Source organism: Anomaloglossus baeobatrachus, chromosome 4 (genome assembly GCF_048569485.1).
Source record: "Anomaloglossus baeobatrachus isolate aAnoBae1 chromosome 4, aAnoBae1.hap1, whole genome shotgun sequence".
Lineage (NCBI taxonomy): Eukaryota > Metazoa > Chordata > Amphibia > Anura > Aromobatidae > Anomaloglossus > Anomaloglossus baeobatrachus.
Window position 1 is genome coordinate 686,162,135 of NC_134356.1, and position 72,089 is coordinate 686,234,223.

General features: G+C 45.2%; 3 protein-coding genes across 3 annotated transcripts; all 3 read left to right on the forward strand.

The window, feature by feature from the left end:
- The first annotated feature begins 11,821 nt into the window (after positions 1 to 11,821).
- LOC142302850 (olfactory receptor 1500-like) lies at positions 11,822 to 12,757 on the forward strand. The gene has a single exon (XM_075343958.1). The coding sequence runs from the start codon at positions 11,822 to 11,824 to the stop codon at positions 12,755 to 12,757; it is 936 nt and encodes a 311-aa protein (XP_075200073.1).
- A 22,488-nt stretch (positions 12,758 to 35,245) lies between these two features.
- On the forward strand, positions 35,246 to 36,196 carry LOC142302851 (olfactory receptor 5P81-like). The gene has a single exon (XM_075343959.1). The coding sequence runs from the start codon at positions 35,246 to 35,248 to the stop codon at positions 36,194 to 36,196; it is 951 nt and encodes a 316-aa protein (XP_075200074.1).
- A 23,322-nt stretch (positions 36,197 to 59,518) lies between these two features.
- On the forward strand, positions 59,519 to 60,469 carry LOC142302852 (olfactory receptor 5P81-like). Its single transcript, XM_075343960.1, has one exon. The coding sequence runs from the start codon at positions 59,519 to 59,521 to the stop codon at positions 60,467 to 60,469; it is 951 nt and encodes a 316-aa protein (XP_075200075.1).
- The last annotated feature ends 11,620 nt before the right edge of the window (positions 60,470 to 72,089 follow it).

Here is a 72,089-nt window from a genome sequence, read left to right on the forward strand (position 1 = left end):
AGTCTTACTGAAAGAGACTTAAATGTTTCTGTTTTGCCCAGTACATTTTTGATAGGTAAGCATAAGACACAATATAATTCCAAATATCTGTGTGTCAGTGAGTGTTCTTCTGTGGCTTACACTACTGATACATTTACATGGTACAAACCTGGTAATATCTGTAACAATGGGCGTTACATAAGTAGGATATTTTTAGAGATAATTACAATAATACAATGTTTTATTTTTCAAATGCTTTTTATAGAAATCCCATCACGTCGTTCCTATTCCCCCTGGTGCCATCCTGAAGATGTTGTGCCGAGAAGTAAAGTATAAATGTGATAGAAATGTCACTGGTGGCCTTATATCTGCCAGATCTGTCCTGGGAGGGGATCACGGTGACAGATAACCTGCTGTCATATCCTCAACTCTGCTCAATCTGGAACTCATTGTAAGTATAATACATGGGATCTGTCTATTATTCATGGCAGATGGAGACCTGTCAGTCTTTATAGGGATTGTTCCAGAACTCCTTCATGAAATTCAGCCACAAAGTCATGACTAATGTGCACTGCCACTTATGTATTGTATGGATTGTGCTTGGACTTCAATATTCAGGACTATTGTGGATCTTCTGGGTAAGACAAACTTGCCCTGATGGGCACATACTAAGTATACTTGTCATTTAAGGGCTTTTCCACCTTTAGAAGAGTTGACCTTCGTGCTTCCTGTAATGTAAAATAACAGTTCTCATCCTCCCTAAATCCAATGCCCGCCACGACCTCTGTCATATCTTCTAATTTATCATTTATCATTTTCTGCTTTTTTTTAGTTCATTTCAATTATTTGTGACAAATTGTTCAATATGGAGTAAGAAGTTTGTGAATTTTACTTAAACTCTTTTACCCTTTTATGCAACCTTTTAGCAAAAACTCTGGTAGAATTGATGAAATGTAGCACAAATTGTACAAAAAAATCTGGTGCATAAAAAGTCACTCCATGAAGAGACTAAAGTAGATTTGCGCAAAAATGTCTTGGCTTTTTAAAAGTTGCAAATGTTAAATCAGGTGAAAATATCCAGAAAGCCTATACGATAACCTCAATGTAAATCTAACAGAAAAAGAAAAAAATAACAAGAGTCAAAAACAAAAAAAGTTAATTCAAAAGAAGAAAATTAAATGATGAATATGGTGCAATAAAGAAATCATACAGAAAACACACAAAACTAGACAAAAAAAGAAACAAAGACAATGAAGAATTGTCCTTTAGAGTTTTGGCTGCAGTGGGGACTTTATGAGCGTACGTCACTGCAGCAGCCGATCACTGAGCACAGTGGCTCAGGTCATCTACATCAGTGGTATAGACCCAGCCACATAGATTGGACCATGTGCATATGTGACGCCCCAGGGGTGATGATCCTCTTCAGAGACGCCACAGGACTTGTTCAGTATGGCAAACAGGTAATGTCAGTTTATGTGTCGTGACGCCACTCACGGTTTGCATTCAGGGATGTCAATGACCGCCGCTGCAGGTTTTACGAGCGTCTGGGGCGGATGGGGTCTGCAGCCAGGTGATGTAGCCTCCCGTGAGTGAGGCAGGCCCCAGGGGCTCAGGTGAGTAGGATAGCGGGTCCCAAAATAACACAGGCTGAGTCCAAAAGTCTTTCAACTGGTTTTTACTCACTCAGGTGTTGCGGTGAGCTGACCCGGGCGTCGCTGTGATTAACAAGATAGGACCAGGCTTCCTTCGGTCCAGTCTGAGGGTAACCTGTTAGCTCGCCTTCCTAGCACTCCATGTTCGGATAACCCCCTGACATGAAGTACCATGGGGGTCTATGCAGGGAGTTGCTACTGCCTTTTCTTCCCTGTGTTCGGCCCCTTTGCTGGCAGCGTGGACCAAGTGAGATGGCTCCAGGCTCTGTCCACTTATGGTTCCCTGTGTTGCTGCTGAGGCTCGGACTCTGTAAGGTTGGTGAGGTACTTGTAGTTCCCCTCACCGGCAGGTTTAACAGGTCGTTGAACCAGAGTCTGCTCTAGGGACCTGTACCCCGTACGTGACTAGTCACCGGCAACCTCGTCCTCTCTGACTGACTGACTGACCAGGTGACCGTTCTCCTCCGCTAACGGTTACTACCCTCGTACAGGGTCTGACTAGTGGCCGCGTGCATATCTACCTCGTGACCGCCGCTCACCACTACCAGACTGGCTCCTCCTCCTTTCCTGACAACCTCTGCACTTTCTAGCTCCCAGCCCATCCGCTTCCCCCCTTGAAAGATTTGAAGGCCAGACCCCTCCTGAGACTGCCCAAGGGTCCCATCTAATGCTGTGGGAGAACTGGTTGCTATGTGTCTGTGCGTACACACCTCATTCTGGCCCTTAGGGTTACCTGGAAGTACTGTGCCAGCATGGGTGCAATACTCAGTGGTGCCTGACCGGGTAAGGGGCGCCACATTCCCCCTTGGTCATCAACAGCACGTCCTCGGTCTGCAAAGACAAGAAAAGCATAACACAAGTTTTTCCCACACAGTGGAGATATTTACATGTAAACATACCAGGTACGATACCACCACTACCCACCACCCACGAGTCTTTAACCCAAGACCCAAATATGCAGTAATCACCAGTCCTTTTGGTGGTAATCACCAGTCCTTTTGGTGATCTGGTCTCGGCCTGGTCCGCCGTAAACCATTCTGGCGACAGTCCTCCTTGTCCAGGTGGCGTACGGTAGGCCCCATAAACAGGACTACCTGCTTCGTTCCTTTGTGCTGGAGAGCAGGCCCCAGAAACAGGCGTGCCCCCTTGGTGGTGCAGAGCCATGTCTCATAAACAGGCAGACTCTGGGGAGCTATGTACACTGCGAGAGTTTGTGGTTATAGCCAGTTCATAACCTATGGTCCATACAAAGTACACATAACCTGGTTCAAGAATATTTAAAAAGTTCACGCAAAAGTTCTTGCGTTACTTTAACTGTCATAAAACATTTTAAACTATCTAAATTGACAATATTGACTATACTAAACTGACTTCCTTAAATTGACTTTCTCCTTCCTAGGTCAGTGCTTGTTACCTCAGTGCACTGACCCTTGGAGGTCGTGTCATGGGCATCCCCTGGCAGTTGTGACAATTGGGACGTGGTTGAAGCAGTGGGGGTGGAGCCTGGGCTCACCGAGGTTCCCCTTGGACATGGCACCACATCCAAAGTGAACCAGCCTCTCTCCCCCATATGCCGTGTAAATTCCACCACGTCCCCCATGTACAGGACACGGCCAGGGTGACCCCGCTGCAGATGGAATTGCATGTCCCGCCGGGACACAAAAATCCTCTCTTTTAGCCCTGCTTCCACAATGAATCCCCACCCCTTGCGGCAATTGAACTCCTCTGCTACTCCCAGGTGGAGGGGACCTCGAAACCGGGATCTGGCCCGCCACAGGGACTGCTTTTCTTGCAGGTCCCAGGCCTCCAACTGCTCACTTCCCAGGATGGGCTCTACAAGGGGGTGTGGGCGACCGGCTTTCAACCGTCGTCACTCTCTGCGGGGTTGCGATGTTGAGATGGCCCTGGGGTGGGCCTTCCTTCGTAGCAACATCATCTGGTCATCAGCGGGCCACCAGGTGAGTGACGCGCTCTGCATTTCTTCCTCCCTGCTGAGGTTTGTTGTAACCTGGTTATGTCGGGTAGGTGATGGGATGGCGGTTGCCACTGGCTGCAGGACCTGTTCTCCCTCCCTGGCGGAGGGTTCTGCGACCTCTTCCGGTCGTCGGGGGGACAGCAGCCCGGCCTCATGGTCTCGCTCTCTTACAGAGGGTGCTGCGACTTCCTCCAGTCGGGAACGTGGCAGCTCTGGAGTCGAGCCTTTGGAAGCCGGGCAGGATGGCGGTGGGTCTACAGGATCCCTCTCCAGCGGAGAGGTTGGTGCAACCACTTCAGGTATGGTAAGCAGCAGCTCGCCTTTAACAACCAGGTGAGCTGAGGACAGGGCACATGGACCCCTCTCCAGCGGAGAGGGTGCTGCGACCGCTTCAGGTCGTGTAAGCGGCAGCTCGATGACCGGACCTTTAGCAACCAGGTGAGCTGAGGGCAGGGCACCCGGACCCCTCTCCAGTGGAGAGGGTGCTGCGACCGATTCAGGTCGGGACGGCATAGGCGTCGCATCGGCTTCTGATGAAAGCGCCGGCGGGATCAGCACACCAGGTAAGGAGGGGGATGCATCGGACTCACCCGGAGTCGCGCCGGAGACATCCAGCGGCGGGATCTCTGTCACTGACGGTGGTTTGGGATGAGCATGGGCGGTGCCTCCAGGCGGGCGCCGCTGCAGGTTTCAAATCGCCATCAACATTCTGTGTCTCCAGTCGGCTTTTTCCCGTTTCCGCTGCTCCTCCATGCGGTCAGCAATCCTTTCAACCTTCGCTTCCAGCTCCTCTGCCGTCATGGGCCTTGACCAGCCCTGCTCCTTCTGATCACCCTCTGCCGACGCCATCTTGCTCCTTCCCTCGCTCATCAGCTTCTCCTCAGGTTTTGGCCTTAGTTTCGTTTCTCCTCCCACAGGACAAGAACATCCCAGCAGTCTGAGGACACATCAGCCCCCATTTCCTCCTCTCGCGGGGTCAGAGCACTCTGGGGATTCTGGTACGGTCCCTCCTCTCCGTGGGCGGTTACTTCTGTGCGAGCTACAGTATTTTGAATCGCGCGCACTTTCAACAGTGGCAAAATGGTGGCAGTTCAAATTTTTCAATCGGACCGCCGAGGCACACTGTCACCCATCTGAACGGGTCTAGTCCACAATGCTGTTCGTGACGCCAAAAAGAAGATGTGATGCCCCAGGGGTGATGATCCTCTTCAGGGACGCCACAGGACTTGTTCAGTATGGCAAACAGGTAATGTCAGTTTTTATTTTATGTGTCGTGACGCCACTCACGGTTTGCATTCAGGGATGTGGATGACCACCGCTGCAGGTTTTACGAGTGTCTGGGGTGAATGGGGTCTGCAGCCAGGTGATGTAGCCTCCCGTGAGTGAGGCAGGCCCCAGGGGCTCAGGTGAGTAGGATAGCGGGTCCCAGAATAACACAGGCTGAGTCCAAAAGTCTTTCAACTGGTTTTTACTCACTCAGGTGTTGCGGTGAGCTGACCCAGCATTGCTGTGATTAACCAGGTAGGACCAGGGTTCCTTCAGGCCACTCTAAGGGTAACCTGTTAGCTCGCCTTCCTAGCACTCCATCTTCGGATAACCCCGTGACGTGAAGTACCATGGAGGTCTATCCAGGGAGTCGCTACTGTCTTTTCTCCCCTGTGTTCGGCCCATTTGCCGGCAGCGTGGACCAAGTGAGATGGCTCCAGGCTCTGTCCCCTTATGGGTCCCTGCATTGCTGCTGAGGCTTGGACTCTGTAAGGTTGGTGAGGTACTTGTAGTTCCCCTCATCGGCAGGTTTAGCAGGTTGTTGAACCGGAGTCTGCTCTAGAGACCTGTACCCCGTACATGCCTAGTCACCGGCAAACTCATCCTCTCTGACTGACTGACTGACCAGGTGACCGTTCTCCCCTGCTAACGGTTACTACCCTCGTGCTAGATCTGACTAATGGCCGCGCGCGTATCTACCTCGTGACTGACGCTCACCACTACCAGACTGGCTCTCCTCCTCCTTTCCTGACAACCTCTGCACTTTTTAGCTCCCAGCCCCTCCGCTTCACCCCTTGACAAGATTTGAAGGCCAGACCCCTCTGGAGACATCCCAAGGGTCAAATCTAATCTTGTGGGAGAACTGGTTGCTATGTGTCTGTGCGTACACACCTCATTCTGGCCCTTAGGATTACCTGGAAGTACCGTCCCAGCATGGGTGCAATACTCAGTGGTGCCTGGCTGGGTCAGGGGCGCCACACATAGGACTATTCAATTTTTTTATTTTACATTGCAAGATGTGTTTTGAGTAATGATGGGTGAGCAGTAGAATACTCAGTGTTCAGTATTCCCACTGATGACTGATCAGTGCGATGCTCGGTGCTCGTTACTCAAGTTGGGCAGGTCAGATGCTCAGATGGGCTCAACTCGAGCAATGAATGTAATGGAAGTCAATGATTGCGCAGTTCGGCTCTCCTCCCACATATGGGCAGGCATAAACAGAGCATTTCCGGGGAGGGAGGATAGGCTTTGGGGTTTTTTTGGATACAGTATATCTGAAACCGTTGTTTTTTAACCCAGTGAGAGCCAGTTAGAGACTGCAAGTGGCTCTAACTGGGGTGTCGGCTCCCGTCATTCATTGAAGGTGGCCAGTTCTTTGTGCTGGATGTCTCACAAATGAAACATCCGAGCAATTGAGATACTGGTCCGAGCATCGCGAGTATCCTGATGCTTGATTGATTGCTGAGCAGTTCTGAGCATACTCACGCATCATTAGTTATGAGTTTACTTTCTGAGATCGCATGGATTTTAATTACAAAAGGAGGCACAACGTATTCATAGAAAAAAATCTCAAGAAATTGAATTTCCTGTTAAATTTTGCATAAAAAGGTGAATGTTACATAATCCATACATCTCTAATCATTAATGTTTAAGTCTCCAAGAACCAATGTTATTATGTATAAAAGCATAATGTTAGGATGGCAGCCATATTCCTGAACAGTATAGGCCATAAAAATGAAAATGAAAAAATAAAGTAAAATATCCTTATACTCACCTCTCACCTCTGTAGACCCATCGCACCTCACCGTTACCCTTTTGTTCCCCGTCGCTTTTTTTGATTCCCACTGAGTGCGCTAATATTCCTGAGCCTCTCACTAGAGTTGATCGATGTTCGAGGTTCGCCAATTTCATGTTCAAGTGATTTTGGGGGGTGCTCGAGCTTTTTGCTAAAAGCTCAACAGTTCGAGTTAGGTTCGAGAACGGTTCGATCAACAAAAATGTGGCTTTTCACAGTATGGCTATGTGCACACGTTGCTGTCTGTATGTGTCCTGGTCTCTTTCCTACTCACTGATCACGGGTATCTCGCTGCACGGCTGTCCGAAATCATTACCGTGATTGGTAGGCAATCCTCGCATGTCTAAGGGCTAGAGTTGAGCGATGTTCGAGTCGTTCCACGAGCTTGAACGATTTGCTTAAAGTTCGGCAGTTCGAGTTACGTTCGAGAACGGTTCGATCACCAAAAGCGTGGCTCTTCACAGTAAGTATGTGTGCACGTTGCGTATCTACATGCGTCCTGCGTCCCCAGCACAATACCTCTCTCTTTCCTACTCACCGATCATGGGCTCCTCGCTGCACGGCTGTCAGAAATCTCCGGCGGCTTTTCCTCTTTTGAAAATGGCTGCCGCTTCATTATTCAATCAGTTATTCCGTGCTTTCCCCACCCACCGGTGCCCATGATTAGTTGCAGTCAGAAATGCCCCCACGATGAGTGACAGCTGTATCACTGCAACCAATCACATTCGCCGACGGGCGGGTCTATATCGTGCAGTCAAATAAATAAATAATAAAAAAATGCGGTTCCTCCCGAGGCTGGTATAGTCAGGATGGAGAGCAACACATTCTGGGGAGCCCACCACCCTAACAATATCAGCAGGCAGCCGCCCAGAATTGCCGCATCCATTAGATACGACAGTCCCGGGACTCCACCCAGCTCAACTCGATTTGCCCTGGTGCGGTGGCTATCAGGGTAATAATGAGTTTAATCATGCCAGGCGTCTCCCCGAGACACCTTCCATGATTAAACTGTAAGTAAAAGTAAATAAACACACAGCGAAAAATCCTTTATTTGGAATAAAAGACAAAAAAACATCCTCTTTCACCATTTTATTAATCCCAAAACAAAAATCCAGGTCCGAAGTAATCCACATGACACTGTCATCTCTGCTAGCTCTGCTACATGAAGATGACAGGGAGCGTTCTATGTCCTCTCCACGTAGCACTTGAAGAGAATTGCCAAATCTGCACATGATTTTCATCAGAGCCAGTAGCCCCCCATCATCCCTGTAAAAAATGTAATTTATTTTAAATTAGAATTATTTATTTATAATTCTAATTTAATATAATTATGCACTGAGGGGAGGAGCTGGACATAAGCTGTGAGCCGCACCTCTAAAATCGGATCAGTTCACGGAAGGAGGCTGCATTGCTCTATCTCTTTCTCTCAGTCAGTCAGTCAGTCAGTCAGTCTCAGTCAGTCAGTCAGTCAGTCTCAGTCAGTCAGTCAGTCTCAGTCAGTCAGTTTCAGTCAGTCAGTCAGTCTCGGTCAGTCAGTCAGTCTCGGTCAGTCAGTCTCTCTCTCTCTTCTCTCTCTCTCCTCTTCTCTCCTCTTCTCTCCTCTTCTCTCCTCTTCTCTCCTCTTCTCTCCTCTTTTCTCCTCTTCTCTCCCCTCTCTCTTCTCTCTCTTCTCTCTCTCTCTTCTCCCTCTCTCCTCTTCTCCCTCTTCACACCCCTCTCTTTTCTCTCTTCTCTATCTTATCTCTCTCTCTCTTCTCTCTCTCTCTCTTCTCTCTCTCCTCTTCTCTCCTCTTCTCTCCCATCTCTCTTCTCTCTCTCTTCTCTCTCTCTCCTCTCTCTCTTCTCTTCTCTCTCTCTTCTCTCTTCTCCTCGCTCTTCTCTCTCTCTTCTCTCTCTCTCTTCTTTCTCACTCTCTCTCTCTCAGACCTGGCGATGATCAGCTGATGCAGTCATCTGACGGAATCAGCTGACACTAAAAGTCGAGCGGTGAGGCCGGCTTTTTACCGCCCGGCTGGAAAAACTGATGCTGTTGGACAGGAGTCTGCACAGAAGTGTGTAGTTTGTTTGTTTTTTTTTTTTTTGCACTGATGCATCATCTGATTATATAAAAGCCGTTTATACAATCAGCTGCTGTGTCATGTGATTCAGGCCCTTGAACCTGACACATTATCTGATCACTTTGCCTTCCAGCAAACCGATCAGATGATATTGGATCCGGATTGGATGGCGCGGGACCCTTGACCCAGGATTACTGTGGAGGGAGGTTCTTTATTTCAATAAAGATGGAGTCACTAATTGTGTTGTGTTTTATTTCTAATAAAAATATTTTTCTGTGTGTTGTGTTTTTTTTATGTGTACTAGAAATTCATGGTGGCCATGTCTAATATTGGCGTCACACCATGAATTTCGGGCTTAGGGCCAGTTGATAATATACAGCTAGCCTTAACCCCATTATTACCCAGCGAGCCACCCGTCACCAGGGCAGCTGGAGTTGGATACAGCGCCAGAAGATGGAGCTTCAATGAAAGCGGCCTTTTCTGGGGCGGTTGCGGACTGGAATTCGCAGCAGGGGGGCCCAGAAAGCTTGGGCACCCTGAGCTGAGGATTCCAATCCCCAGCTGCCTAGTTGTACCTGACCGGACACAAAAATTGGGCGAAGCCCACGTCATTTTTTTAAAAAATTATTTCCTGAAATTCATGAATTAAAAAAAAAAAGGGCTTCCCTATATTTTTGGTTCCCAGCCGGGTACAAATAGGCAGCTGGGGGTTGGGGGCAGCTCATAGCTGCCTGCTGTACCTGGCTAGCATACAAAAACATGGCGAAGCCCACGTAATTTTTTGGGGGGGCAAAAATCTTCTGCATACAGTCCTGGATGGAGTATGCTGAGCCTTGTAGTTCTGCAGCTGCTGTCTGTCTGTACGGAGGAGAGCAGACAGCAGGTGCAGAACCACAAGGCTCAGCATGCTCCATTCACTAGTGTATGAAGGAGAGCAGACAGCAGCTGCAGAACTACAAGACTCAGCATACTCCATCCAGGACTGTATGCAGGAGTTTTTTGCCCACCAAAAAAATGACATGGGCTTCACCATATTTTTGTATGCTAGCCAGGTACAGCAGGCAGGTACAGCTGCCCCCAACCCCCCGCTGCCTAGTTGTACCCGGCTGGGAACAAAAAAATAGGGAAGCCCTTTTTTAAATTATTTCAGAAATTTCATGAAATAATAAAAAAAAAATCGACATGAGCTTCGCCACATTTTTGTGTCCAGCCTGGTATAACTAGTCAGCTGGGGATTGGAATCCGCAGCACAGGTTGGCCTGAGCTTTCTGGGCCCCTCTGCTGCGAATTGCAGTCCGCAGCCGCCCCAAAAAATGGTGCTTTCATAGAAGCGCCATCATCTGGCGCTGTATCCAACTCTTTCAGCTGCCCTGAAGCCGGGTGGCTTGCTGGGTAATAATGAGTTAATACTAGCTTTGTTTTACTAGCTAGTATTAAGTCAGAGATTCTTAATGTCAGGCAAGTTTGACCCGGCCATTAAGAATCTCCAATAAAGGGTTGAAAAAAAGACACCATGCAGAGAAAAAATACTTTAATAGAAATAAATACACAGACACATTAGAGACTCCATGTTTATTAATCCCTCTTATCCTTCCACGATCCATGGCATTCTGTCTTCTTTCTCCTTCAACCCATGCAGCTCTGCTACATCAGACAGCGCTGCATGGGAGGAAGACGCTGCTGCTCCCCATGCACTGCAGTCTATTCACTCAGTCAGTGAGTAGCAAAGTCTGCAGGCTGTAAGCAGTGATGTCACCGCTAACAGGCGGGTTGCTATAGCAACGGTGATCTCCGTTATTCACCGGCCGTGGCAGCCGGTGAATAACAGAATGGGGAAGCAGAACGGGGAGTCGACCATGCTCTAGAGCATTTCGCCGGTATACGGAGATGCTGGAAGGATCACCACGTACCGGAGAGTGCAATGACAGGACCTAACATGACGTCATAGCCATGTGACCAGTCTGTAGCCAATGAGATAATATGCGTGACTGGTCACATGCTTTTTTTGACGTCTTGGAAGGTCCTATCATCAGTGCTGGATACCGGGAAGATGCAGCGATTATCGGAAGGAAAAGCGGCGGGAGACAGAATGCAGGACGCATCGCGGGGACCTGTAAGTGTTATGGCAATGTTTATTAACTGTATGTGAACATTTATAATGTGTCTTTATATGTTTGTGTTTGCCTCACATTGTTTTCAATGGGGTTCGAGAGGTTCGTCGAACGGTTCGCCGAACCGAACTCGAACGCGGCCTCCGCTCGACGAACCGAATCGAACTCGAGCCTTTAGAGGCTGGCTAATCTCTACCTTTCACACTCAGTAGAGACTTCTGGCTCTGGTGAGGTTGGGTATGGCTAGGGGCATACTTACGCAAAGTCAGGATGCATGCCTACTTGGATTATCCTTTTTGTATTTGCTGTTAACCTTCCCCGGCCTCATCAGAACTTGAGTTCCTTACTCAGTGTGAGAGTCCTTAGGACTTTAGCAGTCATGGCAGGAGTCAGAAGCTGCAACAAGGACTGGACCTGTGACAGTGAGGAGTTGAGGAACTGGACAGTAGAGCTGTGGGATGAGTATAATGAGTTTTTTTGTTTTTTATTATTATTATGCTCTGCGGTGTAGAGACCCAAAAATGCAAAATGAGATATTACATTTGCAGAGAATAATTACTCAAACAATTCTTTTCAATTCCAACAGGCGAATTCCAATTACTCCTGATCTGATCACATGTGGTCATCAACTCTTAAGTCTCTGAGAACTTCCTATATTGTTGCTGAAAATATAAAATTAGATATTACATTACGTTCTCTTACTTTGTATGAAATGGGAGGAATATTTCATGCTGCTTAAATCATATGTATCAACGATTTGCTAATGAATGTGATCTCAGTGTCCACCAAGATTCACATGGTCCCACAGCTACTTGGTTACTATCTAAAATACAAAGTACGGACTACCATAGTCTTATAACTTAATATTGTGAGGCACAGCTCCATGTGTTTTTTTATCACCATTGATCACCATTGTCTCTATCTGTCTACAAGGCTTTTCTTCATCAATTAATCAGTTGTTCTTGCTTTTAGTATACTCATTAAAAATGTGTTATGGCAATGAGACCGAAGTCACAGAGTTCCTGCTTCTTGGATTTAAAGGTCTATATAAATACAACTTTCTGTTTTTCATCCTTCTACTCTTTTCTTACCTGGTGATAATCAATGGAAACCTTCTTATTATTGTGTTGGTGTCCACCAACTACAACCTGAATGTCCCAATGTTCATCTTTCTCAAGCATCTAGCTATAGCCGACATTCTCTCACCTACGAGCATTGTGCCCATGATGCTACATATAATACTATTTAATATGAAGGAAGTACCGATGAAGAGTTGCATCATCCATCTCAACGTGGCCTATATTTTTGGCTACATCCAGGGTTTTCTGCTAACTATAATGTCCTATGATCGATACTTGGCCATTTGTAGTCCGATGCACTACAGTTCCATAATGCAACCTCATGTTTGTCTCAAGATGGTTCTTTGCTCCTGGATCTTGAACTTTATTTTAGCTTTTGAGGTAATAATGGTTTGGCAGCTGGAGTTTTGTGGTCAGAATGCCATTGATCATTTTTTCTGTGACTTCGGGCAACTTCTTCAATTGACTACCTCAGACACTTACCTATTGACTTTGGTTGATTTTATAATTGGTATCTTTGGAGCTGTTACCCCTTTTGCTTTAATTCTTATCAGCTACTTGAGTATTTTCTTCACCATATTGACCCTTTCATCCACAAGTGGATGGACAAAAGCCTTCTCCACCTGCAGCTCTCATCTCACCACCGTGTGTATCTACTATGGAACCCTCTTTGTGATCTACATCGCGCCATCAGCTGACAGTTCATTGACCATAAACAAGTTTTTATCTCTGCTGTTTATTGTGGTCACTCCAATGATGAACCCCATCATATACAGCCTGAGGAACAAGGAGATCAAGAAAACCCTTGATGAAATGATTAGAAAATGTAAAGGATATACATAAGTTCAGCTGACATATATTCATGAGCCAGTCTACCCTGTGAACTTTACGTCTACAAAGGGAAAAAGGAGGAGCAGTAGATATTTCTTCTCGATCTTTCTGGCAGAACATTCACAGCATACCATGAATAAGATGATTGAATGAGACCATTTTTTTGCAGTACGTCATATGTTCTTTTTTTTTTTCAAATTCCTCTTTTTTAAGCGAATTTATTGCTACTTAAGTGAAAGGTATTTATCTAAACTCTAAATTGTTTCATACACGGAGATATATATTATGTGGAGGCTGTTGCTTTTTATATGCATGTTATTAAAAATTATATATTTTATTAAATACTTTTTTCTGTGTATATTTTTAGTTATAGAAAACCTTTTATTATATATTTTTTTAGTAATAATGTGGCCTCAGGGCCCTGGACCGCCAGGGGAGCACACTCGCAATCTGCAGCCAGGGGCCTACCACCAATGGCAGCAGGTCACATGACCGCTATGGGGCCCGCTGAGGATCATACTTTCAATTGTATCGTCTTCTCAGTTGCTGATACAATTGAAAGCAATGACGAGAGAGGGAGTCGTGCACTGACTCTCTCATCATTCTCCTGCTGTATCTGCGTTCTGACAGCTCAGCACAGAACGCTATGACATAGCTATTGTGCCCCTGCTGTGCTGAGCTGAGCGGAGTGGCAGAACAGTGGACATGCTGAGGAGACCAGAGCAGTGGGGGAATAAGAAGAAGTGAGTATGTACTCATGGTGAGGTGTGGGAGCAAGATGCCTAATCCTGTCACTCATCCCACTTTTTATTTTTAAAAATTTAAATGCCAGGCCACATCCTATGTGTTACATGGATAATAACTCCCTGATTTGCAAAGCCACTATGGAGAAATATGGGAAATTGATGCCACTGACCTTCTGTCCTGTGGTCTGCCTGCAATGTTTTTAAATATCAAGACTCCAATTTGTGTCTCCAGGATGTGTCTTGTCTGTACTGGCTGAACTATGGGAGCAAGAGGTCTAATCCTGTTACTCATCCCACTTTTCATGTCTAAAAATTTAAATGCAGGCCACATCCCGTGTGTTGCATGAACCATATTTCCCTGATGTGCAAAGCCATTATGGGGAAACAGGGGTGGTGCAAATGATGTCTCTGTCCTGCTGTCTGCCTGCAACATTTTTAAATTTCAAGACCAAAGATGAGTCTCCCAGTTGTGTTTTGTCTGTATTGCCAGGATTCTGGAAGCAAGAAGCTTAGCCTACGCCTCTCATGTATCACTTGATTTTTAAAATGAAAACTCCAGGCCACATGCTATCAGTACGTCAATGCAATCAGTTACTGCCTAAATTAATATGCATTAAAGAACACAGTCGGGAAGTTGCAGAGTGGTGAACCACTATCTAGGCCTAGTTTGATCAACGGCTGTCTCCACTAAACCTGGAGCAAGGGAAGTCTGTGTGCCATAATGACGTAAACCTAATGGTGGCATTACACCTGGGCAAAATCACATGTGCACTGCTTGGCTTATGTGCTCAACATGGTTGTACAAACATTTTATTGGCACTATTTAGGCCTGAACCACTGTTGCAGAAGGCATGGTCACTGTGGGCTCACATTTTAAAACGAAAATGCCAAGGCACATCTTGTGTGTTGCATTGACCATACTTCCCTGCTGTGCAAATACAATATGGGGAAATGGGGGGGCAATTGATGCCACTGTCCTGCTGTCAGCCTATTTTGGGAGCAAGAGGTCTACCCCTGTCACTCATGCATTTCTTGATTTTTCAAATGAAAATGCTAGGAGCCATCCTGTAGGTTGCAGGGTCCATACTTCCCTGCTGTCCAAACACACTATGGGAAAATTGGAGGGGGGGAATTGTGGCACCCCTAAGGCTTAAGATGCCACAGGGTACTGCACCTCACCCGAGGTGCAATATTCATCTCGGATATGGAGAAGATTGTCACCGGTTGTCACCGGTAAACCAACAACACACTCAACCAACAAATAACAGGACAGCTCTTCCACTAGGACTGGGCTAGGGTAGGTGCTGGGGTGGCCATCATGAGGTATGGGACCTCTTACCTACTGGTTCAGGAACTCGGGAGGCAGGGCACCAACAGGGGTAGTTAGGAGCCATCTCACACATTAGTCAGTGGGTTCTGGGCGCAGCAAGTGCAAGGTCGCATGCAGTAGGTGAATAAGAGAGACACAGACTTTTTGGGACCCGTGATCCGGAGCAGAAGGCTCAGCCCGAGTTGTTAGGAAAGAAGGGCAATCCCAGGGTTTGTGGGGAGTGCAGAAGGCACCCGTGAGTAGAGATGAGCAATGTTCGAATAGAACCGCTCGCAAATTTCAAAGTCGAGTGATTTTGGGCGGTGAGTCGTTTGATGAACTCGAACAATTTACTTCACGTTCGACAGTTCGAGTTACCGTTCGATAACGGTTCGATTACCAAAAGCGTTGCTTTTCACAGTAAGGCTATGTGCGCATGTTGCGTATCTGCATGTGCCCTGTGTCCCCAGCACAATCCCTCTCTCTTTCCTACTCAATGATCACGGGCGCGGCGGTGCACGGCTGTCACAAAGCTCCGGCGGCTTTTCCTCTTTTGAAAATGGCTGCCGCTCATTATTCAATCTGGTATTCCCTGCTTTCCCCGCCCACCGGCGCCCATGATTGGTTGCAGTCAGACACGCCCCCACGATGAGTGACAGCTGTCTCACTGCAACAAATCACAGCCGCCGGCGGGCGGGTCTATATCGTGCAGTAAAATAAATAAATAATAATAAAAAAAAAAACCACTGCAGTTCCCCCCGATTTTGATACCAGCCAAGATAAAGCCACACGGCTGGAGGCTGGTATTGTCGGGATGGAGAGCGCCACGTTATGGGGAGCCCACCACCCTAACAATATCAGCTAGCAGCCGCCCGGAATTGCCGCATCCATTAGATGCGACAGTCCCGGGACTCTTCCCGGCTCATCCCGAATTGCCCTGGTGCGATGGCAATCGGGGTAATAAGGTTAGGTTAATCATGATGGGCGTCTCCCCAAGATACCTTCCTTGATTAACCAGTAGTGAAAGTAAATAAACCCACACAACGAAAAATCCTTTATTTGGAATAAAAGACAAAAAAAACCCCTCTTTTATCAGTTTAATAATCCCCAAACACTCATCCAGGTCCAATATAATCCACACAATGCTTTCAGCACTGCTACATCAAGCTGACAGGGAGCGCCATAGAACATGAGCACTCTGTGTCAGCTCCACGCAGCAACTGAAGTGAGCCGCGCTGTCACCGGAGACTACACCCAGGTAGTGCCTGCGTGTGTGCGAGGATAATGATGGGGGCGGTAGTGCATGTGTATGCAGTGATGATGATGGGGGTGGTAGTGCCTGCGTGTCTCTCTCTCTCTCCCCTCTCTCTTCCCTATCTCTTCTCTCTCTCTCCTCTCTATCTCTTCTCTTTCTCTTCTCTCTCTCCTCTCTCTCTTCTCCCTTCTCTTTTCTTCCTCTCTTCTCTCTCTCCTATCTCTCTCTGCTCTCTCTACTCTCTCCCCTCTCTCTCTCTCCTCTCTCTCTCTCCCCTCTCTCTCCTCTCTCTCTCTCCTCTCTCTCCTCTTTCTCCCTCTCTCATTTCTCTCCCCTCTCTCCCCTCTCTCTCTCCTCTCTCTCTACTATCTCTTCTTTCTCTCTCCTCTCTCTCTCCCTACTATCTCTTCTTTCTATCTCCTCTCTCTCTCCCCTCTCTTCTTTCTCTCTCATCTCTCTCTCTCCCCTCTCTCTCTTCTCTCTCTTTCTCTCCTCTCTCTCCCCTCTCTCTTTCTCTCCTCTCTCTCTCCTCTCTCCTCTCTCTCTCTCTCCTTTCTGCTCTCTCTCTTCTCCCTCTTCTCTCTCTCCTATCTCTCTCCTCTTTCTCACTCGTCTCTCACTCTTCTCTCTCACTCTCTCCTCTCTCTCCTCTCTCTTCTCTCTCTTCTTTCTCTCCTTTCTCTTTTCTCCTCTCTCTTCTCTCTCTTCTCACTCCTCTCTCCTCTCTCTCCTGTCTCTCCCTCCCTTCTCGTCTCTCTCCCCTCTCTCTTCTCTCTGTTGTTTTTCTCTCTCTCTGCTCTCTCTCTTCTTTCTCCTCTCTCTCCTCTCTCTCATCTCTCTCTCTCATCTTTGTAGCTTCTTCTGGACTCTCTACTGCAATACAGAGGTTAAGCTTACCAAATCTTCCTATGCTTTTCATTACTGGCAGTGGCTCAATGGGTAGAGCTACTGCCTAAAGAGAATTAGTTCACGAGTTAGGGTCCTGGTCATCCTGGTAAAGAATTTAATTTATTTATAATTTTACATTATAATTATTATTTATTTAAAATTATAATTTAATTTAATTCTGCACTGAGGGGAGGAGCCGGACATCAGCTGTGAGCCGCTGGACACACCTCTAAAATCGGAGCAGTTCACGAAATGAGGTTGCATTGCTATCTCCTCTCTCTCCTCTCTCTCTTTTGTCTCTCTCTCCTCTCTCTCTTCTCTCTCTCCTCTCTTTCCTCTCTCTTCTCTCTTTCCTCTCTCTCCTCTCTCTCTCCTCTCCCTCTCCTCTCTCTCTCTCCTCTCTCTCTCTCCTCTCTCCTCTCTCTCTCCTCTCTCCTCTCTCTCTTCTCTCTCTCCTCTCTCTCTTTTCTCTGTCTCATTCTTCTCTCTCTTCTCTCTCTCTTCACTCACTCTTCTCTCTCTCCTATCTCTCTCCCTACCCTCTCCTCTCTCTCCTCTCTCTCCTCTCTCTCTTGTCTCTCTCCTCTCTCTCCTCTCTCTCCTCTCTCTCTCTTCTCTCTCTCTTTTCTCTCTCTTTTCTCTCTTTCTCTTCTTTGTCCCTCTCTCCTCCCTTCTCTCTCTCCTCTCGCTCTCTCTCAGACCTGGCAATGAGCACCTGATGTGGTAACCTGACGGAATCAACTGACACTATAAGTCGAGCAGTTAGGCCGGCTTTTTACCGTCCAGTCGGCTAAACTACCAGCTGATGCTGTCGGACAGGAGTCTGCACAGAAGTATGTAGTTTTTGGTTTTTTTTGCACTGATGCATCAGCTGATTGTATAAAAGCCGTTTATGCAATCAGCTGCTGTGTCATGTGATTCAGGCCCTTGAACCTGACACATAATAATATAGGATCCGGATTGGACAGCGCGGGACCCTTGACCCAGGATTACTGCGGAGGGAAATTCTTTTTTTCAATAAAGATGGAGTCACTAATTGTGTTGTGTTTTATTTCTAATAAAAATATTTTTCTGTGTGTTGTGTTTTTTTTATCTGTACTAGAAATTCATGGTGGCGCTTTGGGCCAGTTGATAATGGGGTCAGGGCTAGCTGTATATTATTACACAGCGAGCCACCGAACACCAAGGCAGCTGGAAGAGTTGGATACAGTGCCAGAAGATGGCGCTTCAATGAAAGCGCCATTTTCTGGGGCGGTTGCATACTGCAATTCGCAGCAGTTGTGCCCAGAAAGCTTCGGTACCCTGCGCTGCGGATTCCAATCCCCAGCTGCCTAGTTGTACCTGGTTGCACAGAAAAATTAGGCAAAGCCCATGTCATTTTTTTTTTATTTTTTAATTATTTCCTGAAATTCGTGAAATAATTTAAAAAAAAAGGGCTTCCCTATATTTTTGGTTCCCATCTGGGTACAAATAGGCAGCTGGGGGTTGGGGGCAGCCCGTAGCTGCCTGCTGTACTTGGCTAGCATACAAAAATATGGCAAACCCACGTAATATTTTTTGGGGGGGGCAAAAAACTCCTGCATACAGTCCCGGATGGAGTATGCTGAGCCTTGTAGTTCTGCTGTTTGTCTGTATGGAGGAGAGGAGACAGCAGCTGCAGAACTACAAGGCCAAGCATCCTCCATCCAGGACTGTATGCTGGAGGGAGAGGCAGGGGGAGCAAAACTACAAGGCTCAGCATACTTCATCCACTAGTGTATGCAGGAGAGCAGACAGCAACTGCAGAACTACAAGACTCAGCATGCTGAATCCAGGACTGTATGCTGGAGGGAGAGACAGGGGACAGGGGGAGCAGAACTACAAGGCTCACCATTCTCCATTCACCAGTGTATGCAGGAGAGCAGCTGCAGAACTATAAGGCTCAGCATACTCCATCCAGGACTGTATGCAGGAGTTTTTTGCCCACCAAAAAAATGACGTGGGCTTCACCATATTTTTGTATGCTAGCCGGGTACAGCAGGCAGGTACGGCTGCCCCCAACCCCCAGTTGCCTATTTGTACCCGGCTGGGAACTAAAAATATAGGGAAGCCTTTTTTTAATTATTTCATGAATTTCATGAAATAATTAAAAAAAATTGACGTAGGTTTCACCCCATTTTTGTGTCCAGTCGGGTACAACTAGGCAGCTGGGGATTGGAATCTGCAGGATAGGTTGGCCCGAGCTTTCTGGGCCCCTCTACTGTGAATTGCAGTTCACAGCCGCCCCAGAAAATGGAGCTTTCATAGAAGCGCCATCATCTGGCGCTGTATCCAACTCTTCTGCAGCCCTGATGCCGGGTGGCTCACTGGGTAATAAAGGGTTAATACTAGCTTTGTTTTACTAGCTAGTATTAAGCCAGAGATTCTTAATGTCAGGCAAGTTTGACCCGGCCATTAAGAATCTCCAATAAAGGGGTAAAACAAAGACACCACACAGAGAAAAAATACTTTAATAGAAATAAATACACAGACATACTTAGAGACTCCATGTTTATTACTCCCTCTCATCCCTCCATGATCCTGGACTTTTGTCTTCTTTCTCCTTCAACCCATGCAGCTCTGCTACATCAGACAGCACTACATGGGAGGAATACTCTGCTGCTCCCGTGCAGTGTAATCACTCAGTGAGTGAGCAGAGGCTGCGGGTTGTAAGCGGTGACGTCACCGCTGCCACCATTGAAATAGTAATCTGACAGGCGGGTTACTATAGCAACCGTGATCTCCGATCACCTGATTCCCGGTGCCGCTATTCACCGGCTGTGGCATCCAGTCCTTGCATGTGGGCTGACTGTGTAAAGAGCACTGACATGAAGGAACGGGGTGCCAAGCATGTGCCCAAGCATCTCGCCGGTACACGGAGACGCTCAAACGAGCACCGCGTACCGGAGAGATGCACTGACAGGACTTAGCATGACGTCTAGCCATGTGACCATAATACTAAATAGGATAACTGAAGTGAGCACTTATATATATTATGAGTGCAAGCCAAAAAAATATATAGTACATAAGGATAAGGCTGCACATCAAAATTAGATAATAGTATAATGCTATAAGCATACCGAAAAACATTGAAGCATACAATGAAAAATGCCACTTGCTAACTTGAATGTGTGAATAATGAAATGCATACCTGCCATGAATATTAGGAAAAAGGAGATATTTAGCAATCGCATTGATCAATGTAACTGAGCCCCAAAACCTCGTCAAGGTATATCTCTATATTGGGGTCCCTAGCTCTAGGACCCTAACTGTGTGTTATCTCATTGCAATTAAAAACTGCTGTGTGTGGAGAGGGGTATCCTATTTAGTATTATGAAGTTTGTTTGTTTTTTTTCCTGAATGTGAACACAGCTCCGCTCCTTTCAGCCTTGTTTTTTTCATCTCCTATATAAGAAAGTCCTTGGTTACCCCTCTCCACACGCAGCAGTTTTTAATTGTAATGAGATGACACAAAGTTAGGGTCATAGAGCTAGGGACCCCAATATAGAGATATACCTTAGATATACCTTATATTAGATTTTATGACAGGGTGTTGATCCAGGGAACTAGTCTGATTGCCGTATGTGGAGTCAAGAAGAATTTTTTTTCCCCATTGGAGCTTGTTTGCCACATTGGGTTTATTTTGCCTTCCTCTGGATCAACATGTTAGGCTACGGGCTGAACTAGATGGACTTAGAGTCTCCCTTCAACCTTAAAAACTATGATACTATGATACCTTGACGAGGCTTTGGTGCTCAGTTACATTGATCAATGCGATTGCTAAATATCTCCTTTTTCCTAATCTTCATGGCAAGTATGCATTTCATTATTCACACATTCAAGTTAGCAAGTGGCATTTTTCATTGTATGCTTCAATGTTTTTCGGTATGCTTATAGCATTATACTATTATCTAACTTTGATGTGCAGTCTTATCCTTATGTAGTAGCCATGTGACCAGTCTGTAGCCAATGAGATAATACACATGTGACTGGTCACATGCTATGACGACGTTACGGAAGGTCCTATCATCAGTGCTAGTTACCGGGAGGGCGCAGCGATGATAGGAAGAAGAAGCGGCGGGAGACAGAGTCTGCAGGACGCATCGCGGGGACCTGTAAGTATAATGGCAATGTTATTAACTGTATGTGTACATGTATAATGTGTTTGTATGTGTTTATGCTTGCCTGCCATTGTTTTCAATGGGGTTCGAAGGTGTTCGTCGAACATTCGCCGAACACACCCGCCGTTCGATGAACCGAACCAAACTCGAACACTAGGGGGATGGCTCATCTCTACCGTGAACCGTTCCACCGCCCAGGAGCTGGAGTGGAAGGAAACTGTCGAAAGGAGATGCACAGAAGAAAACACCGGCCGTGACTTCTGGAGTATCCGGAATTGGCTAAAGCCCATCTCAGCGTAGCCCGGTACTCCAATGGCAGTGTGCTTTCAGTGAGTAAAAGAACTAGAATTGCACCCTCTGTGTTGTCCCATTTCTACCAGCGCCGTCTCCTCTGTGCTCCGGCGCCATAGACTACTACCACCAACATCCTCCCTGCGGCTTAGCTCTACCTGTGGAGAGCTGTAACACCTGAGCTGTCAGCGTGTGGATCACTAAGTGTGGATCTATAAGTGTGCAGATAATGAATTAGGCTGAATTCTATATTATGCACTTATTCATTCATCATCTCTACTCTCCATTATCTAATCATCGTGTCTGGTTTTTTTACAGGTATGTGTGACAACTGCCCATCTTTTTTTCCCATGAGCTGCCTTTTTTGTGTCCCCTGTTTTCTCTGCATCTGGTATTTGTGACAACTACCCACCTTGGGTGGAGCTGTTCTGCTCGCCGTGGCTCTGCTCTGTGCAGAGCTGTTCTGCTCACCATGGCTCTGCTCTGTGCAGCGCGGTGCTGCTCAGTGCAGGGATGCTCTGCTTGGCACAGGGCTGCTCTGTACGTCTCGCTTTGCATTGTGCGGCAGGGCTCGGCTCTGTGCGGCTCACTCTGCTCTGCAGGGCAGCTCTGCTCTCTGCGGGGCTGTTCTGCGCGTCTCTGGTCGGCACAGCTCTGCTCCGTGTGGGGCTACTCTGCTCGCCACAGCTCTGCTCTCTGAGGGGCGACTTTGCTTTTTGTGGCACACTTCTGCTCTGTGCTGGGCTGCTCTGTGCGGTGCGGCTCTGCTCTGTGTGGGGCTGCTCTGCTCACTGCGGCTGCTCCGTGTGGGGCTGCTCTGCTCTGTGCGGGGTGGATCTGCTTTGCAGTGCCACTGTTTTGTTTACCGCAGCTTGGCACGGCTCTGTTCTATGTGGCGCCGCTCTTCTCGACGAGAGGTAAGGTACCGGCCATTCTAAAGTTGTCGACGGTGAGGGCTTTGTCAAATAATGGTGCCTAGAGTCTGCTCGTGCGCAGATGGAACTCTCAGCTCAAGCTCCCATCTGCGCACGCGTGACCTCTGGCTGCCTTTATTATACAATATTATATAATTTTATTAATTTTTTTCACTCACATAATCCCCTTTATTACAAGAAGAAGACTCCAATCAATTTCTATTGTTTTTTTTCTACTCTCTAAAGATGTGTGTCGGAAACCAGACAGAAGTCACAGAGTTCCTTCTCCTTGGATTTAAATGTCGATATAAATACAAATTTCTACTCTTCATCCTTCTACTCTTCTCTTACCTGGTGATAATAAAGGGAAACCTTCTTATTATAGTGTTGGTGTCCACCAAACACAACCTCAATATCCCAATGTTCATCTTTCTCAAGCATCTAGCTGTAGCCGACATCCTCACAACCACGACCATTATACCCCTGATGATGAATATAATAATACTGGATATGAAGGAGGTACCAGTGAGGAGCTGCATCATCCAACTCCACGTGTTGTTCACGTTTGGTTTCATCCAGGGTTTTCTCCTAACCATAATGTCCTATGATCGATACTTGGCCATTTGTAGCCCAATGCACTACAATTCTATAGTGCAACCTCATTTTTGCATCAAAATGGTTCTTGGCTCTAGGTTTCTGAACTTTTTTTTATCTTTTGAGATAATTTTTATTTGGCAGCTGGAGTTTTGGGGTCAGAATACCATTGATCATTTCTTTTGTGACGTCGGGTCACTTTGTTTCGAAAATTTACAACATATACTTAAAAGTAGCTTACATATTTTTTTTAGACATTTTTGCGTTGTTTGCTGTATGTTCTCAGGGGGAAAGTGATGCTTTATAGAGTTTTCATTTGAAGTTTCTTGCCAGAATATTGTAGCATATTGTGGATGAGATGAATCACAATTTTTTTTCAGTTTTTGTTATTTTCTTGTTTTTTTTTAACTTTCATTTGCTTGAGATAGTATTTAGCTTTACTAAAATATGATCCTCAGCACCAAAAAAGATGAATATGGAAGTTTTTTGCTGCAAAATGTAGTTTTATTATAATTCAACACCAAAGAAAATATAGATTAATAAAATGTAGGAATAATAGTTAGCCGTATGTCATATGATTTAATTTTATTCCAACATTCCCATATATTACCTACACAGATGTTCTTGAAAAAGACTACTAGTTGGTGGATAAGTTCGACAAATGTAATTATTTTCTTTGGTGCTGAATTTTCCATACTCATCTTTTCAGTGCCAAAGTTTACATTATAATACTACAGGTTTACTAATCTTTTATTTAAAGAAGTTTTCTACTACTAATGTGACCCCCTTTTCTTTTATCCTAACTCTTCCCATCTAACAGTTTCCTAAAATACTTCTGCTACCTTCTATGCTCCAGTATGCTTATCTTTAAGAGGTTCCTAAATACCTTTATTGTTGTTGTAGTATCTTTGATCCTTCTGGTGGCAGACCAGACTTGGACCAATCGAAATATGGACATTTTTTGCTGCAAAATGTAGTTTTATTATAATTCAACACCAAAGAAAATACTGTTTTTTTTTAAAATGTAGGAAAAATAGTAAGTCATATGTCACATGATTTCATTTTATTCCAACACTCCCATCTATTACCTACACAGATGTCCTTGAAAAAGACTACTAGGTGGTCGAACAGTTGGACAAATTTAAGTATTTTCTTTGGTGCTGAATTATAATAAAACCACACTTTGCAGCAAGAATTTCCACACTCATCCTTTCAGTGCCAAGGTTTACATTATAATACTACAGGTTTACCAATTATTTATTTAAAGAGGTTTTTTACTACTAATCTGACCCCCTTTCTTTTATCCTAACTCTTCCTAACTAACAGTTTCCTAATATATTTCTGCTACCTTCTCTGCTCCAGTATGTTCATCTCTAAGAGGTTCCTAAATATCTTTATTGTTGTAGCTTTGATCCTTCTGGCGGCAGACCAGAATTGGACCAACTGAGCAGGGCACATCACTGGAGGAGAGTGAAGCGTGATCTGGGCAGAGAGAAGCAGACTCGTCCTACCAATGATGTGAGCAGATTAGTTGGTCCAATTCCAGTCTGCAGTCAAAGGATTAAAGCTACAATAACAACAAAGCTAGTTATGAACCTTTTAGAGATAAGCTTACAGGAGCAGAATACATAACTGAAGTATATTAGGAAAGTGTTAATTAGGAAGAGTTAGAATAAAAGATAGGGAATCACATTAGTAGTGGAAAACCTCTAAGTACAATATTTAAAACTAGCAGTGTGCTTTTCCTTACTTGAGTGTATAGATTTAATTATTCTATAAAAAAAACTTTTTTGCAGCAAATACAAACACAGTTCCCAAGTTTTTTCTTTTCATTTTCTTTGTTAGATTGAAATAAAAGCGTTTTAATTGCATATGATTTGATTTTTTGCAGTACATGCCGTATTTTCTTCTTTTTTATGAATATATTGTACGCTCTCCATTTGCTTACTCAGGACTGAACAAGTGTTCTGCATCTCTATTACTGACTAGTAAAAGTTAAGCATAAACTGGATAAACATATAGCTGGGATGGTTTAGGAAAGCCTGCACTCGCAGGGGGTTGGACCTGATGGCCCTTGAGGTTCCTTCCAACTTTACTATTCTATGATTCTATGAACTGTGTGCTAAGGTTGACCTTTCCCATTTAATTTGTCAAGTCATATAAACTGATCTATAGATGTAACCAATTTTAAACTAAGATACAGGAAAGATATCTTGATGCAGTGAGTTAACTCTTAAAACAACTCAGTAGAAGCTTTTACATTTCTACAGTAAGAGGTTGAGATACAATTTTCAAAATAATGTCCTGTAACGTTCTTTTTTTTCAATTTGGGGATGTGTGATGGCTTATTTTTTTGCAGCATGAGATGACATTTATACATATGTCATGCTTGGGTAAATGCAATGTTTTGATCACCTCTTTTTGCATTTTATTGCAATGTCGCTCTTTGTCTATCAATTTAATTTTGATAGTTTGGACATTTCTGAAAGCAGCAATGCCAAATATGTGTATTTTTTGTCAATGGGGTAAAATGGGGGTAATTTGAACTTTTGTGGGTTATTTATGTTTATTAAAACTTTTTTTCCCCACTCCTTATTGTTTTTACTAGTCCCTTTAGAAGAATTGAACCTGCAATCTTCTGATCGTTTCTGCTGAACAGAGCAAGACCTCAGCTTCAGCATCAGTGTCAGCACCGCTCTGTATAGCAGAAATGCTGATCTCCTGTGAATGTTGCTCGCAGTCGGCATTCCCAGGAAGTTCGTCATAACAGAGAAAGTAGTCATCAGCTGAGCATTAGCTTTCATGATAGAGACAGGGGTCATCAGCTGGCCATTATTTCTCATGACAGAGACAGGGGTCTTCAGATGACTATTAGCTCTCATGACTGAGACAGGGGTTGTCAGCTGACCATTAGCTCTCATGACAGAGACCGGGGTCATCAGCCGACCATTAGCTCTCATTACAGAGACAGGGGTCATCAAGCTGACCATTAGCTCTCATGACAGAGACAGGGATCATCAGCTGACCATTAGCTCTCATGAAAGAGACAGGGGTCATCAGCTGACCATTAGCTCTCTTGACAGAGACAGGGGTCGTCAGCTGACTATTAGCTCTCATGACAGAGACAGGGGTCATCAGCTGACCATTAGCTCTCATTACAGAGACAGGGGTCGTCAGATGACCATTAGCTCTCATGACAGAGACAGGGGTGATCAGCTGACTATTAGCTTTCATGACAGAGACAGGGGTCGTCAGATGACCATAAGCTCTCATGACAGAGACAGGGGTCATCAGCTGACCATTAGCTCTCCTGACAGAGACCGGGGTCATCAGCCGACCATTTGCTCTCATTACAGAGACAGAGGTCATCAAGCTGACCATTAGCTCTCATGACAGAGAATGGAGTCATCATCTGACCATTAGCTCTCATTACAGAGACAGGGGTCTTCAGATGACTATTAGCTCTCATGACAGAGACAGGGGTTGTCAGCTGACCATTAGCTCTTATTACAGAGACAGGGGTTTTCAGATGACCATAAGCTCTCATGACAGAGGCAGGGGTCGTCAGCTGACTATTAGCTCTCATGACAGAGACAGGGGTCATCAGCTGACCATTAGCATACCTGACAGAGACCGGGGTCATCAGTCGACCATTAGCTCTCATTACAGAGACAGGGGTCATCAAGCTGACTATTAGCTCTCATGACAGAGACAGGGGTCATCAAGCTGACCATTAGCTCTCATTACAGAGACAGGGGTCATCAAGCTGACCATTAGCTCTCATTACAGAGACAGGGGTCATCAAGCTGACCATTAGCTCTCATGACAGAGAGAGGGGTCATCAAGCTGACCATTAGCTCTCCTAACAGAGACCGGGGTCATCAGCCGACCATTAGCTCTCATTACAGAGACAGGGGTCATCAAGCTGACCATTAGGTCTCATGACAGAGAATGGAGTCATCATCTGACCATTAGCTCTCATTACAGAGACAGGGGTCTTCAGATGACTATTAGCTCTCATGACAGAGACAGGGGTTGTCAGCTGACCATTAGCTCTTATTACAGAGACAGGGGTTGTCAGACGACCATAAGCTCTCATGACCGAGACAGGGGTCGTCAGCTGACTATTAGCTCTCATGACAGAGACAGGGGTCATCAGCTGACCATTAGCTCTCCTGACAGAGACCAGGGTCATCAGCCGACCATTAGCTCTCATTACAGAGACAGGGGTCATCAAGCTGACCATTAGCTCTCATGACAGAGACAGGGGTCATCAAGCTGACCATTAGCTCTCATTACAGAGACAGGGGTCATGAGATGACCATAAGCTCTCATGACAGAGACAGGGGTCATCAGCTGACTATTAGCTCTCATTACAGAGACAGGAGTCATCAAGCTGACCATTAGCTCTCATGACAGAGACAGGAGTCATCAAGCTGACTATTAGCTCTCATGACAGAGACAGGAGTCATCAAGCTGACCATTAGCTCTCATGACAGAGACAGGGGTCATGAGATGACCATAAGCTCTCATGACAGAGACAGGAGTCATCAGCTGACTATTAGCTCTCATGACAGAGACAGGGGTCATCAGCTGACCATTAGCTCTCATTACAAAGACAAGGGTCATCAAGCTGACCATTAGCTCTCATGACAGAGACAGGGGTCATCAGATGACCATTAGCTCTCATGACAGAGACAGGGGTCATCAGATGACCATTAGCTCTCCTGACAGAGACAGGGGTCATCAGATGACCATTAGCTCTCCTGACAGAGACATGTGAAGGGAAAGATGCTGGCAAAGCATGAGCACCCGTATCAAAGGGGGGGGCATGACCTATGACTTACTGTACACATACGTCATAGGTCGTGAAGGGGTGAAAGAAAGGCTACACTTGTAAGTATGCTATATTTCTATAATAATAAAGACATAAATGGAAGCTTGAAAGTTGGGGAACCTTTCAGAATTTTTGATATTACTGAATAAATTTGACTTGAAAATATATTAGATTCTCACAGAAGTCCTAAAATTAGATAGAACAGAACAAATGAAACAAATGAATATAAAAAGAAATAGACTGTCACAGAAAATGTTAATTTATTAAGTATTTTTGTGGCAAGATTTTAGTATTATCAGATTATTTCATTGTGAGTTTAGAGTCTGCTGATTAAACTCAAAGGGATTATAACCCGGTGTGAGTGGGTGACCCAATATAGATAATACCTTAAAGACTATGGAATTTTTATCTTTTTTTCTTTAATTTTTTCCTCCAATTTCCATACCTATTTTACTTTTTCATTGACATAGATATACTGTTTTTTTGTTTTGTTTTGGGTTTTTTTTTGGGGGGGGGGTTCTAGACAAATTATAGTTTTCATTTACTTCATTCACTTTAAGATACCATGTCCCGGTAAAAAAATTCAAGTATAGTGAAATTAGGAAAAAAATGCAAATTCATAATTGTCTTTTGTGCTTTTGTAATGCCAAGGTAGTGATGGGATGATAGGACTGCAAGCCAGCAAACACAGTATGCCAGACACACTTTGCACTGGCCGTCACGCAACTGTATACCTTAAAGGGTACTTTCCACCCACCTTCCGGTACTGGATGGGAGGACTTTGGTAGAGGCATTCCCAGGTGACAATAGCAGGGTGGCTGGGTAGAGAGGTCACAGTCAGATCAAAGCTCCAACACCAGCAAGAAAAGTAGTAACCACTAACAGGTATTAGGGGAGTCTAGAGACAAAGCCAAAACCAAAAGACCAGAGCAGAAAACCAACCAGAAGAAACACAAACTACTAACCTTATTACCCAGGCACAACTGAAAATAATCAGGACTGACCTAGAGGATGGGTTTAAATATCCCTCTCTTGGGTCAGCTGACGCTGCTAAGGTAAGACCCAATCTCCACCTTTAACTCAGAGTGGCAAAGGAGGGGGGGTGAGAAAGATTGCCTGTAAGGAACCTCCCAACATCTAGCTGAACCAGAAGACATGGTGTCCCATATCTACTGGCAACAGCTGATAGTAGAAGACCCGGCATCCTGGGACCCCTGTGCCACATAATCACTGAGAGCGAGGGCACCTTGCCTCCCTGCAATGCCACAACCTGAAGTGAGACTCTTAAGGCCGCTAGCGAGATTGCAAGCGTGCGTACCCGCCCCCATCGTTTGAGCGATACGGGCAAATTGCTGTCCGTGGCGCACAAAATCGCGTGGACCCGTCACACTACTTACCTGCCTAGTGACGTCGCTGTGACCGGCGAAAGGTCTCTAAGGGGGCGGTTCGTTCAGCATCACAGCAACGTCACTAAGCGGCCACCCAATCAAATCGGAGGGACGGAGATGAGCGGGACGAACATCCCGCCCACCTCCTTCCTTCCTCATTGCGGGCGGCGGCAGGTAAGGTGAGGTTCCTCGTTCCTGCGGTGTCACACATAGCGATGAGTGCTGCCGCAGGAACGATGACCAACATCATACCTGTAGCAGCAACGATAATTGGGAATAGGGGAGCATGTCACCGATTAGCGATTTTGCACGTTTTTACGATGATTCAAAATTGCTCACACGCAACGTCATCGCTAACGTGGCTGGATGTGCGTCACAAAATCCGTTACCCCAACGACAATGCTTTAGCGATGTCCTAGCGTGTAATTCGGCCTTTAGAGTGCTAAACATGGCCAACACGAGCACCTGCACTAGCTCCACCCTCCCACATGGCCACTATTTTGCCCATTGTGCCGGCCCCGGGTTACACAATCACGTGTTAAAAAATCTCAACCATGCTCTGACCATCTAACAACAGACACATGGACAAGTTGTTGTAGACAGGGACGATACATATCTGTCACATTTCCTGTCTCCCCTCCCCCTCCTGCTCCTCATCTTCTGCTGAATTACCCTCCCCATTACTGCCAAGGTTGGAGCTATGCAGCAACGCATCTGCAAAGCGGCAACACACTCTGCTGAAGCTGATCTGTTAAGACCCAAACCACACACTGCAGCAAAGCTGTGGCAAGGTATAAAAGAGCAGACCAATCAGTGACTCTCCCCACTGAATCTCCAACCTGGCCTGGTCGTTTGTGGCAATGGGTGTAACCTGGTGGCAGCTTTAAAGGTCGGCAAGCTGGTACACAAGCCATGCACGGCTCACGTGCTGAACCTAGTTGCTCAGAAATTTATGAAAACATAACCTGACTTGCCGTACCTACTTGAGAAACTGCGCCGTATTAGTGCCCATTTCTGCCATTCCTCTATCACTTTTGCTGGTCTTACAGCCTTGCAAAAGTGCTTTAATTTGCCAAGTCATCGACTTATATGTGACCTGGACACCCGGAACCAAGTCTGGAAACCTCACCAAAATTAGGGTGGTATCCGTAATTACAAAAAAAAACAGAGTGGTGCCAGTGGACTGATTGACCCGGTTATTGAAGGCAAATTCTGCCACTGGCAATGAGGAACACCAATCATCTTGCTGAGACGTAGCCAGACATCGTAAAATCTGTTTCAGTGACTGATTGGTTCTTTCTGTGTTGCCCGTTGGTCTTCGGATGGTAAGAAGAAGAAAAGGTTAATTTGATACCCAACCTTTTACAAAAACCCTCCAAAATTTTGAGATGAACTGCACCCTTCTGTCTAACACAATGTTCGTAGGAATGCCATTCATTCTCACCAATTGTTCTACAAACAATTTGGACAGTGTCTAATCATTAGGCAGTCCTGCCAAGGGAACAAAGTGCACCTGTTAACAGGTAAATTGGTGATAAAGTCCATGGACAAATGAGTCCAGGGTCTATCCGGAATGGGTAAAGGTACCAATGCCCTGGCCGGCTGGTTAAAAGAAACTTTAGTTTATGCACATGTACCACAAGCAGACACAAACACGGCAACACCAGAGTGCACAAAGGGCCACTAAAATAATCTAGCAATGGCTTTACGAGTGGCTGAGACCCCCAGATGTCCACTGAGTGCAGAATTATGAAATTCTTGGAGAACCCATAACCTTAGCTGGACAGGAACAAATAGCTTGGTATCGGGTACTGAAAGAGGGGCCAATAACTGTGCTTTGCGAATCTCATTCTCCAATTTAAAGGACAATGCAGCAACAACCACGTCATGAGGAAGCATGGAGGAGAGAGGTTTCGGAGGTGATAGTGGATCCAAGTTACAAGACAAGGCATCAGCTTTAACGTTCTTGGATCCGGACCAAAAGGTAATGAAAAAATGGAAACGGGAAAAAAAAGTGGCCATCTGGCCTGTCTGGGAATTAATCGTTTAGCATATTCGATAAAAGATGGGTTTTTATGGTCCATAATCAACGTCATCTGGTGACCTGCCTCCCTCCAAAAAATGCCTCCATTCGTTGAAGGCCAATAACTCCCGATTCCCCTCATCCTAATTCTTCTAGGAGGAAGAAAATTTCTTAGAGAAAAAGGCACATGGTCTTAAATTTGTTAATATAGCAGGTCGCTGGGACAGCACTGCACCCATCCCAAAATCAGAAGTGTCCAACTCCACAATGAACGGCTGAGAGAGATCAGACTGAACAAGCACAGGAACAGTCATAAACATTATTTTAACTTCAGAAATGCTTCTACTGCCTGAGATGATCAAACTCTAAGATCAGCCCCTTGCGGGTGAGATCAGTGAGTGGCTCCTTATCTACTCCCATGCCAGCTCATCTTAATTCATTGGCATGGGCTGTAAATACCTTGCTTTTGATATGGTAACTGAAATGGTGCCCTTTTTTTGGGGGGGAGGGAGGAGGGGGGTTGTATGTTTTTTGTTTTTTTTGGTTTTTTTTTCTAGATTTATTTAAACATGAGTTCCCTGATTGCTATATCCTCATTATTGTGCTGTTACAGGATGGAATACATCTTTTAGTTAGACATATATTTTCTTTGCCCATGCACGTCTGACCACTGGCCAGGTTGGAATTGCATTGGCATATGTATAAGTTTATTCCTTACAGGATACAAACTTTTGGCCCTTGAGTTATGCACTATGTTATCCCTTTGAAATTGGTATCTGTAGTGTTCACCATACGCTACTTTGTTATGGTCAGTAACACATCTTTTTGCGCACTGGTCCTTTCACTGCTATGTTCTATTTTTCCTTGATCATATTAACCCCCTTCAGTCCCCAGCCTGTTTTCATCTTCATGACCCGGCCATTTTTTTGCAATTTTGACCAGTGTCATTTTATGAGGTAATAACTCTGGAACACTTCAACGGATCCCGGTGATTCTGAGATTGTATTTTTCATGACACATTGTATTTTATGTTAGTGGTAAATTTAGGACAATATTTTTTGCGTTTATTTGTGAAAAAATTTGAAATTTGGCGAAAATTTTTAAAATTATGCAATTTTCAAAGTTTGAATTTTTATGCTCTTAAACCACCGAGACATATGACACAAAATAATTAATAAATAACATTTCCCACATGTCTACTTTACATCAGCACAATTTTGCGAAAAAAAAAAAATTACAAGGAAGTTATAGGGGTTCAAAGTTTATGAGCAATTTCTCATTTTTACAACAAAATTAACAAAGCCACTTTTTTAGGGACCACATCACATTTGAAGTGATTTTGAGAGGTCTACATGACGAAGAAAAACCCAACAGTGACACCATTCCAAAAGCGGCACCCCTCAGGTTACTCAAAACCACATTCAAGAGGGTTATTAACCCCTTAGGTGCTTCACAGGAACTAAAGCAATGTGGAAGGAGAAAATTAACATTTTACTTTTTGCAACAAAAATGTTAATTTAGCCTCAAACATTGCATTTTCACAACGATAGCAGGATTCAATTGACCCCAAAATTTGTTGGGCAATTTCTTCTGAGCACACAGATACCTCATATGTGGCAGAAAACCACTATTTGGGCGCACGGCAGAGCTCCGAAAGGACTTTTTGAATAGAAAATTAGCTGGAATCGTTAGCTGCACCATGTTGCGTTTGGAGAAAAATATTTTTCATTTTTTCTCATTGGATGTGTGCTTCTATTATGTGTGACTCCTCTTCTCTTTATTGTCCCTGATGTGCCAGAACAGTGGAACAGTGGAGCTCCCCCTCATGTGACCACATTTTGGAAACTAGACCCCCCATGGCATAAATATAGATGGGTAATGAGCACTTTGAACTCTCACGTGTTTCATACATTGAGCCACAAAAAAGTTCTTTTTTTATCCACAAAAATGTTATTTTAGGCTCAGTTTTTAATTTCTACAGGGTAACAGGATAAAGTGGACCACAACATTTTTTGGACAATTTGTCTTGAGTATGCTGATACCTCATATGCGGCAAAAAAACACTGTTTGGGTGCACGGCAGAGCTCTCTCCAATGAGAAGTTTCACCTCTAACAGAAGTTTTTGAAAGAAGGAAAAGGGTACCCGAGAGTTTGGGTTACTTCCTCGATCATCACACAGACTTAAGCGTTTTCCGATGGGTTGGAGGCAAAAGGTCCGGTAGGGCATTCCTTCCTCCAATGTCCCGGACCGCCACAATAAAAATATAATTTCCACTCTTGTAGCCATCTCCTCTCTTTTTCCTTGGAATCTATGGCACCGACTTCCATTGGCTCCATATGTGGATCAACCTCATGTTTGATAGGGCGAAGATTCCCGCCGCTAGGTCACTCCTCTCTCCCGCAACTTCCGATCTATCCAAAACTGCCTGGGTCATGGCCTCCTCCACAAAACTGGGTTAAGGATGATGGGGCAGAGCATCTTTGAGATGATCAGACAATCCCCTCCTGAACTGGCATCTCAAAGCAGAGTCGTTCTAGAAAACCTCCGTACACCATTGCCTGAACTCAGAAAAATACCACTCAGCAGTATGTCTACCCTGGGAGAGACCCATGATCATGTCCTCTGCCACCATGACTAAGTTTGGTTCATCATAAATAAGTCCTAGGGTGTCAAAAAACCTATCAACAGACGTACATTCCTGAGCTGTCGAAGGTAATGAAAAGGCCCAAGTCTGAGGTCCCACCCTGAGCAAGGAAATTATTCTCCCCACCTGCAGACGTTCGTCCCCAGAGGATTGGGGTCTGAGGGAAACTAGTAATTTACAACATTCCCTGAATCTGTGAAACTTCTTCTTTTCCCCAGAAAACTTAGGAAATGATACATCTATGTGATCAGGCTGTCTAATGACTGACTGTGCCATAGAACCCTGGAAGGCCTTTACTGTAGCAGTGAGCTCCCCAAAGAGTTGATTATGGGAAGAGTCAAGGGCTCTATGCTCAATGGACAAGTCCTGGGTCATCTGGGTCAGATTAGATATCTGACCTGCAAGGGCCATAGGAAAAATAATGTATTGGCCTGTGGTAATGTCTCACTGTGCTAAAGGAGACGCTGAAACCATAGGCAGTGTAGCTTCAGAGGGCAGTTAGCAGAAAAATCACCAGAGGACAGTAGAGTAGTCAGTAAACAAGGTCTGCAGAAGGAGGTCTCGACAATAGTACAGGGATAGTCAAATCGTGGTCAGGTGATAGCCAAGGATCTGAAGCCAAGAAGCCACGGATATAGAAGAAGGGAGAGATGGAGGCCAAAGTCAGGAATGTGGATACAAGTCAGATGCCGGGAAGTCCAAATACAAAAAAAGAGGAGGACAAACAGGTCGGGACTGGGATAAGATAGACAGAGAAGGATACACAGTAGACAGGTGTGGGTAGTCATGGAGGAGAGAATGGGTCAGAACAAGGTAGCTGGGAGGCAAGACAGATCAGGGAACTCAAAAAAGCCAGTAACATACGTAGCAGAGCATAAACTATCACTGGCACTGAACCGGAGGTGCAACACCAGGATATAGTGTCCCGAAAACCAGAGTAAGGCAGAGAGGAGTTAACCCCTGACATGACCAGAGCTGGGTGAAATAATTAAACCACAGTGTCAGATACAGACCTGGATCATGACACAACAAGCCCACAAACTTTTTATCTGAAATTTTTTTTTTTTTTAAAGTCTAATTTTATTATATTATTTATTATGTTTTCCTTATTATTCCACTCCCAATTAGAAAACAAACAAGTTTATATTAATCTAATTAGCCAGTCTCATCTGTTGAGTTTATTTACTTGAGCCTGATTCTCAGGATCCTTGGGGGATTTTTCATGTTTTTCTGACACTATAAAAAACAATCAACATCTGGGAAACTTTACCAATTATATGAGAAGACAGAACAATAGTTATGTATCCCATCCTGGCTGAAAATTCCGCAGATCTCTTGTGAGCCTCCTGTAAGGTAAACTATTAGTAAATAGAATATAGAATATTATTTAAATAGCACATTTCTGCTTTTTCCACTAATATGTTTTTTTTAATTTATAGTATAAAAAATTCTTGGATAGTCATCGTCATAAATGATGTGTGAGGAGAATCAGACACAAGTCACTCAGATCCGTCTTCTTGGATTCCAAAGTCTTTCGAAATACAAAACTCTTGTATTCATTGTATTTATCTTCACTTACATTTGTATTCTTGGTGGAAACCTTCTAATTATTATATTAGTGACCATTATTGACCACCTCAAAACCCCAATGTTTTTCTTTCTGAAACACTTATCCATTGCGGATGTCTTACTGACCACCAGCGTTATCCCCATGATGTTGGACATAATATTTGTTGAGGAGGGTATTTTGTCCTTTTGGGGTTGTTTAATACAGCTCTATGTATTTGGTATATTTGGATTTATTCAGTGTTTTCTCATTGCCATCATGTCATTTGATCGATATTTGGCCATCTGCCATCCATTGCGCTATTCCTCACTAATGAGTCCAGATCTTTGCCTGGGGTTGGTTATTGGATCATGGTTTTTGGTTACTGTGCTGATATCAAGTGGGTTCATTCTTATTATCCAATTTAACTTCTGTGGCTTAAACTCCATTGACCACTTCTTCTGTGACTTTGGTCCCGTAGTTGAGTTGGCCACTTCAGACACTTCAGTTGTGATCTTGCAAGACTTTGTTATTTCCATATTTTTGATATTCCTTCCTTTTGCTTTTATCATTATTTCCTATGTCTGTATTCTTTTTACCATACTCAAAATTTCCTCAACTTACGGTAAAAGGAAAGCCTTCTCCACTTGTAGCTCCCACCTGACCACGGTGTGTGCATATTATGGTACCCTAATCGCAGTCTACATGACTCCATCTGATGAGAGCTCATCCAATATCAACAAGTACAGATCCCTGTTGTATTTGGTGGTGACGCCATTGATGAATCCCATTATCTACAGTCTGAGGAACAATGAGATCAAGAGAGCTATGCAAAAATTAATGAGTCTTACAATTCAAAATGGATGGAAAAAATGAAAAAATGTTTTTCCTACACTCGTTTCTACTTTACTACAGTAAATAATATAAATCAATCACACCAATTTGGACAACAGTTGGTGACCATCTAGTTATGGGTTATGTCACTTCCATGTCTGCACACGCTGCTTCTACTTCTGCCTTGCTTGCTAGATATTGTCGCACTTATTCTACGGTTACTGCTTGATGATGGAAGAATGTAGCTGTTAGATTGCTAGCACCAGGGGTCTATTTCCAGTCCATTTCTGTTTTGCTGTAATGAGTTATTACTGTAGTAAGCTCTGTTGGGAGACAAGGGCCGGCCTTCCTCCTTTGTGAACCCCAGTAACCATCCTCTGGCTAAGAGTTATTCAATTTAGCAAGGCCAATTCACTGTGATCCATTTCTTCTGTATGGTACTTATTTTTTTTTCAATGACCTGTTTGCATTTTGATTTTGTCCCTGATTTGTCTTATGGGTAGTGATTTCACGTGAAGACCCTTCTTGCTGCCTGCTTGCTCCACCGGTCAGCAGCTAATTCAATGGCCCCTGCCGAGGGGTCCCTGTAACAATTTAGATCCCTGGACAGTGATTTAAGTGTGAAGAGCAGAACAACTTCTTTGATCATGTAAATGAAGTGGATTGTACTAAACCTGTCCCTGTAATCAACAGCAACAGATGACCGTGTACAGAAGACCAAATACGAAATAACTGACCTAGGAAATATTGGATCCCCTCAAATTATTAGTGGAGAGAATGTAAGACCTGGCTTAGTTTGTTTAGCATCTTGCAGAGCCGCTTCAAGATCATGAGGCAACTTGAGCCCGAGACACTGCCGCACTTTGACTTTTTTCGGACCTTTAAGGGGGCTTTACACGCTACAATATCAGTGCCGATATTGCTAGCGTGCATACCCGCCCCCATCGTTTGTGCGACACGGGCATATCGCTGCGCGTCGCGCACAAAATCGCAACCCCCGTCACACGGACTTACCTTCCGTGCGACGTCGCTCTGGCCGGTGATCCGCCTCCTTTCTAAGGGAGCGGGTCGTGCGCTGTCACAGCGAAGTCACACGGCAGGTGTCCAATAGAAGCAGAGGGGCGGATATGAGCGGGACGTAACATCCCGCCCACCTCCTTCCTTCCGCATAGCCAGTGGAGGCTGGTAAGGAGATGTTCCTCGCTCCTGCGGTGTCATAAACAGCGATGTGTGCTGCCGCAGGAACGAGGAACAACATCGCTGATGAGAGGTAAACGATTTTTTGTTTTAGGACAACCTCTCCGCGGCAAACGATTTTGGCTGCTTTTGCGATCATTTAAGGCCATTCATAAGTGTCACACGCTGCGATCTCGTTAATGATGCCGGATCAACTAACAATGTGACCCCGACGATAAAACATTAACGATATCGTAGCGTGTAAAGCCCGCTTTAGATTAACCTGCCAAATTAATTTTCAGAGTGCAATATCCGTAAAATATATCATTGTACTGTGTTAGCCAGTAGATGAAAAAAAATGTTTAAAAAAACAAAGGTCTAGTTGGTTGATAGCTTTTAATGGTTAACTGAAAAGGTGGCACTAAATAGCAAGCATTCGAGACTACTCATGTTATGCCATGCCTGGTACCTGAGTAGTTTGGAAAGCTTGCTATTTATTGCCACTTTTCCAGTTAGCCATTAAAAGTCATCAACCACTGAGGACTCTGTTTTTTTTTTAAAACAATTTTTCAGATTGCAATAAAATAATGTTTTCCTTTTGAAGAAAGCTTTAACCTTTACCTGAGGCTCTGTGAACGTGTGTCTGGTCCAACATGTGGGACACATCATTTCCCTGCAGCAGGGGGTTCTCCAGGCTTAGGCCTTTTCTCCAGCCTTCTTGAGAACTCTCCACTGTCGATTCATTGTTGAGGCCTTTGTGCTCCTTTATGATGATTCTGACTGAGCAGCTTTTGCAGAAAATAAATTAAGAGCTCTACGCAAGGGGTCATATACCACCAATGAGTACTGCACTGAATTTCAAGATTGGGCTACTGTAACAGTCAAATGACCCAGTACTATATCAGTCTCATAGTAGACATTCTAAGCAAATTAAGGACAAGTTGCTGCAGTTCCCTTGTGACCCTCTTGACTCCACCATGCCTTTGGCAATCCATCTCAATAGGCAATTGAGTTAATGAAGGCATGAAAGTACTGCTGACTCTACACACCCAACTAACACTTGACTACCTAACACCCTTAGGCTATGTTGACATTCTGCATCTTTTCTTAAGAACAAAGATGCAGCATTTTAGCCCCAAAAAGCGCACCCGTGGCAAAAACGCATACATTTTTTATGCGTTTTTCCAGCATTTTACCCAATGCGTTTTTTAAGTCAAATCTATCGACTGGAAGGGCTCAAAAATGCTGGAAAAACACAAAAAGAATTGACATGCTGCATCTTCAAAAACGCAGCCAAGATGCAACCAAAAAAAGATGCATAGTGTAGACAGCAAAATAGAAATCTCATAGACTTTGTTGGGGGAAGGAAATGCATGGATTTACGAGCATCTTTGTGACCTCAAAAATGTACCAAAAACGCAGTAAAAGATGCAATGTGTGAACATAGCCTTACTGTGGAGTCAAAAGAGATTGGGATGACTCTTCATCTTATGTATGCCTTTGAAAGAAAACCATTGCCTGAAAGATGCCAGCACCTGCATCGGTCAAGTTATGCCCAACTGGCCATAGATATATTTTCCTTAGATTCTATACATTTTTTGTTTCCTGTTTTTTCATTTTATCTTGACTCGAGGCTTTTATCAATTGCAATTCTGCAGCTAAATTTGTTTATGCAATGTGGCAAAAGATTTTGGTTTACCTTTCCTACAATTATATCTTTTCACTGCTTTGATAATATAGTAATGATGTGATGAAGCTGATCCCTAAAGGCGCATTCATACCACCGTATTTTTGGCTGGAATGCTGTTCGGAAACACACCGCACTCAGACCAAGGTTATTCAATGGGTCAGTGCTAATGAGTGGTTTTTTTCACTGATCAAAAAATTGTGACATGCACTAATTTGTTCCTTAAATATGATGACAATCACCAATTTACGCAAAATAAAACATTTCTCCAAAGGAAAAAATGTAGATATGAGAAACCGTGGAAAAATCCTTACTTCTTTATTAAGACAGGATTAAAACAGGCTCAGTCGGCTGGAGGACGTCTGTGATAACCTACAGCTGACTGAGCCTGTTTTAATCATGTCTTAAAGGGAAGGTGTCGCGTTTTTTATTTTGTATTAATAATAGTGATTATCAAATCAAGTATTTTTAATACAAAATTAAACTCACAGTTTATTTAGTTTTTATTTAATTCTAGCTTTACTGAAGCACTGGGGGCTGCCATAATAAATTTGCTTTGAGTAACGACAGTTACTCATCTCCTTTGTAGCAGCCCCCTGTGCATAAAAGACCGTTGTCGGGCTCCGACCCCTATACTTAACACAGAAACAGCATCTGCTGTCATCTGGACTCACCTTCAGGGCTGGGGTTGCACTTTCCCCCTGTCACCTGCCAAGATGGATGGGGTGAGTACAGGGCGGAGGAGGGGACGCCGCGCTCTCCCACTGCTCGGGTCCGGCTGCCGCGGCTGCTGCGGCCTGCTGCTGCTCGGTGGCTCGAGTGATGGGCTGGATCCCGGAGACTCTAGCGGCGCTCCTCGCCCGTGAGTGAAAGGGGATTTTGGGTGTGGGGATTGGTTATTGTCCGTGACGCCACCCACGGTTGTGGTGATTTGTTGACACCACCGCTGCTCTGTATGGGGATCCCGGGAAGGATGGTATGGAGCAGCCAGTTGTTGTGTTGCCCCTCCGTGGGTAGGGGTTGGTGATCCCGGGGCCCAGTGATTAAGTGGGTGATGCAGGGCTTGGTGGGGTGCAGGGACGCTGGGGCAGCGCTGTGCCTTGCGGCACTGTGGTACTCACTCAGCCTGAGACGTTGACACAGTTTTCGGTAAGACACACGGCTGGAAAGACGGTTCCCACGGACGGCTGCACTTGCTTTCCCCAGTAGGTGACGGTGACGGTCCCTCTGTCCTGCACCTAAGTTGATGATGGTTGCGATGGGTTCCCACCGGTAACCCGCTCCCCGGCTTGGATATGGGCCGGAGAAGCCCTACTTTGCCTGCAGGCACTGGCCCTGAGAAACTGGTGCCCTGGCGGTGGCGGTGTCTCTCCGTAACGGTCGGACTGTTGCCTACAATCGGGACTTGGTTGTTTGGAGACAGACGTCCCCTTCACTGACGGATTTGGCAAATTATGGCGACTCCTAGCCTTGCCGGGATCTGAAAGGCCCCTGCCCTGGTGCTGACTGTTCTTCGTATACTGCTCCAGACCGCCGGGCCACTACCCGTCCGCGGTCCTTCCAGCAACCTCCGAGCAGTCACCCCTGCGGACTATCACCGCCGTCTGCTGACCTTGCTGTCACTGTCCGGGGCACACAGCCGGACCAACTTCAGGCTTTACTACTCTCACTTTTTCTGTCACTTCAGCTTTTCTCTTTAGCTCCACTACTACTTCCTTCTACTTTCACTTCCTAAACTCATCTGCCTGGTTCCTCCCACCTCCAGGGCTGTGAACTCCTCGGTGGGCGGAGTCAACCGCCTTGCCCACCCCCAGGTGTGAACATCAGCCCCTGGAGGAAGGCAACAAGGATTTTGGTAGCCTTGGTGTTCCTAACTGGGGTGTAGGGTGTGGTGGTGTGATGACTTGTGACCCCTGGCTTGCCCAGGGCGTCACACCAGCAGCAGTGATTGCACCGTAACTGATCCTGGATGCTCCCCACTCTGCCGCTCACCCTCACTCCGCCTCTACTCATCCCCCCACTCTGCCGCTCTCCCTTGCTCCCCCTCTACTCATCCCTCTACTCTACTGCTCACCCTCGCTCCCCCTCTACTTATTCCCACACTCTGCCGCTCCCCCTCGCTCCCCCTCTACTCATCCCCCACTCTGCTGCTCACCCTCGCTCCCCCTCTACTCATCACCCCACTCTGCCGCTCACCCTCGCTCCCCATCTACTCATTCCCCCACTCTGCCACTCACCTCCCCACTCTGCCGCTCACCCCTCTTCTCCCCCACTGTTCACCTTCCTCCCCACATGTGCTCACCTCGGGCCTCCGCTCCTCACTGCTGTGTACTGTGATCTCTGACAGAACAGGCTGTTGGGGGCGGAGGTCTGAAGTGAGTGCATGCGGCTGGGAGCGGTGATCGGCAGCCTGAGTGGCACTGCACTACAGATCACCCCTCCTCGCCGCATATGACCTCAAACCTCCGATCCTGGCCGGCAGCACAGTATATGGGAGAACAGGATACAGTGAGGTATTGGGATACAGTCAGTGGGGCATTGGGATACAGTCAGTAGGAAATTGGAATACAGTCAGTGGGGCATTGGGATACAGTCAGTGGGGCATTGGGATACAGTCAGTGGGGCATTGGGATACAGTCAGTGGGGCATTGGGATACAGTCAGTGGGGCATTGGGATACAGTCAGTGGGGCATTGGGATACAATGCGGCGTGGGATACAGTGGAGCACTATGCAGCAGGCCTTAGTGACACTTTGGATATATTAGGATCACTTTGCGGTCACCATCAAAATGGCTCTGCACTGTGATGCTAAACTTCATTCCCTCTTATCCTTTTGGAAACAATCAGAACAGGAGTGGGAGGCGTGACATCAAACACAGGAGAGCAGGTTCCACTCACATTTACTGCAGTTGAAATGTGAGCTGTTTAAAAAATGCTGCAAGAAAGTGATGCAAAAATGTAACATGTGAACAAAGCCTCAACAGCCGGGCTACCAGATAACAGCAGCGAAACAAAGACAAATTAAATGCTCCTTTTTTTCTGGTGTATTCTTTCCACTCAAAAAAGGTATATGGTTTATAGTCACTGATCCCACCCTACTTAATTTAATTTTGGGGGTTTTAGCGCTGCTGTGGGCAAAATAACTTATAGGTACATCTGAGGCGCCCCTGAAGCTTCAGTCATCACAGAGTATTTCACCCAAAAAAGGTATAATGCTAAACCCAGATCCTGAGGAGGTTCTTCTCAGTTTCACCACATTACACACTCAAATACACACTGGGTTGCCCCTGTCCCTACTGGGGAATGGGCTACGGTTGGGTAATAAAGGGGTCGCCTACAGAGTGGCATTTACAGGATGCCCTCACACAGGGGCCCCAGTCCCACTAGCTTAGGACCTGGAGGGAGGAGGTGCAGCCAGCAGGGGGAGTTAGGAGCCAACACAACAGTTAGGGAGTTCTCCAGCAGGAGAATAAGGGAGCAGTTGCATCTCACAGGTGCTCCGATGGGAAGGAGGAGAAATTCCCACAATTGCCATGGGGAGAGGGAGTCTGCTCCCCATGGAATCGATACCACATAGGGCAGCAGGAAACTAGGGAAGATCATACTCCATATGTGTTTTCTAGAATCTGCCTGGACGGGGAAAGTTTCAAGCTTCCCTGCCAACAAAGTGCCCTAGAGCACAGTGCTACAGTTAGGTCCAAAAATATTTAGACAGTGACACAATTTTCGCGAGTTGGGCTCTGCATGCCACCACATTGGATTTGAAATGAAACCTCTACAACAGAATTCAAGTGCAGATTGTAATGTTTAATTTGAAGGTTTGAACAAAAATATCTGATAGAAATTGTAGGAATTGTACACATTTCTTTACAAACACTCCACATTTTAGGAGGTCAAAAGTAATTGGACAAATAAACCAAACCCAAACAAAAAATTTTTATTTTCAATATTTTGTTGCGAATCCTTTGGAGGCAATCACTGCCTTAAGTCTGGAACCCATGGACATCACCAAACGCTGGGTTTCCACCTTCTTAATGCTTTGCCAGGCCTTTACAGCCGCAGCCTTCAGGTCTTGCTTGTTTGTGGGTCTTTCCGTCTTAAGTCTGGATTTGAGCAAGTGAAATGCATGCTCAATTGTGTTAAGATCTGGTGATTGACTTGGCCATTGCAGAATGTTCCACTTTTTTGCACTCATGAACTCCTGGGTAGCTTTGGCTGTATGCTTGGGGTCATTGTCCATCTGTACTATGAAGCGCCGTCCGATCAACTTTGCGGCATTTGGCTGAATCTGGGCTGAAAGTATATCCCGGTACACTTCAGAATTCATCCGGCTACTCTTGTCTGCTGTTATGTCATCAATAAACACAAGTGACCCAGTGCCATTGAAAGCCATGCCATCACGTTGCCTCCACCATGTTTTACAGAGGATGTGGTGTGCCTTGGATCATGTGCCATTCCCTTTCTTCTAGAAACTTTTTTCTTCCCATCATTCTGGTACAGGTTGATCTTTGTCTCATCTGTCCATAGAATACTTTTCCAGAACTGAGCTGGCTTCATGAGGTGTTTTTCAGCAAATTTAACTCTGGCCTGTCTATTTTTGGAATTGATGAATGGTTTGCATCTAGATGTGAACCCTTTGTATTTACTTTCATGGAGTCTTCTCTTTACTGGTGACTTAGAGACAGATACACCTACTTCACTGAGAGTGTTCTGGACTTCAGTTGATGTTGTGAACGTGTTCTTCTTCACCAAAGGAAGTATGCGGCGATCATCCACCACTGTTGTCATCCATGGACGCCCAGGCCTTTTTGAGTTCCCAAGCTCACCAGTCAATTCCTTTTTTCTCAGAATGTACCCGACTGTTGATTTTGCTACTCCAAGCATGTCTGCTATCTCTCTGATGGATTTTTTCTTTTTTTTCAGCCTCAGAATGTTCTGCTTCACCTAAATTGAGAGTTCCTTAGACCGCATGTTGTCTGGTCACAGCAACAGCTTCCAAATGCAAAACCACGCACCTGTAATCAACCCCAGACCTTTTAACTACTTCATTGATTACAGGTTAACGAGGGAGACGCCTTCAGAGTTAATTGCAGCCCTTAGAGTCCCTTGTCCAATTACTTTTGGTCCCTTTAAAAAGAGGAGGCTATGCATTACAGAGCTATGATTCCTAAACCCTTTCTCCAATTTGGATGTGAAAACTCTCATATTGCAGCTGGGAGTGTGCACTTTCAGCCCATATTATATATATAATTGTATTTCTGAACATGTTTTTGTAAACAGCTAAAATAACAAAACTTGTGTCACTGTCCAAATATTTCTGGACCTAACTGTATATAGGATCCGAGGTTTTGGATGACTTTAGACTCCAGAGCGGACCCGTGGCACCTGCATACAGGGACAAGAGTTCTACTAGTGAAATCCAGGGTTCTCTCGTAGCTTCAAGCCAGGGGATCCACAGACAGGCATTACAAGGAGGGAACCCACTGAACACCACACCTGACTGATCTCTAAACGGGTTCGGATTCGACAAAGTCCATAACAGCAAGTGACTGGTATTACCCGGATGAGCGGCACAGCACTAAAAGTGAGTAAACAACTTGGAACCGCAGCCATAGACTCTGTCTCTTCATTTCCGGCACCGCTGCTCCGCACCTCGGCGCCCCCCATCACTACTCCCCCTCATCACCTTCCCTTGGGCCCGCTCCACCTCTGGGGAGCGATACCATCTATAGCTGATACCACCATTAACCCCGAAGGACAGCGAAAGCAGCTGCGGCCCATTCCCTGGCTGCATACCACAGGTAGTGTCACGACAATCACCTCACTACTACCCCCATATTCCTTCCCCAGCTATCTTTTGTAAGCCTCGGGGCAACGGAGCCAGGTTAGGCCGCCCATGACCATGACAGTCGATGACCCAGTGACGAGTAGGTTATCCGCCTACCCCTTGAGGCGCTACATTTGGTGTCATGAACAGGATACTGTGCCCAGCCAGAAACCTGGTACTGTGCGCTTTACTGGACTGTGTTTAATACTTTGCTAAAAAAGGACAGTCACCATTACTTGTGCAGTGCGGGAAAAAGAGGGGTGTGTTGTCATGGGTGGTACTCGCAAAGAGCATGAAAAGCATGGGAGGATCCCAGAAAGTGCGCCAAAATGAGCCTCACAGCCAGCAACTTACAAGAAACTAGATACTGGCCAAGACATATCCACGGAGGAGAAATGCCAAACTGTCCCTGTTGCCGGACCCGCAGCAATGGCACAAGCACCAGCTCCAGTGTTACCCTTTTCCATGCCATTTCTTCCAGGGGCAAAGGGGCTCCTCCAATGTTCCGGGTAGGCATATACCCTGCCGATTTTCAAAGAGAGACTTTACAGTTTGCTCCAGATGTACCCCATGACAGAAGGTCAAAAAGCTAGTGTCCTCATTGGTCAATTGACCGATGGAGTCTGACGTGAAGTCAAATCCTGGCCGGTGGCTGATAAGAGAGTGATAAAGGACATTTCTGCAAAACTGAAGGACACTTTTGAAACCCGTACAGCATCTGAGATAAAAATGAAGTTCTATGGATGTAAGCAATAGGTAAAAGAAAGTATTCGGGACTCTGCTTTAAATCTGCAGGAGGCAATAAGAGCAGTTTAGCAGGTGGACCCTGAGGAGGTGAAAGAGGTGAACCATCTGCTGACTGACCAGTTAATTGAGGGACTTTTGTCTGATATCCACTAGACCTAAATGTGCCTTCTGTCCATGCAGAACCTTGATCTCAGCTTTGCAGAGTTCAAAGCCCGGGCCATCTGAGCACTGCGTAAGCTGGATCGCGGCGGCATTGTGCTAAAGCCACCGGGATTATCCTCAACTACCTCAGTGCGAGTTCGAACCAAGAAACAGTCTGTGAGTGGAAACTTCAAAGATGAACTGTGGCTCCGCATGTTGGAACTGACCAAAGGTATGGCTACTTTGACCAAAATCGTGCAATCCCGACAGGGGACTTAGCCACCCGTAACCATTGATCTGGCTTCTAGTGCTGATGATCTCCCCTGGCGGCAGCACGAGACAGCCCCACTGCCACCCGTGTCTGATCGTTTTGATGCTAATGGGCAGCCGATCTGCCATTCTAATATGTAAAGCTCAGTGTATGTGTGTATGTGTGTGTGTGTGTGTGTGTGTGTATGTGTGTATGTCCGCTAAAGGAATCCGCACCGTCGCTTTTACAATCACGAAATTTTGCACGGACACTCCATGTGACTCGGGGAACGTCATAGACTAAGTTTGGGCGGGAAAATTTAACCCCGTGCTTTCCAGTTACTCTACAAAAATCCTGCAGCCAATAAACTGAATGGAGCTGGGAGGTATAGACTATAAATAGCAACTGTCAGTGGTTGCTATAGGAACAAAATAAACTGTTAGTATAAGATAGGATAGACGGCTAGAGAGACAGAAAAAGACAGACAGACAGAGAGAGACAGCCCGGCAAAGAGACAGCCCGACAAAGAGACAGCCCAGCAAAGAGACAGCCCGGCAAAGAGACAGCCCGGCAAAGAGACAGGCCGGGAAAGAGACAGACCTGGAAAGAGACAGACGGGGAAAGAGACAGACCGGAAAAGAGACAGAACGGAAAAGAGACAGCCTAACAAAGAGACAGGCCGGGAAAGAGACAGGCCGGGAAAGAGACAGGCCATGAAAGAGACAGACCTGGAAAGAGACAGCCCGGCAAAGAGACAGCCCGGCAAAGAGACAGGCCGGGAAAGAGACAGACCTGGAAAGAGACAGACCGGGAAAGAGACAGACCGGAAAAGAGACAGACCGGAAAAGAGACAGCCTAACAAAGAGACAGGCCGGGAAAGAGACAGGCCGGGAAAGAGACAGACCGGGAAAGAGACAGGCCGGAAAAGAGACAGGCCGGGAAAGAGACAGATCGGAAAAGAGACAGACCTGGAAAAAGACAGACCTGGAAAGAGACAAACAGGGAAAGAGACAAAGCGGGAAAGAGACAGACCAGGAAAGAGACAGACCGGGAAGGAGACAGACCTGGAAAGAGACAGACCTGGAAAGAGATAAACGGGGAAAGAGACAGAGAGAGAGAGAGACAGACAGATTGATGCATTTACAGAGAGATAGAAACATACAGACAAGGAAAGAGACAGACAGACAGCGACACACAGACAGAGACTGGGAGAGAGACAGAGAGACAGTAACTATCCCGGGCAACTCCTGCGTACTACAGCTAGTCTAATATATAAAGCAGAATGTGAGTGTGTATGTGTGTATGTCCGGGAATGGCATCTGCACCGTCGCAGCTACAGCAACAAAATTTTGCACACTCACACGTCTGGACCCAGAGAGCGTCATAGGCTATGTTGTGAGGGGAAATTGTAACCCCGCGCATTCCAATTTATTAATCAATTTTGCCCCTATCTACATAATGGGGTAAAAGTGAAACGAAAAGTGTATCCACACCGTCGCATATACAATCACAAAATTTTGCACAGACACCTCATGTGACCCAGGGAACATTGTAGACTATGTTTTGACAGGAAAATTTAACCCCGCGCTTTACAATTACTCTCCAAAAAGCATGCCTCCATTAAGGTAAATGGAGCCTAGAACTACAGGTTATTAGTAGAGTTGAGCGCGGTTCGCGGTTCGTGGTTCTCCAGTTCTAGGCTCGAGTGATTTTTGGGCTGTTCGAGATCGAACTAGAACTCGAGCTTTTTGCTAAAAGCTCGATAGTTCTAGAAACGTTCGAGAACGGTTCTAGCAGCAAAAAGCAGGGCTTTTTACAGCTGCAGTGTGCAGGAGCCATCGCTGGCAGCCTGCCAGAAGCTGGTAACCAAGATAAACATCGGGTATCCAAGCAAAGCGCTTGGTTAGTAACCCGATGTTTATCTTAGTTACGTGCAGGAAGCCCACACTTCCCGCTCAGCTCGCTCCGCCCCCTCCTGCCCGCGGCATGTATACATACATATACACACACACACACACACACTCTCACACACGCACCCCCCCTCCCCCCCCCCCGCTCGGCTTACCTGCGGTGGTGAAGTCCCGCCATCCAGACCTCAGCGCTGTCACTGTCCTCCATGGCCGCCGCTTGTCACATCACCTCTCGCTTCCCACCCGAGACGTCACGGACCTCTCGCGATACTTGATGTGAAGGCGCCGGTCATTGACCTCAGTGACAGGGGCTGTCGGCAGTGCTGGAGATCAGCGCAGGTAATGTACCTCGCTGACAGCAGCACTTGTCATGCCCTGCAGTGACCTGGGCTGACCCATTGATGTTAGCTCAGGTCACTGCATTGCTCTCCCAGCCAATGGGGAACATCCTGCTCTTCATTGACTGGGACAGTGTGGATCGTCATGGCAACCCCTTGGATTACACCAGACCTGGATTTGTTTTTCATTCTAATAAATTGGTTAAAGAGGGAATGTTTTGGGGAGTGTTTTTTCAAATAAAAATGTGTTTGTCGTCTATTTTTGTTTATTACTGACTGGGTTGGTGATGTCGGGTATCTGATAGACGCCTGACCTCACCAACCCCAGGGCTTGATGCCAGGTGACATTACACATCTGGTATTAACCCCATATATTACCCCGTTTGCCACCGCACCAGGGCGCGGGATGAGCTGGGGCGAAGCACCAGGATTGGCGCATCTAATGGATGCGCCACTTCTGGGGCGGCTGCGGCCTGCTATTTTTAGGCTGGGGAGATTCCAATAACCATGGACCTCCCTAGTCTGAGAATATCAGGCCCCAGCTGTCTGCTTTACCTTGGCTGGTGATCCAATTTTGGGGGACCCCTACGTGGTTTTTTTTTTAATTATTTATTTAATTTAAAATAACAGCGTGGGGTGCCCTCAGTTTTGGATTACCAGCCAAGGTGAGGTTGCCAGCTGTGGTCTGCAGGCTGCAGCCGTCTGCTTTACCCTAGCTGGCTACAAAACTAGGGGGAACCCTACGTCATTTTTTTTTCATTTTTTTGGCTAAATACAAAGCTAAGCATCCCTTAGTGCCACATGAAAGGTACCAAAGGGTGTTCCACTTTTTCTCCATTTTTTTCTCCACTTTTTCTCCATTTTTTTCTCCACTTATTCTCCACTTTTTCTCCTCTTATTCTCCACTTTTTCTCCACTTTTTCTCCTCTTATTCTCCACTTTTTCTCCACTTTTTCTCCACTTTTTCTCCATTTTTTTCTCCACTTTTTCTCCACTTTTTCTCCACTTTTTCTCCACTTTTTCTCCACTTTTTCTCCTCTTATGCTCCACTTTTTCTCCACTTTTTCTCCTCTTATGCTCCACTTTTTCTCCACTTTTTCTCCACTTTTTTCTCCACTTTTTCTCCTCTTATGCTCCACTTTTTCTCCACTTTTTCTCCACTTTTTCTCCACTTTTTCTCCTCTTATGCTCCACTTTTTCTCCACTTTTTCTCCACTTTTTCTCCTCTTATGCTCCACTTTTTCTCCACTTTTTTCTCCACTTTTTTCTCCACTTTTTCTCCACTTTTTCTCCTCTTATGCTCCACTTTTTCTCCACTTTTTCTCCACTTTTTCTCCTCTTATACTCCACTTTTTCTCCACTTTTTCTCCACTTTTTTCTCCACTTTTTCTCCTCTTATGCTCCACTTTTTCTCCACTTTTTCTCCACTTTTTCTCCTCTTATGCTCCACTTTTTCTCCACTTTTTCTCCTCTTATGCTCCACTTTTTCTCCACTTTTTCTCCTCTTAATCTCCACTTTTTCTCCTCTTATGCTCCACTTTTTCTCCACTTTTTCTCCACTTTTTTCTCCACTTTTTCTCCTCTTATGCTCCACTTTTTCTCCACTTTTTCTCCACTTTTTCTCCTCTTATGCTCCACTTTTTCTCCACTTTTTCTCCACTTTTTTCTCCACTTTTTCTCCTCTTATGCTCCACTTTTTCTCCACTTTTTCTCCACTTTTTTCTCCACTTTTTCTCCTCTTATGCTCCACTTTTTCTCCACTTTTTCTCCACTTGTTCTCCACTTTTTCTCCACTTTTTTCTCCACTTTTTCTCCTCTTATGCTCCACTTTTTCTCCACTTTTTCTCCACTTTTTCACCGTTCTTTTTCTATGGTCAGTCTACCCATTAGCTCTGCCATGCATACTGTAGCTCTACACCTACTGCACATGTTACTTTATGATTGACATCTCTTTCGTACCAGAGCTGTCTAAGCCTACTCTGACCCCATATTTGTCATTACTATATTGTCCTTGTACTGTATTATGACATTTGTATCATGTGTTTCATTTCTTGCTGTGTTGCAATTTTTTTGCTGCATCCCAATTGTACCTCTACATTGTTCGAGTTTATGTTATTGTTCTCTCACTCTTATGTGATACTGATTATTGTCATTTTTCATGATTACATGCAGATAAGTCCAATCTGACGAAGGCTCAGGCCGAAACGTCATTTGTAACTTGTTTTGGACAAAAACATATATGCTTATGAAAAAAAAAATGTTCTTAATACGGACCAATAAAGAGTGATTTTGCATTACTATCCATTGGGACTTACTGACTTAGTCTGGGAGATTTAGAGTGCCGAGGTTACTCACTAATTTTATCTATTATTACCTCTGAGCACCTATATACCAGTGAGCAGAGCTTCCTCTACAGTAGTTCTCCTGATTAGGCATGCCCTTACCTCATGAGCAGGGCATTGCAGCTTTGGTAGCAACCATTATGACATGGACTCTGCTGCTGTGGACCCGGGGAGAGTGAGTGCAGATTCATTGCACCCACACTCCTCACATGAAGGGTCCGCACTCCTAGAAAATGGGGGATACGTTCCCTGAGTGTCTCCCCCCCATATTCTAGACGGTCCAGAGTCGTCGTGGGACCCCTTTATTTTTTTTCTTACAATAAATTGGTGAAAGAGGAAATGTTTTGGGGACTGTTTTTTCAAATAAATTTCTTTTGTCGATTTTTTGTTTTTGTTAGTACTGACAGTTTATGATGTTGGGTATCTAATAGACGCCATGACATCACAAACTGCTGGGCTTGATCTCAGGTGACTTTACAGCTAGTATCAACCCGATTTATTACCCCGTTTGCCACTGCACCAGGGCACGGGATGAGCTGGGGTGAAGCGCCAGGATTGGCGCATCTAGTGGATGCGCCACGTCTGGGGTGCCTGCGGCCTGCTATTTTTAGGCTGTGAAGGCCCAATAACTATGGACCTTCCCACCCTGAGAATACCAGACCACAGCTGTCCGCTTTACCTTGGCTGGTGATCCAATTTGGGGGGGACCCTACTTTTATTGTGTAATTATTAATATTTATAAAATAATTATAAAAAAGAGCCTGAGGGGACCTCCACATTGGATCCCCAACCACGGTAAAGCTGCCAGCTGTGGTTTTCAGGCTACAGCCGTCTGCTTTACCCTAGCTGGCTATCAAAAATGGGGGGACCCAACGTAATTTTTTTTTTTAACTATTTTTTAAATAGAAAAAATTAATGGGCTTCCCTGTATTTTGATTGACAACCAAGGTAACGGCAGGCAGATGGGGGTGGCAACCCATAGCTGTCTGTTTTATCTGCGCTGAGAATCAAAAATACCGCGGAGCGCTACGTCATTTTTTTAAAGATTTATTTTTACAGCACTGTGATGTCCAGCAATCAAAATACAGGGAAGCCCATTTTATTTTTAGTTATTTAAATAAATAATTAAAAAAAATATATATGGGCTCCCGCTGCATTTTTTGTATTGCTAGCTAAGGGTAATCCAAGCAGCTACTGGCTGCTAACCCCCACTGCTTGGTGTTACCTTCACTGGCAATGGAAAATCCAGGGAAGCATTTTTTATTTTTTTTGCCAAAAAACTACAAAAAAAGGACGTGAGCTTCGCCATATTTTTGTATGCTAGCCAGGTATAGCAGGCAGGTGCTGGAAGAGTTGGATACAGCGCCAGAAGATGGCGCTTCTATGAAAATGCCATTTTCTGAGGTGGCTGCAGACTGCAATTCGCAGCAGTGGGGCCCAGAAAGCTCAGGCCAACCGGTGGTGCGGATTCCAATCCCCAGCTGCCTAGTTGTACCTGGCTGGACACAAAAATGGGGCAAAGCCTACGTCATTTGTTTTCTAATTATTTCATGAAATTCATGAAATAATAAAAAAAGGGCTTCCCTTTATTTTTGGTTCCCAGACGGGTACAAATAGGCAACTGGGGGTTGGGGGCAGCCGTACCTGCCTGCTGTACCTGGCTAGCATACAAAAATATGGCGAAGCCCACATAATTTTTTCAGGGGGCAAAAAAATTCTGCATACAGTCCTGGATGGAGTATGCTGAGCCTTGTAGTTCTGCAGCTGCTGTCTGTCTGTATGGAGAAGAGCAGACAGCAGCTGCAGAACTACAAGGCTCAGCATACTCCATCCAGGACTGTATGCAGAAGTTTTTTGCCCACCAAAAAAATGACGTGGGCTTCGCCATATTTTTGTATGCTAGCCAGGTACAGCTGGCAGCCACGGGCTGCCTCCAACCCCCAGTTGCCTATTTGTACCCGGCTGGGAACCAAAAATATAGGGAAGCCCGTTTTTTTTAATTATTTCACTTATTTCATGAAATAATTAAAAAACAAATGACGTGGGCTTCGCCCTATTTTTGTGTCCAGCCGGGTACAACTAGGCAGCTGGGGATTGGAATACGCAGCACAGGTTAGCCCGAGGTTTGTGGGCGCCTCTGCTGCGGATTTCAGTCCGCAGCCGTCCCAGAAAATGGCGCTCTCATAGAAGCGCCATCATCTGGCGCTGTATCCAACTCTTCCAACAGCCCTGGAGCCGGGTGGCTTGTTGGGTAATCATGAGTTAATACTGGCTTTGTTTTACTAGCCAGTATTAAGCCAGAGATTCTTAATGTCAGGCACGTTTGACCCGGCCATTAAGAATCTCCAATAAAGGGTTAAAAAAAAGACACCACACAGAGGAAAAATACTTTAATAGAAATAAATACACAGACACATTAGAGACTCCATCTTTATTACCCCCTGTCAGCCCTCCACGACCCTGCTCTTCTGTCTTCTTTCTTTCTAGTGTAGTAGTAGTGACGATTGTAGTGAGGAAGGATGAGATTCACCAGCTCATCACTTGGGGCTGGGGAACCTCCATCCTCACTACAATGCTCACTACAATCGTGCAGCAGCGTGCAGCCTTCACTCCGTGAGTGATCACTGCTGGCTGCTAGCGGTAACGCTGACAGACGCGTTACCATAGCAACGGTGCTCTCGGAGCCGCGGTTAGCGGTGACGTCACCGCTAACTGCGTTGCTATGGCAACGGTGATCTCCGTTAATGACCGGCTGTGTCAGCCGGTCCCTAACGGAACGGGGAGTCGACCGTGTGCTAGAGCATGTCGCCGGTACACGGCGATACACATATGTGCACCGTGTACCGGAGAGATGCACTCGCAGGTCCTACATGACGTGTCATAGTCATGTGACCAGTCTGTAGCCAATGAGATAATAGCCACATGACTGGTCACATGGCTATTTTGACGTCACGGTAGGTCCTGCATCTCTGCTGGCAGTGCAGGTCACCGGGAGGATTCAGCGATCATCGGATGGAATAGCGGCAGGAGACAGAGTGCAGAAGGGATCGCGAGGACCGGTAAGTGTTATGGCAATGTTTATTAACTGTTTGTGTACATTTATAATGCATTTTTATGTGTTTGTGATTGCCTCCCATTATAGCCTATACGTTCGAGTTCGGTTCGTCGAACGTTCGACGAACTGAACTCGAACGAGACCTCCGTTCGGCGAACCACCTCGAGCCGAACCGCGACCGGTTCGCTCATCTCTAGTTATTAGTAGGAACTGTGATTGGTTGCTATAGGAACAAAAGACATTCATAGTATAAGAAGCTTATATGTGAGGTAATAAGATGTTAGTGGGGAGACAGATAGAGATAGACAGAGAGACAGAGAGAGATAGACAGAGACAGAAAGGGAAAGAGACAGAGAGATAGAGACAGACAGGGAAAGAGACAGACACAGACAGACCTGGAAAGAAACAAACCTGGAAAGAGACAGACCTGGAAAGAGACAGACAGGGACAGAGACAGGCAGACAGGGAAGGAGGAGACAGCCAGAGAGACAGACAAAGATAGATGGGGAAAGACACAGACCTTCATATAGACAGATGGGGAAAGAGACAGAGAAATAGAGACAGACAAGGAAAGAGACAGAAAGAGACAGGCAGACAGGGAAAGAGACAGACAGGGAAAAACACAGACGAAGAGACGGGAAGACAAACGGGGAAAGAGACAGATGGGGAAAGAAACAGAGAGATAGAGACATACAAAAAAAGAGACAGACAGAGACAGGCAGACGGAGAAAGAGACAGACAGGGAAAGAGACAGACCTGGAAAGAGACACCTGAAAAGATACAGATGGGGAAAGAGACAGACGGGGAAAGAGATAGACGGGGAAAGAGGCAGACCTGGAAAGAGGCAGACCTGGATAGAGACAGACGGAGCACATTACTTGGCCAATTTAGTTAAATCTGTGTGGAATATCTGTGGTGTTGAAATATATCTTGTGAAATGCTTTTATTAGCTTAGTTTTTGCCTTTTAATAATTAAATTTCTATTTGTTTTGTGGTTTTTGTGTGCACAATACATTTTTGTTAATATATTCTATTTTGTTAACAGCAGTTATTAACCCGGGCGAAGCCGGGTAGTAAAGCTAGTGCTGCAATAAAGTTGGACATTTTGCCAGCGAGTGTGCAGCGAATACCCAGAGCCGGGTTCCGAACCAGCCCCCTGGCACCACCAGCAGTCAAGAAAGATTAATTGTTTTCTTCAATTTTTCTTAGATGTTTTCTCTCTCATTCTTTCTTTGCTTTCCCATGTAAAAGTTGATATTAACTGCATAATGTTACTTCTGACCGATAAGTGCTGAAATTTTTGCCTTGTTTGACACGTTTAATGATGGTGCCTCCCATAAAGGGAAGAATGTTATGTTATTTGTTTATGCATACAAAAATGCGGTGTACCAACTTTTAATGGTTGCAATCCGGGAGTTTCGCTATTAACTTTGGAGGAGTGTGGCGCCCCTGGGGCTTAAGTTGCCACAGAGTTTTGCACCCAAATTTGGATGTAATGCTAAACCCGGATCCTGAGGAGTTCAGTCCCGGCTTCACTACATTGCACACTTAAATACACACAAGGTTGCCCTGTTCCCACTGGGGACTGGGCTAGGGTTGGGTAATAAAGGGGTGACCTACAGAGTGGCATTTACAGAATACCCTCACACAGGGGCCCCAGTCCCACTAGCATATGACCTGAGAGGGGGGAGGTGCAGCCAGCAGGGTGAGTTAGGAGCCAACACAACAATTATAGAGTTCTCCAGCAGGAGAGGAAAGGAGCAGTCGCATCTCACAGGTGGTCTGGTGGGAAGGAGAAGTTCACACAATTGCCGTGAGGAAAGTGATCTCTGCTCCCCACGGAGTCAACGCCACATAGGGCGGCAGGACTCTGGGGAAGATCATACTCCAAGTTGGTTTTCAATAATCTGCTTGGACTATGAAAGTTTCAAGCTTCGCTGGCTACAAAGTGCCTTGGAGCACAGTGCTATATAGGATCCAAGGTCTTGGATGACATCAGACCCCAGAGCGGACCCGAGGCACCTGCATACAGGGACAAGAGTTCTACTCGTGAAACCCAGGGTCCTCTCGTAGCTTCAAGATGAGCGGCACAGCACTAAAAGTGAGTAAACAACTTGGAACCGCAGCCATAGACTCTGTCTCCTCATTACCGGCACCGCCACTGCGCGCCTCGGTGACCCCCATCACTACTCCCCCTCATCATCCTCCCTGGAGCCTGCTCCACCTGTAGGGAGCGATACCATCTATAGCTGCTACCACCATCTGCCTTGGAGGACAGCGACAGCAGTGACGGCCCTTTTCCTGGTCCCATACCACAGGTGGCATCAGGACAATCACCTCACTACTACCTCCATCATCCTTCCCCAGCCATCTTCTTTATGCCTCGGGGCAACGGAGCCAGGCTAGACCAAACGTGACCGCGACAGTCGACGGCCCGGCAACGAGTAGGTTAATTGCCTGCCCCGTGGGGCGCTACACATCCACTTATCCACTGTAAGTGCAAACAGACGTTTCTCACAATGAACAAAACCTGGACTGGCCCAGATTTGCCAATCTAACTGGATGACATCAGAGGAACATAAAGCCAAATCAAATGTTCCTTTTTCTTGTGTATTTGCAAGCACCCATCCAACAAAGAAAAATAAGATACAAATCATGGTTTCTTCTTTTCTTGTCCTGCCCTTTCTCCTAATTTTTACAGGGACATCAGACAGCCCTCACTCATAATTATTAGAGGATCATCAGGCGGCCCTCACTCACACATTTTGGAGGACCATCAGGCGGCCCTCACTCATAAATTTTGAATGGCAATCAGTTGGCCCTCACTCGTACATTTTGGAGTGCTAACAGGTGGTTTTCACTCATGCATATCAGCCTGACCACCACCAGCATGTTCAGGTACATTCATGTAATCAAAGCACCGAACTAAGTGGGCCAAACATTCAAAATCCCCAAGCAGTGTCCTCGGGTAACACCATTGCCTCTTCCCCTGTGCTATGTGCTTGCCAATCCTCTGTTCATGATGCAGACATGGATGCCTCCCACTCTGCACTTGTTGTTGCACATTCACAAGCACCATCTGCAATAATGTCCGATATTTTGTCCCAGGGCAGTATTCAGCTACTTCAATCCCAGGCCTTGGAACGCATATATAAATACTCAGACAGCAACCCATCCAAAGACGTAAACACTAAAAGACATATGTACAGTCTGCTTGACCTGGAAATGTTGCCATTTAAATTGAATCTGTCACCAGATTTGTTAACTGTAAACTGCGGCCACCACCAATGAGCTCTTATATATACAGCATTCCAGAATACTGTATATAAGAGCCCAGTCCGCTCTGTAGAGAATAAAAATCACTTTTATTATACTCATCTAGGGTGTGGTCCAGTCCAATGGGGGTTGCCGCTCTCCGTTCTGGCGCCTCCTCTCTGCTACGATTGCTATTATCCTTCTACACAGCCCAGTATGGATGACATGTCCTACATCTTCCGCACAGGCTGGCATTGCGTTTCTGCACAGGTGCACTTTGATGTGTTATGCTCAGGGCAGATCAAAGTATTGTAGTGCGCATGTGCGGGCGGTTTTTACCCTTTCCTTGTGCCTGTGCATTACAGTACTTTGATCTGCCCTGAGCATAGCAGATCAAAATGTGCCCTAATGTGACGCTTACTGTCTGCCCCATGGGGGCTTTTGCCTTCCTCTGGATCAGCATGTTAGGTGAGTTCATGTGTTGAACTTGATAGACTAAAGACTACCTTCAACCTTAAACACTGTGAAAGTATGAAACTCTCCCTATTTCTTACAATGTGATCAGATGGCAGTATGTAATAACAGAATTTGGTCTGAGATCAATTGAAACCTGACATGAATAATAGAAGTGAAGAAACAAACTTTGGTGGGCTTTACACGTTCTGACATCGCTAGCAATTGCGATGTCCAACGCGATAGCCCCCGCCCCGTCGCATATGCGATATGTGGTGATTGCTGCCATCGCGAACATTATCGCTACGACAGCTTCACACACACATACCTGCTCGGCGATGTCGCTGTGACTGCAGAACAATCCCTCATTCAAGGGGGAGGTGCGTTCGGCGTCACCACGACGTCACTAATCGGCCGACCAATAGAAGTGGAGGGGCGGAGATGAGCGGGACATAACATCCCGCCCACCTTCTTCCTTCCACATTGCCGTCGGGATGCAGGTAAGGATGTGTGGTGCTGCAGGAATGACAAACAACATTGTACCTGCGGTCGACCGGACATTATGGAAATGAACGACGTTACACAGATCAGCGATATTGTACGCTTCTGTGCTCGTTCATCATCGCACCTAGGATTTACACATTGCGATGTCGCTACCGGTGCCGGATGTGAGTCACTAATGACGTGACCCCGATGATATATCGGTAGCGATGTCGCAACGTGTAAAGCCCCCCTTAGAGTCTCTTAGGCGTGGTGAGAAACGTCAGAAAGTAAAATCCAGATTGATTATGGGACAATTGTTGAGTTTTGGTCCTCAGAGTTCTGAATACAACATAGCAATGCTGTATATCGCAATCTTCAATATTGCTTGGCTCCCTCTTATGGCAAGCATACTATGTATAGCATCATGGACTGGTCTTCACACATCACAAACGCCTCCATAAAGCTTTATTTATTTAGGTACTGAGTGTAGCTGTCAGGCACTTTTATGTCTAGCTATGGCCATAACATTCACAGGTGTGAGTTGTGGTAATATTGAAGTTTGTTGGCAACACCGGACTAAGATTGCTTGGATGCCATTTGACTCTGTTATTGGTCTGAGACATGAGGAGGCTTTACACACAGCCCATTCAGCCCATCCAGCTGGTGAAGGCACTCGCCCCCGTCAGTTGTGCGTCATGGTCAAATCGCTGCCCATGGCGCACAACATCGCTTACACCCGTCACATGGGACTTACCTGCCTAGCGACGACGCTGTTGCCGGCGAACCTACTCCTTGCTAAGGGGGCGGTTTGTTCGGTGTCACAGCGGTGTCACTAAGCGGCCGCACAATAGAAGCGGAGGGGCGGAGATGAGCGGGCCAAACTTCCCACCCACCTCCTTCCTTCCTCATTGTGGGAGGCCACAGGTACGAGGTTGTTCCTCGTTCCTGCAGTGTCACATGTAGCAATGTGTGCTGCCGCAGGAACGACGAACAACCAGCGTCCTGCAACAGCAACGATTTTATGAAAATGAATGACGTGTCAACGAACAACGATAAGGTGAGTATTTTTGATTGCTAACGACGCCGGATGTGCATCACGGAATCCGTGACCCCGGCGATATATCGTTAGATATGTTGTTGCGTGGGGCCTTTAGATGCTAATATCGTCCTCAGCTTACCTGTTCTTCCAGAGAGGTGCTCTGAATGTCAAGAAGAGGTGCTGTCAATTTCAGATGTTTATACAATGTTGACATTTTTGGGTGCAGTTCATGTATTTCATTTTTTTTGCTCAGTGTAATATTATCTTATCCATTTTGTATTATTTAGAATATTTTCCATAATATTCTGGTTTTAAAGGGAAAACCACCAATTTTCAATTAATGTAATCAGCCAGTCTCATCTGCTGAGTTTATTTACTTGAGCCTGATTATCAGGATCCTTGGGGAATCTTTCTTGTTTTTCTGACTCTATAAAACAAAACAACATCTGGGAAACTTTACCAATTACTTGAGAAGACACAACAATGGTTATGTAACACATGATGGCTGAAAATACCACAGATCTCGTGAGCCTCCTCTAAGGTGAGACATTAGTATATAGAATATAGCGTATTGTATTTCATTTATTACATTTCTTCTTTTTGTACTTATATATTTTTTAATCTATAGGAGAAATTAATTCTTGGATATTCATCGTCATAAATGATGTGTGAGGAAAATCAGACACAAGTCTCTCAGATCCGTCTTCTTGGATTCCAAAGTTTTTCCAAATACAAAACTCTTTTATTCCTTGTGTTTATCTTGACTTACATTTGTATTCTTGGTGGAAATCTTCTCATTATTCTGTTGGTGACCATTGTTGACCACCTCAAAACCCCCATGTTTTTCTTTCTGAAACACTTATCCATTGCAGATGTCTTACTGACCACCAGCGTTATCCCCATGATGTTGGACATAATATTTGTGGAGGAGGGTATCTTGCCCTTTTGGGGTTGTGTGATGCAGCTGTATGTATTTGGTATATTTGGATTTATTCAATGTTTTCTTATTGCCATCATGTCATTTGATCGATATTTGGCCATCTGCCATCCATTACGCTATTCTTCACTAATGAGTCTAGATCTGTGCCTTGGGTTGGTTATTGGATCGTGGTTTTTGATTACTGTGTTGATATCAAGTGAGATCATTGTTGTTATACAATTTAACTTTTGTGGCTTGAATTCCATTGACCACTTCTTCTGTGACTTTGGTCCCATAGTTGAATTGGCCACTTCAGACACTTCGATTTTGATGTTGCAAGACTTTGTTATTTCCATATTTTTGATATTTTTTCCATTTGCTTTTATCATTATTTCCTACTTTTGTATTCTCTTTACTATCCTTAAAATGTCTTCAACTTTTGGTAGAAGAAAAGCCTTCTCCACTTGTAGCTCCCACCTGACCACAGTGTGTGCATATTACGGCACCCTAATCGCAGTCTACACGACTTCATCTGATGAGAGCTCCTCCAACATCAACAAGTACAGATCCCTGTTCTATTTAGTGGTGACACCATTGCTGAATCCCATTATCTACAGTCTGAGGAACAATGAGGTGAAGAGGGCTATGCAAAAATTGATGAGTCTTATCAGTCAAAATGGATGGAAAAGATGAAACATGTCTTCCTTATGTTCCGTTCTACTATAGTTTATGACAAAGCTAAATACTGTAAATCAATCACTTAAACTATTTGGGCAAAAATTTGGTGACCACCTAGTTATTATGACGGCTATGTCACATCAGAGTGTGAACATGTTTCTTCTATATCTGCCTTGGTTGTAGGTGATGCCGCACTGATTCTGTGGTCACTGCTGGAGGATGACAGCGTTTGGCTGTTAGCTGCAAAATTTCTGAGACTAGTTGTCCATTTCCTGTTAACCTGTGTTTTGCAGCAATAATGGGTTATTGTAGAAAGCTGTCTGCTGGGATCCATGGGCAGGGATCCCTTTTATGTAAATACCAGCAGATTATCTAATCTAAACTGGTTCCTTGCTTCTTTTCTGCTACTTAGTTTATACTGTTTCAAAGCTTGGCTTGTCTTTTGACACCATTCTGATTTTATCCCGAACTTATGCTCTTGGTATCGACCTTGCATGACCACCCTTCTAGAGCCAGCTTGCTCTACTGGTAAGGAGCTGACTCCATGTCTGATGCCCCTGGGTCCCTGTATGCTGTGCGAGCATGTGCCGAGTGACATGCGAGCACTCGCACCAATTCCCATGTGGCTCCAGCCGAAGGAAAACTATCTCCTGTAACTCAAGCTCTGGCCACATTTTACTGGTGCAGGTGAGGGACTCAAGTCTCATCTGCAGGGTGACTTCAAGGCTTGGACCTTTTCTCTACCCTCATCTAAAACTCTCCCTTGTTGACTCATTTATTGAGTCCTTAGTGCTCCTCTATGACAATCCTCACTGAGTAGCTTTTGCTGGAAAAATTGTAATAGCCCTATGCCAGGAATGATATAACCTTGATGAGTACTGTACTGAATGTTAACATTTCACAAAAATGGAATGATCAGGTCCTTTGCCATCAGTTTTGTACTGAACTTTCTAACAAAATTAAGGACATAGTACAACTCTTTCCTTCTGACTCCATTTACTCAGCCAGGCCTTTAGCAACCCATCTAGAAAGGCGGCTGTATTAATGCAGACAGGAATGTACTGCTGACTCTACACATCCATTGAAGATGAGTATCTATTACCCTTACTGCGGAGGCAATGCAGGTTGGGATGGCACATGCTCATTGTTTACAAAGTCTCAATCTGAGTAGCAAGTATGGAAAATCTGTATGTTAGAGGCATGCCTGCCCAAGACAACCATCACTAGAAAGTCACCAATGCCTAGGTAATTAGAATATGATCACAGATATTTCCCTTTTTCATTTGCTAAAGTATTGCTTCCTGTTTATTGTGTCTTGATAAATCTTGAGTGACTCCGATCCGTAGCTGATTTTTTTTATGTCAATTTGGCAAAACATTTTAGTTTACCACTGCCAAAATGATGTTTTCTCATGAAAATCATTACTATTGATATACTATAGATGTGGTGAGGTTTATCATAAAGGACTCATTCACACGACCATGTTTTCAGTTTGAGAGCTGTCTGTAAAAAAGCGGACCATACTCGCACAAATGTGGCAGTGAAGATGAGTGATTTGTTTTTTGCCTATTGAATAATTTGTGTGTAACAAAAATTGCAGCATGCAATAGTTTCTTCATTAAATTGGATGAGACCAACAATTAAAGTCAATGGAAAAAAAGGGAAGCCATACAGAGCCACAATATAGCATTTTTTATGTATACATTGCAAACTTTAAATAATATTACAAATTAATAGCTGCTGTTGTAGAAAACTAACTGCATATGAATGAGAATTGAGAAAAAAAATCATCCAAATTTTCTAGATGATTTTTTATATGTTTGTGTGAAGCTGGTCTAGGGAGGTGTCCTTATTAATGTTTTTATTTTTAATAGGGATGATTGAATACCTCAATTATTCGGCTTCGCAAATATTCGAAGAATAGGTCGCCGCTATGTGAATATTCGATGCGCAATGTAAGTCTATGGGAAGCCCGAATAGTTCCAAATAGTTGTTATTCGGGTTTTCCATAGACTTACATTGGGCATCGAATATTCGCGAATAGTCGAAAGGAGGCGTGGGATTCGGAAAATATTCACAAAGCCGAATAATTGAGGTATTCTATTATCCCTAATTTTTAACCTTTGTACATTTTTTTTATCTTGTCCATGGCTGTGGTCTTGGGTCTTGGTTCCGTAAACAAAACTCAGTTATTGACTTTCATTGGGGTGATATCATACACTGGAGTCTTAAGTTTTGAAATAAATGTGTTACTTTATCTGTGTATCTGTCTAACGTCCTATCCAGTCCTTTACCTTTTATTTATTTTTATACATACATTTTCTAATGAATTTACTGTTTCTTGATCTGTGAAATTACCACCAAATAATGATTATAATTGCCCAATTTATCTGATGCCAAACTCTTGTCTCCTCAAGCGTAAATAATATAATTTTTCTGTTCCATAACATCAGCCCATGAAAGATTATATAGCGGATAGACTGCAAAAAGGTTCACCAGACCGTCCACATCACCAGTAGGACAAAGTTTTTTTTAATGTTGGTGAAAAGGATGTTGCTTTTAGACCATGTATTGACTATTGTGAACTTTACTCAATTATTATAATGAGTCAGTGCCCACTGCCACTCATCCCTGATCTCCATAACCATGCTGTTGGTTCACCAAGGTTGAAATTAGCGGTGCAAATATCTTAATCTGTATATGTGAAGACAAGTGGAAGACAACATTCAACGCGCTGCCACGAACAGTAGACTCAATACAGCTTAAGGCTGTATATCTGCTTTTCAAGAATTGGCATAGGGCTTTCAGTAAAGGCCAATGTTAACACCGCTGCCTACATAAACATTTTAAACAATTAGCGCTCTCAAATTTCTTGATACTATTTTGAGATGAGTAAACTTGTTCGGGTTGTGTTTGCCAATTTCAAATTCGGTACAAGTATTAACCTACTTGGTTTGAGGTCGTGTACCTGAGCATTTTCGGGAAAACCCAGGACTGATCCTCTACGCTCATTTTCCCAAATGGTTTTCTAATAATATATGATGCTTTTGGATAGGATTATGGTGCTGTATAATAAATGAGGGCTGTGTTTAATGATGGGAGGAGGTGGGGAGAGGCCATGGGAGAGGCATTTTTTTTTTCTTAATTTTATTTGTGGATGTTCCCACAGCCAATTACGGCACAGAAAATATCCAAAATGTTCAGACACATTCGCTTGTGCTATTGACTGCCTAAGTCAAATGCTCCTCTGCATATAAAATGAGGACATGCAGCGTCGGTGCCATTTTGTGATTATTAAAGCTTAGGGAAAGTGCTGCCACTGATGCTGCTAGACAGTTAGCTTAGCTATCGGTGTAATAATTAGAGTTGAGCAATGTTTGAGGCTCGAGGTTCGCCAATTTCATGTTCGAGTGATTTTGGGGGGTGTTTGAGCTCGAGCTCGAACTCGAGCTTTTTGCTAAAAGCTCGACAGTTCGAGTTACATTCGAGAACGGTTGAATCAACAAAAATCCTAGCTAGTTACTAGCTGGCTTTTCACTGTAATAGTGTGAGTCACTGTGAATCACGCTATTACCAAATTTCAGCGTATAGTGTGCGGGGGGGACGCGGTTTAGATCTGTGCTGCTGCTGAGTGCTGAGAGAATGCCGATCGCCATTTTTTTTTTCCTAAGCGCGCGTACAGTGGGGCGGGCAATGCTGTCAGCAAATCACAGAGACACACACAGCTAAGTGGATTTTTTCCAGACAAGCAAGGGCATGTGTCCTTGCCTTTTAACATACGGCCATTTTCCATGTCGCCGCCATAATCTGTCTTCTGCGTGAGGGTGACAGTCACCGCTCCCGCTGCTGTGTGCGCTATAGAGATACAGTGAAATCTACACAGTGCTTTAGGAATTAGGGACTGCTGGTTATTTCAGCCCTTTTCAGGGCTGATTTCCAGGTGTTCATAGCCATAGCTGCTAGGCAGGTCCATGCAAACGCTGTGTAGGGCTTTAAATATCAGCGTCTGCCTACTTCAGCTCAGGCAATTCCTTGCTGCATTTTTTCATTAGCAGGGATAGAAAGTGAGGCTTCATTTGCTGTCCACTGACCCAAAGCACCCGGGTATTGTACCCACCTGCCCATTGTTGCCACGCTATTTTATTTGCCCAAAGAGCTGACACTTTTTGTGCCATCCTAAAAGTGTCTGGAATACTAAGTTAGTGTTCCTTTGCTGTCCACTGACCCACAACACCCCCCAGCATTGTACCAACCTGACCATTGTTGCCCCACTATTTTATTTGCCCAAACAGCTGACACTTTTTGAGCCATCCTTAAATTGTCTGGAATACTAAGTTAGTGTTCCATTCCTGTCCATGACACAAAGAACCCGGGCACTGTACCCACCTGACCATTGTTGCCATGCTATTTTATTTGCCCAAGAGCTGACACTTTTTGAGCCATTTTTAAATTGTCTGGAATACTAAGTTAGTGTAACTTTGCTGTCCACTAACCCACAGCACCCGTGCATTGTATCCACCTGAGCATTGTTGTCACGCTATTTTATTTGCCCAAAGAGCTGACTCTTTTTTTGCCATCCTAAAAGTGTCTGTAATACTAACTTAGTGTTCCTTTGCTGTCCACTAACCCACAGCACCCCCCAGCATTCTACCCATCTGCCCATTTTTGCCACGCTATTTTATTTGCCCAAAGATCTGACACTTTTTGTGCCATCCTAAAAGTGTCTGGAATACTAAGTTAGTGTTCCTTTGCTGTCCACTATTTCACAGCACCCTGGCATTGTACCCCCCTGACCATTGTTGCCACACTATTTTATTTGCCCAAAGAGCTGACACTTTTTGTGGCATCCTTTACGTGTCTGGAATACTAAGTTAGTGTTCCTTTGCTGTCCAGTGACCCACAGCACCCGTGCATTCTACCCACCTGACCATTGTTGCCACGTTATTTTATTTGCCCAAAGAGCTGACACTTTTTCTGCTATCCTAAAAGTGTCTGGAATACTAAGTTAGTGTTCCTTTTCTGTCCACTGACCAACAGCACCCGTGTATCATACCCACCTGACCATTTTTGCCACACTATTTTATTTGCCCAAGGAGCTTACACTTTTTATGCAATCCTAAAAGTGTCTGGAATACTAAGTTAGTGTTTCTTTTCTGTCCACTGACCCACAGCACCCGTGCATTCTACCCACCTGCCCAGTTTTGCCACGCTATTCTAATTGCAAACTTTGCGGCTACTTTTTGGGGCATACTAAAATTGATTGCAATCACAGTACAGCACCAATGCATGGTACACACCTGTCCATTTTTGCTACGCAATTCTAATTGCAAACTGTGCTGCCACTGTTAGGGGCATACTAAAATTGACTGGGATACTACCTTAGTGTTCCTTTGCTGCCAATCACGGTACAGCACCTGTGCATGGTACACACCTGTCCATTTTTGCTACGCAATTCTAATTGCAATCTGTGCTGCCACGATTAGGGGCATACTAAACTTGACTGGGATAATCAGTGTTGGTTATTCAGCTGTCAATAAAGCTAGACCACCTCTGCATTGTACACCACCTCTCCATTTTTGCTAACACATTCTAAGTGTCCAATCTTGTTGCTAATAAAATGAGTGGAAAAAGTACAGATGCTGGTGGAAAGCGGAACAGGCATGTTGGAAAAGGAAAAAAAGTTTGTGTCCATGGGGTAGGTGGGAAAGCTACATTAACATCTGCTGAAGAAAGGCCATCTTCCAGCAAAAGTAAAATGTCTACTACTTTCCGTGGACAATCAGATGTGCTACCTTTTTTACGGAACCGAACAACTCTAACAAAGGCAGATGATGCACAAAAAAGAACATGCTAGAATGGGTCTCAAGTGCTCCAACAAGTGGCCTCTCCTCCATCTCAACTTCAACATCCAAAAACAACAGTACTCTGAGTTGTCACCCCAATCGCACTTGCTTTCTACCAGCTCTCAAGTCTCCACCCGCCGTGCAGAGTATGGTGTAACAGAGATGGCTGAGTCTGCAGAGCTGTTCAGTAACACTATAGGCTGGGAATCAGAGGTATGCTCCCAAGCTACAGTGAGTAGAGACAAGGAAATGGTCTGCAGTGATGCCCAGAAGCTTTGTAACTCAGATTAAGGCCCTCATTACAAAGTTTCTGAGCATAATGTAGACCCTCATTCCCAAACTGTAACACCTGTTGGTGGAGACAATGAGGAACATACTGATGATGATGAGACGCAGATACCTGATTGGGATGACAACTTAACTACTCAGTCAAGGCAGGAAGAGGTTAGGTCTGAGGGCGAGGGGAGTGCAAACACAACGCTTGATGATGAAGTTCTAGATCCCACCTACTGTCAACCCTCAGTCAGGCCCTCGAGGAGGTCACCAGAGGCAGTGGAGGAGGATGCGACTGACCACGAAGTTACCTTGCGCCTTCCTGGATAGAGTCGGAGTACTGGAAGCACGTCAACAACTGCATCCTCAGCCACAACTCTGCCTCTGAGCACAAGTCGGGGTGGCTCTGCAGGTTGCATGGGCTCTAAGCCTTGCCTAGCGTGGTCTTTTTTTGACATTGCAAAGGATCTCCCAAATCATGTGATCTGTAAGATTTGTCTTAAATCTATAAGTAGAGGCCAAAACCGCACCAGTTTGACAACTTCTTCCATGAATCGTCACATGAATAACAAGCATAAGTCCCAGTGGGAAGCTCACCGTGATACAATGTGAACTAATGGAGCGGGCCAACCACCGTCTGCCACTTCAAGTGCATCCGCGCGCTCTTCATCCTCTATGACTCTGGGGACAGCTGTCACACATGTTTTTTCACACAGACCTTCCACCTCTTTAACCGCAACAGGCAGTTTGCTTGGCAGGTCGTCAGTTGTTTTGGAAGGTGAAACAAATGCTGGTGTACAGCTCTCTCAGACATCAAGAGCACCAACTTTGGATGAAGGCAACATCATGTTTCCGCCTGCACTTTCCTTACACTACCTATATGAAGTGAAAGCTGCACACCAAATTCAGAGTAATATGAACAAGCATAACTGCTTGATGATACATAAAGAATGAAAAATACAACTAGCCATATGAAAAATGGAAAAAAAAATTTGGTGATATTGCATAACTGCTGGGGATTATTTTGAAAAAAAAGAGATATTTAGCTAATGTATTGATCAATTCATTACTGCTCCATAACCACTTCACGGTAATCTCTTATTTGTGGGGTCCCTAACAAAATGTTACCTCTATATGCGGTTAAAACCTGCTTGTGTGCATGGGTACCTAACCAAATGTTACCTCTATGTGCGGCTGAAACCTGCTGTGTATGGGAAGCAAGGGACCTGGCTATATAGGAAGTTGAATAATCATGGCTAAAGGGCGGGACTGGGTTCGCCGACAGAAAAAAAACTGCATTACAATCAAAATGACTTCTGGAACTCCATTGTAAATGTGAACAGGGTGCTAGCCAAAAAATACATAATCTATATGAAGTGAAAGCTGCACACCAAATTCAGAGTAACATGAACAAGCATAACTGCTTGATGATACATAAAGAATGAAAAATACAACTAGCCATATGAAAAATGGAAAAAAAAAACTTTGGTGATATTGCATAACTGCTGAGGATTATTTTGAAAAAAAGAGATATTTAGCTAATGTATTGATCAATTCATTACTGCCCCATAACCACTTCACGGTAATCTCTTATTTATGGGGTCCCTAACAAAATGTTACCTCTATATGCAGTTAAAACCTGCTTGTGTGCATGGGTACCTAACCAAATGTTACCTCTATGTGCGGCTGAAACCTGCTGTTTTTCCATTTTTCATATGGCTAGTTGTATTTTTCATTCTTTATGTATCATCAAGCAGTTATGCTTGTTCATATTACTCTGAATTTGGTGTGCAGCTTTCACTTCATATAGATTATGTATTTTTTGGCTAGCACCCTGTTCACATTTACAATGGAGTTTCAGCAGTCATTTTGATTGTTATGCACTTTCCTTACAGACCTGCAGTTTTCCAGCACACCCTACTCCACACTGTCTCAGAACACCAGCCAGATCTCGGTCCCTCAGATGTGGACCAATAAAAGGCCATTTCCTCCGAGCCATGACAAAGCTAAGAGGTTGACTTTCACCCTGTGTAAGCTCTTGGCTACCGAAATGCTGCCTTTCCGCCTGATGGACACAGAGGATTTTCGAGACCTTATGTCAGTTGCAGTGCCCCAGTACCAGATGCCAACTCGCCACTATTTCTCAAATAAAGGTGTGCCTGCGCTACAACAGCATGTCGCACACAACATCACCGCTTCCTTGAGAAACTCTGTGTGTGACCAGGTGCATTTCACCACCGATACTTGGACCAGTAAGCATGGACAGGGGTGTTACATGTCGCTGACTGGTCACTGGGTAGCTATGATGAGAGATGGAGAAGGGTCTGCTGAACCAGTCTTGCTTTCCCCACGACTTGTGCGTAAATTTTCTGTATGTAGAAGTTCCTCCACTGCTTTTGCCTCCTCAACCTCGTCTGGGTCCTCCACCTCTGCCCCAAGCCTGCCTGGCCAGGCCACCCGCGTTGTAACTGTGCACAAGGAATCCCGCACACCTCCTTACTATGCTGGCAGCAGAGCTCAACGGCATCAGGTGGTCTTTACCTTGAAATGTCTTGGAAATAAGAGTCACAAAGCTGAGCAGTTGTGGTCACTCTTGCGAGCGAGTTTAGAAAATGGTTGTCTCCACTCAACTTGCAGCCAGGGTAGACCGTGTGCGACAATGCTGCAATGCTGGGTTCGGCCCTTCACCGGGGCAAGGTAAAACATGTGCCTTGTATGGCTCACATGTTGAACCTTGTTGTCCAGCAATTTTTAACCCACTATCCCGGCCTAGATGGGCTTCTGCACAGGGCATGGTCACTCTCTGCTCACTTCCGCCGTTCAACCGCCGCAGCTGACCGACTTGCATCACTCCAGAAGTGTTTCGGCCTGCTGGTTCATTGCCTGAAATGTGATGTGCCGACACGCTGGAATTCGGCTCCCCACATGTTGCAGCGACTGTGGCAGCAACACCGAGCCCTGGTGCAATACGTTATGACTTACAGCCTGGGCCAACGAGATGCAGAGGTGGGGCAGATCACACTGCTGGAGTGGTCTCAGATCAAGAACCTATGCACCCTTCTGCACAGTTTCGACATGGTGATGAATATGTTTAGTGCTTAAAATGCCATAATCAGCATGACAATTCCAGTCATTTACATGCTGGAGCACACGCTAAACACTATTCGGAGTCAGGTGGTGGGACAAGAGGAAGGGGATTAAGTACAGGAGGATTCATATGCGCAAGGGATACCAACATCTACAAGGTCCAGACGTTCAGCATCACCAACGCGGCAGGCATGGGGCGGTGGGGGAGAGGGATTAATAAGGGCGCATGGTAGCAACCGAAATGTTGAGGAAGGTGCAGGAGCCCAGGAAGAAAGGGAGGACGAACTCTTAATGGACATGGAAGACTCAGCAGATGAGGCAGACCTTGGTCAATTTTCAGTTGAACAAGGTTGGGGGGAGATGTCAGAGGAAGAAAGCAAGGTTATCACCTCACCGTCACAAACACAGCGAGGACTTGAGGTCCGCATGGATGTGCAAGACACATGAGGCCTTCTTGCTGCACTACCTACAACATGACCCTCGGATTGTCCGAATTAGAAGTGATGATGACTACTGGGTTGCCACACTATTAGATCTCCGGTACATGTCCAAATTTGGAGAAATAATTCCAGCCATAGAAAGGGACGCACATATGCAGGAGTATCAGCAGAAGCTGTTACTCGATCTTAGCTCGGCTTTTCCACCAAACGCCAGTGGTGCACGGAGTGAATCTCCCAGTTGTAACTTGACAAACATGGGACTGTCTCGTCATTATCAGTCAAATCGTACCATCAACACCGTATCTGGTGCTGGGAACAGCAATTTTATGGAATCGTTTCATAATTTTTTTAGACCATCCAATGAAGGCCACAAGGGACAAGAAGTCTGATACATAGTCAACGGCTGGAGAGGATGATACAGGAGTATCTCCAAATGAACATCGATGCCATGACTTTACAACTGGAGCCTTGCTTATTTTGGGCTTCCAATCCTTAAAAATGGCCTGAGCTCTCCACTTACACCTTGGAGATCTTGTCGTGTCCAGCTGCCAGCGTCTCTGAACGTGTCTTCAGTGCTGCTGTGTGTGTGCTGACAGATAAGCACACGCGTCTGTCCAGTGACAATATGGACAGACAAATGTTCATCAAGATGAACAAATCATGGATCCGCAAGGACTTTACTACCCCTGTGTCATCCTGGGGAGAGTAAAGGCTGCCATATTTTGGAATGTGCTTGATGCAAATCTACCTGTCAAGTTTTTCAACTGGGGCACAAGTGATGCCACTGAAGTGGTGTCTGTGGGGCTCAATTTTTGGAAAAAAAAGAGAGACTCTGCTTGTAGTCCCTTTGCTGTGTTTTTAAAAATGAGCCAAGATGAACAAGTCATGGTTCAGCAAAGACTTTGCTACCTACCCCAGTGTCATCCTGGGAACAGTTAAGGCTGGCGAATTTTGGAATGTGCTTGATGCAAATCTACCTGTCAAGTTTGCAAATGGGGCACAAGTGATGCCACTGAAGTGGTGTCTGTGGGCCAATTTTTGGAAAAAAGGGAGACTCTGCTTGGAGTCCGCTTGCTGTGTTTTACATGATTTTAGAAGGGCACAACATGCCTATATCTGTGTCTCCTCCCCTTTTTCCTCGTCCAGCTGTTTTGTTTTCGCATGAGTATATGTCCTTGTCACTTTCCCATGTGTTTGTGTTGTGTTGTGAGTTGTTTGTCACCTTTTGGACACCATTGAAGGTGTTTTCTATGTGTTTTTATGTGTTTGTGTTTGCCTGCCATTGTTTTCAATGGGGTTCGAGAGGTTCTTCGAACGGTTCGTCGAACCGAACTCAAACTCGCCAACCGCCAAAATTTACTGTGATGAACCACACATGGTCGGGTCTGCAGAGCTGTTTACACATTCTATACCATGGGCATCAGAGGTCTGCTCCAAGAAACTCCCATACTCAAGAGGAGGAAAGCATATGCAATGATGCTTAAAATCTTTGTCAGTTGTATCCTGGCCTGGATGAAGTAGGGTCCAAGCAGGATCCCGACCGTCATCAACTGATAACCCCCAGAGGTGGCGGTGATGATGAGTTGAAGCACAGACATACTGTAATGTGATGTCAGTTCAGGAAGAGGAGTGGGACAACATAGAGCATAATGATGAAGTTGTAGATGAGGAAGAGGAGGAATTAGATGAGGATGTTACATTGGCAATTTCCACACAAACATTTAATATTGCAATTAAGAGAAGCACTGCTTCCTCAGCCGCAACTCTGGCTGTGGCCAGCAGTAGTTGCAGGTCTGTGGCTCGCAGGAAGAGTTTCCTAGCCTGGGCCTTTTTTGAGACCTCAAAAGATGACCAAACTTTCATTAACTGTCAACATGCATTACTGTGGGAATCTTACTACGCAAAAATGAGGACTACCGGGCTGACCCAACCACCGGCCGACAGATCAACCAAGTCTTCTGTGGCACCCCTGAGGCTTCAGTTGCCACAGGG

Bases quoted from the DNA above. Each gene is read 5' to 3' on its own strand.
- LOC142302851 (XM_075343959.1), top strand. From the start codon at position 35,246: ATGATGTGTGAGGAGAATCAGACACAAGTCACTCAGATCCGTCTTCTT.
- LOC142302850 (XM_075343958.1), top strand. From the start codon at position 11,822: ATGTGTTATGGCAATGAGACCGAAGTCACAGAGTTCCTGCTTCTTGGA.
- LOC142302852 (XM_075343960.1), top strand. From the start codon at position 59,519: ATGATGTGTGAGGAAAATCAGACACAAGTCTCTCAGATCCGTCTTCTT.